Genomic DNA, 72,089 nt, shown 5'->3' with positions numbered 1-72,089 from the left:
TTTTCTATCTAACGGTGTAATTATTTTTAAATAAATCGACTAGTTTTTGAGAAATCGATGTAAACGTTCCAACATTATAAACGCTCATATCTCAGTCAAATGTTAACCAATCTTCAATATTGATATTGTTTTAGATTCGCCGTTCAATTTTCTATCTAACTGTGTAATTTTTTTAAATAAATCAACTAGTTTTTGAGAAATCGATGTAAACGTACCAACATTATAAACGCTCATATCTCATAAAAAAAAAAAAAAAAAAAGTTCACCTAACCTAACCGAACCAAACCTCCCCTATTCGCCATTCAATTTCCTATCTAATGGTGTAATTTGTTTCGAGTTATCGATGTAAATGTTCCAACATTATAAACGCTCATATCTCAGTCAAATGTTAACCAATCTTCAATATTGATATAGTTTTAGATTCGCCGTTCAATTTTCTATCTAACGGTGTAATTATTTTTAAATAAATCGACTAGTTTTTGAGAAATCGATGTAAACGTTCCAACATTATAAACGCTCATATCTCAGTCAAATGTTAACCAATCTTCAATATTGATATTGTTTTAGATTCGCCGTTCAATTTTCTATCTAACTGTGTAATTTTTTTAAATAAATCAACTAGTTTTTGAGAAATCGATGTAAACGTACCAACATTATAAACGCTCATATCTCATAAAAAAAAAAAAAAAAAAAAGTTCACCTAACCTAACCGAACCAAACCTCCCCTATTCGCCATTCAATTTCCTATCTAATGGTGTAATTTGTTTCGAGTTATCGATGTAAATGTTCCAACATTATAAACGCTCATATCTCAGTCAAATGTTAACCAATCTTCAATATTGATATAGTTTTAGATTCGCCGTTCAATTTTCTATCTAACGATGTAATTATTTTTAAATAAATCGACTAGTTTTTGAGAAATCGATGTAAACGTTCCAACATTATAAACGCTCATATCTCAGTCAAATGTTAACCAATCTTCAATATTGATATTGTTTTAGATTCGCCGTTCAATTTTCTATCTAACGGTGTAATTTTTTTAAATAAATCAACTAGTTTTTGAGAAATCGATGTAAACGTACCAACATTATAAACGCTCATATCTCATAAAAAAAAAAAAAAAAAAAGTTCACCTAACCTAACCGAACCAAACCTCCCCTATTCGCCATTCAATTTCCTATCTAATGGTGTAATTTGTTTCGAGTTATCGATGTAAATGTTCCAACATTATAAACGCTCATATCTCAGTCAAATGTTAACCAATCTTCAATATTGATATTGTTTTAGATTCGCCGTTCAATTTTCTATCTAACTGTGTAATTTTTTTAAATAAATCAACTAGTTTTTGAGAAATCGATGTAAACGTACCAACATTATAAACGCTCATATCTCAGTCAAATGTTAACCAATCTTCAATATTGATATAGTTTTAGATTCGCCGTTCAATTTTCTATCTAACGGTGTAATTATTTTTAAATAAATCGACTAGTTTTTGAGAAATCGATGTAAACGTTCCAACATTATAAACGCTCATATCTCAGTCAAATGTTAACCAATCTTCAATATTGATATTGTTTTAGATTCGCCGTTCAATTTTCTATCTAACTGTGTAATTTTTTTAAATAAATCAACTAGTTTTTGAGAAATCGATGTAAACGTACCAACATTATAAACGCTCATATCTCATAAAAAAAAAAAAAAAAAAAAGTTCACCTAACCTAACCGAACCAAACCTCCCCTATTCGCCATTCAATTTCCTATCTAATGGTGTAATTTGTTTCGAGTTATCGATGTAAATGTTCCAACATTATAAACGCTCATATCTCAGTCAAATGTTAACCAATCTTCAATATTGATATAGTTTTAGATTCGCCGTTCAATTTTCTATCTAACGATGTAATTATTTTTAAATAAATCGACTAGTTTTTGAGAAATCGATGTAAACGTTCCAACATTATAAACGCTCATATCTCAGTCAAATGTTAACCAATCTTCAATATTGATATTGTTTTAGATTCGCCGTTCAATTTTCTATCTAACTGTGTAATTTTTTTAAATAAATCAACTAGTTTTTGAGAAATCGATGTAAACGTACCAACATTATAAACGCTCATATCTCATAAAAAAAAAAAAAAAAAAAGTTCACCTAACCTAACCGAACCAAACCTCCCCTATTCGCCATTCAATTTCCTATCTAATGGTGTAATTTGTTTCGAGTTATCGATGTAAATGTTCCAACATTATAAACGCTCATATCTCAGTCAAATGTTAACCAATCTTCAATATTGATATAGTTTTAGATTTGCCGTTCAATTTTCTATCTAACGGTGTAATTATTCTTAAATAAATCGACTAGTTTTTGAGAAATCGATGTAAACGTTCCAACATTATAAACGCTCATATCTCAGTCAAATGTTAACCAATTTTCAATATTGATATTGTTTTAGATTCGCCGTTCAATTTTCTATCTAACTGTGTAATTTTTTTAAATAAATCAACTAGTTTTTGAGAAATCGATGTAAACGTACCAACATTATAAACGCTCATATCTCATAAAAAAAAAAAAAAAAAAAGTTCACCTAACCTAACCGAACCAAACCTCCCCTATTCGCCATTCAATTTCCTATCTAATGGTGTAATTTGTTTCGAGTTATCGATGTAAATGTTCCAACATTATAAACGCTCATATCTCAGTCAAATGTTAACCAATCTTCAATATTGATATAGTTTTAGATTCGCCGTTCAATTTTCTATCTAACGGTGTAATTATTTTTAAATAAATCGACTAGTTTTTGAGAAATCGATGTAAACGTTCCAACATTATAAACGCTCATATCTCAGTCAAATGTTAACCAATCTTCAATATTGATATTGTTTTAGATTCGCCGTTCAATTTTCTATCTAACTGTGTAATTTTTTTAAATAAATCAACTAGTTGTTGAGAAATCGATGTAAACGTACCAACATTATAAACGCTCATATCTCATAAAAAAAAAAAAAAAAAAAAAGTTCACCTAACCTAACCGAACCAAACCTCCCCTATTCGCCATTCAATTTCCTATCTAATGGTGTAATTTGTTTCGAGTTATCGATGTAAATGTTCCAACATTATAAACGCTCATATCTCAGTCAAATGTTAACCAATCTTCAATATTGATATAGTTTTAGATTCGCCGTTCAATTTTCTATCTAACGATGTAATTATTTTTAAATAAATCGACTAGTTTTTGAGAAATCGATGTAAACGTTCCAACATTATAAACGCTCATATCTCAGTCAAATGTTAACCAATCTTCAATATTGATATTGTTTTAGATTCGCCGTTCAATTTTCTATTTAACTGTGTAATTTTTTTAAATAAATCAACTAGTTTTTGAGAAATCGATGTAAACGTACCAACATTATAAACGCTCATATCTCATAAAAAAAAAAAAAAAAAAAAGTTCACCTAACCTAACCGAACCAAACCTCCCCTATTCGCCATTCAATTTCCTATCTAATGGTGTAATTTGTTTCGAGTTATCGATGTAAATGTTCCAACATTATAAACGCTCATATCTCAGTCAAATGTTAACCAATCTTCAATATTGATATAGTTTTAGATTCGCCGTTCAATTTTCTATCTAACGATGTAATTATTTTTAAATAAATCGACTAGTTTTTGAGAAATCGATGTAAACGTTCCAACATTATAAACGCTCATATCTCAGTCAAATGTTAACCAATCTTCAATATTGATATAGTTTTAGATTCGCCGTTCAATTTTCTATCTAACGATGTAATTATTTTTAAATAAATCGACTAGTTTTTGAGAAATCGATGTAAACGTTCCAACATTATAAACGCTCATATCTCAGTCAAATGTTAACCAATCTTCAATATTGATATTGTTTTAGATTCGCCGTTCAATTTTCTATCTAACTGTGTAATTTTTTTAAATAAATCAACTAGTTTTTGAGAAATCGATGTAAACGTACCAACATTATAAACGCTCATATCTCATAAAAAAAAAAAAAAAAAAAAGTTCACCTAACCTAACCGAACCAAACCTCCCCTATTCGCCATTCAATTTCCTATCTAATGGTGTAATTTGTTTCGAGTTATCGATGTAAATGTTCCAACATTATAAACGCTCATATCTCAGTCAAATGTTAACCAATCTTCAATATTGATATAGTTTTAGATTCGCCGTTCAATTTTCTATCTAACTGTGTAATTTTTTTAAATAAATCAACTAGTTTTTGAGAAATCGATGTAAACGTACCAACATTATAAACGCTCATATCTCATAAAAAAAAAAAAAAAAAAAAAGTTCACCTAACCTAACCGAACCAAACCTCCCCTATTCGCCATTCAATTTCCTATCTAATGGTGTAATTTGTTTCGAGTTATCGATGTAAATGTTCCAACATTATAAACGCTCATATCTCAGTCAAATGTTAACCAATCTTCAATATTGATATAGTTTTAGATTCGCCGTTCAATTTTCTATTTAACGGTGTAATTATTTTTAAATAAATCGACTAGTTTTTGAGAAATCGATGTAAACGTTCCAACATTATAAACGCTCATATCTCAGTCAAATGTTAACCAATCTTCAATATTGATATAGTTTTAGATTCGCCGTTCAATTTTCTATCTAACGATGTAATTATTTTTAAATAAATCGACTAGTTTTTGAGACATCGATGTAAACGTTCCAACATTATAAACGCTCATATCTCAGTCAAATGTTAACCAATCTTCAATATTGATATTGTTTTAGATTCGCCGTTCAATTTTCTATCTAACTGTGTAATTTTTTTAAATAAATCAACTAGTTTTTGAGAAATCGATGTAAACGTACCAACATTATAAACGCTCATATCTCATAAAAAAAAAAAAAAAAAAAGTTCACCTAACCTAACCGAACCAAACCTCCCCTATTCGCCATTCAATTTCCTATCTAATGGTGTAATTTGTTTCGAGTTATCGATGTAAATGTTCCAACATTATAAACGCTCATATCTCAGTCAAATGTTAACCAATCTTCAATATTGATATAGTTTTAGATTCGCCGTTCAATTTTCTATCTAACGATGTAATTATTTTTAAATAAATCGACTAGTTTTTGAGAAATCGATGTAAACGTTCCAACATTATAAACGCTCATATCTCAGTCAAATGTTAACCAATCTTCAATATTGATATAGTTTTAGATTCGCCGTTCAATTTTCTATCTAACGGTGTAATTATTTTTAAATAAATCGACTAGTTTTTGAGAAATCGATGTAAACGTTCCAACATTATAAACGCTCATATCTCAGTCAAATGTTAACCAATCTTCAATATTGATATTGTTTTAGATTCGCCGTTCAATTTTCTATCTAACTGTGTAATTTTTTTAAATAAATCAACTAGTTTTTGAGAAATCGATGTAAACGTACCAACATTATAAACGCTCATATCTCATAAAAAAAAAAAAAAAAAAAGTTCACCTAACCTAACCGAACCAAACCTCCCCTATTCGCCATTCAATTTCCTATCTAATGGTGTAATTTGTTTCGAGTTATCGATGTAAATGTTCCAACATTATAAACGCTCATATCTCAGTCAAATAATAACCAATCTTCAATATTGATATAGTTTTAGATTCGCCGTTCAATTTTCTATCTAACGATGTAATTATTTTAAAATAAATCGACTAGTTTTTGAGAAATCGATGTAAACGTTCCAACATTATAAACGCTCATATCTCAGTCAAATGTTAACCAATCTTCAATATTGATATTGTTTTAGATTCGCCGTTCAATTTTCTATCTAACGGTGTAATTTTTTTAAATAAATCAACTAGTTTTTGAGAAATCGATGTAAACGTTCCAACATTATAAACGCTCATATCTCATAAAAAAAAAAAAAAAAAAAGTTCACCTAACCTAACCGAACCAAACCTCCCCTATTCGCCATTCAATTTCCTATCTAATGGTGTAATTTGTTTCGAGTTATCGATGTAAATGTTCCAACATTATAAACGCTCATATCTCAGTCAAATGTTAACCAATCTTCAATATTGATATTGTTTTAGATTCGCCGTTCAATTTTCTATCTAACTGTGTAATTTTTTTAAATAAATCAACTAGTTTTTGAGAAATCGATGTAAACGTACCAACATTATAAACGCTCATATCTCATAAAAAAAAAAAAAAAAAAAAGTTCACCTAACCTAACCGAACCAAACCTCCCCTATTCGCCATTCAATTTCCTATCTAATGGTGTAATTTGTTTCGAGTTATCGATGTAAATGTTCCAACATTATAAACGCTCATATCTCAGTCAAATGTTAACCAATCTTCAATATTGATATAGTTTTAGATTCGCCGTTCAATTTTCTATCTAACGATGTAATTATTTTTAAATAAATCGACTAGTTTTTGAGAAATCGATGTAAACGTTCCAACATTATAAACGCTCATATCTCAGTCAAATGTTAACCAATCTTCAATATTGATATTGTTTTAGATTCGCCGTTCAATTTTCTATCTAACTGTGTAATTTTTTTAAATAAATCAACTAGTTTTTGAGAAATCGATGTAAACGTACCAACATTATAAACGCTCATATCTCATAAAAAAAAAAAAAAAAAAAGTTCACCTAACCTAACCGAACCAAACCTCCCCTATTCGCCATTCAATTTCCTATCTAATGGTGTAATTTGTTTCGAGTTATCGATGTAAATGTTCCAACATTATAAACGCTCATATCTCAGTCAAATGTTAACCAATCTTCAATATTGATATTGTTTTAGATTCGCCGTTCAATTTTCTATCTAACTGTGTAATTTTTTTAAATAAATCAACTAGTTTTTGAGAAATCGATGTAAACGTACCAACATTATAAACGCTCATATCCCATAAAAAAAAAAAAAAAAAAAGTTCACCTAACCTAACCGAACCAAACCTCCCCTATTCGCCATTCAATTTCCTATCTAATGGTGTAATTTGTTTCGAGTTATCGATGTAAATGTTCCAACATTATAAACGCTCATATCTCAGTCAAATGTTAACCAATCTTCAATATTGATATAGTTTTAGATTCGCCGTTCAATTTTCTATCTAACGATGTAATTATTTTTAAATAAATCGACTAGTTTTTGAGAAATCGATGTAAACGTTCCAACATTATAAACGCTCATATCTCAGTCAAATGTTAACCAATCTTCAATATTGATATTGTTTTAGATTCGCCGTTCAATTTTCTATCTAACTGTGTAATTTTTTTAAATAAATCAACTAGTTTTTGAGAAATCGATGTAAACGTACCAACATTATAAACGCTCATATCTCATAAAAAAAAAAAAAAAAAAAGTTCACCTAACCTAACCGAACCAAACCTCCCCTATTCGCCATTCAATTTCCTATCTAATGGTGTAATTTGTTTCGAGTTATCGATGTAAATGTTCCAACATTATAAACGCTCATATCTCAGTCAAATGTTAACCAATCTTCAATATTGATATAGTTTTAGATTCGCCGTTCAATTTTCTATCTAACGATGTAATTATTTTTAAATAAATCGACTAGTTTTTGAGAAATCGATGTAAACGTTCCAACATTATAAACGCTCATATCTCAGTCAAATGTTAACCAATCTTCAATATTGATATTGTTTTAGATTCGCCGTTCAATTTTCTATCTAACTGTGTAATTTTTTTAAATAAATCAACTAGTTTTTGAGAAATCGATGTAAACGTACCAACATTATAAACGCTCATATCTCATAAAAAAAAAAAAAAAAAAGTTCACCTAACCTAACCGAACCAAACCTCCCCTATTCGCCATTCAATTTCCTATCTAATGGTGTAATTTGTTTCGAGTTATCGATGTAAATGTTCCAACATTATAAACGCTCATATCTCAGTCAAATGTTAACCAATCTTCAATATTGATATAGTTTTAGATTCGCCGTTCAATTTTCTATCTAACGGTGTAATTATTTTTAAATAAATCGACTAGTTTTTGAGAAATCGATGTAAACGTTCCAACATTATAAACGCTCATATCTCAGTCAAATGTTAACCAATCTTCAATATTGATATAGTTTTAGATTCGCCGTTCAATTTTCTATCTAACGGTGTAATTATTTTTAAATAAATCTACTAGTTTTTGAGAAATCGATGTAAACGTTCCAACATTATAAACGCTCATATCTCAGTCAAATGTTAACCAATCTTCAATATTGATATTGTTTTAGATTCGCCGTTCAATTTTCTATCTAACTGTGTAATTTTTTTAAATAAATCAACTAGTTTTTGAGAAATCGATGTAAACGTACCAACATTATAAACGCTCATATCTCATAAAAAAAAAAAAAAAAAAAGTTCACCTAACCTAACCGAACCAAACCTCCCCTATTCGCCATTCAATTTCCTATCTAATGGTGTAATTTGTTTCGAGTTATCGATGTAAATGTTCCAACATTATAAACGCTCATATCTCAGTCAAATGTTAACCAATCTTCAATATTGATATAGTTTTAGATTCGCCGTTCAATTTTCTATCTAACGATGTAATTATTTTTAAATAAATCGACTAGTTTTTGAGAAATCGATGTAAACGTTCCAACATTATAAACGCTCATATCTCAGTCAAATGTTAACCAATCTTCAATATTGATATTGTTTTAGATTCGCCGTTCAATTTTCTATCTAACTGTGTAATTTTTTTAAATAAATCAACTAGTTTTTGAGAAATCGATGTAAACGTACCAACATTATAAACGCTCATATCTCATAAAAAAAAAAAAAAAAAAAGTTCACCTAACCTAACCGAACCAAACCTCCCCTATTCGCCATTCAATTTCCTATCTAATGGTGTAATTTGTTTCGAGTTATCGATGTAAATGTTCCAACATTATAAACGCTCATATCTCAGTCAAATGTTAACCAATCTTCAATATTGATATAGTTTTAGATTCGCCGTTCAATTTTCTATCTAACGGTGTAATTATTTTTAAATAAATCGACTAGTTTTTGAGAAATCGATGTAAACGTTCCAACATTATAAACGCTCATATCTCAGTCAAATGTTAACCAATCTTCAATATTGATATTGTTTTAGATTCGCCGTTCAATTTTCTATCTAACTGTGTAATTTTTTTAAATAAATCAACTAGTTTTTGAGAAATCGATGTAAACGTACCAACATTATAAACGCTCATATCTCATAAAAAAAAAAAAAAAAAAAGTTCACCTAACCTAACCGAACCAAACCTCCCCTATTCGCCATTCAATTTCCTATCTAATGGTGTAATTTGTTTCGAGTTATCGATGTAAATGTTCCAACATTATAAACGCTCATATCTCAGTCAAATGTTAACCAATCTTCAATATTGATATTGTTTTAGATTCGCCGTTCAATTTTCTATCTAACTGTGTAAATTTTTAAATAAATCAACTAGTTTTTGAGAAATCGATGTAAACGTACCAACATTATAAACGCTCATATCTCATAAAAAAAAAAAAAAAAAAAAGTTCACCTAACCTAACCGAACCAAACCTCCCCTATTCGCCATTCAATTTCCTATCTAATGGTGTAATTTGTTTCGAGTTATCGATGTAAATGTTCCAACATTATAAACGCTCATATCTCAGTCAAATGTTAACCAATCTTCAATATTGATATAGTTTTAGATTCGCCGTTCAATTTTCTATCTAACGATGTAATTATTTTTAAATAAATCGACTAGTTTTTGAGAAATCGATGTAAACGTTCCAACATTATAAACGCTCATATCTCAGTCAAATGTTAACCAATCTTCAATATTGATATAGTTTTAGATTCGCCGTTCAATTTTCTATCTAACTGTGTAATTTTTTTAAATAAATCAACTAGTTTTTGAGAAATCGATGTAAACGTACCAACATTATAAACGCTCATATCTCATAAAAAAAAAAAAAAAAAAAGTTCACCTAACCTAACCGAACCAAACCTCCCCTATTCGCCATTCAATTTCCTATCTAATGGTGTAATTTGTTTCGAGTTATCGATGTAAATGTTCCAACATTATAAACGCTCATATCTCAGTCAAATGTTAACCAATCTTCAATATTGATATAGTTTTAGATTCGCCGTTCAATTTTCTATCTAACGGTGTAATTATTTTTAAATAAATCGACTAGTTTTTGAGAAATCGATGTAAACGTTCCAACATTATAAACGCTCATATCTCAGTCAAATGTTAACCAATCTTCAATATTGATATTGTTTTAGATTCGCCGTTCAATTTTCTATCTAACTGTGTAATTTTTTTAAATAAATCAACTAGTTTTTGAGAAATCGATGTAAACGTACCAACATTATAAACGCTCATATCTCATAAAAAAAAAAAAAAAAAAAAGTTCACCTAACCTAACCGAACCAAACCTCCCCTATTCGCCATTCAATTTCCTATCTAATGGTGTAATTTGTTTCGAGTTATCGATGTAAATGTTCCAACATTATAAACGCTCATATCTCAGTCAAATGTTAACCAATCTTCAATATTGATATAGTTTTAGATTCGCCGTTCAATTTTCTATCTAACGATGTAATTATTTTTAAATAAATCGACTAGTTTTTGAGAAATCGATGTAAACGTTCCAACATTATAAACGCTCATATCTCAGTCAAATGTTAACCAATCTTCAATATTGATATTGTTTTAGATTCGCCGTTCAATTTTCTATCTAACTGTGTAATTTTTTTAAATAAATCAACTAGTTTTTGAGAAATCGATGTAAACGTACCAACATTATAAACGCTCATATCTCATAAAAAAAAAAAAAAAAAAAGTTCACCTAACCTAACCGAACCAAACCTCCCCTATTCGCCATTCAATTTCCTATCTAATGGTGTAATTTGTTTCGAGTTATCGATGTAAATGTTCCAACATTATAAACGCTCATATCTCAGTCAAATGTTAACCAATCTTCAATATTGATATTGTTTTAGATTCGCCGTTCAATTTTCTATCTAACTGTGTAATTTTTTTAAATAAATCAACTAGTTTTTGAGAAATCGATGTAAACGTACCAACATTATAAACGCTCATATCTCATAAAAAAAAAAAAAAAAAAAAGTTTACCTAACCTAACCGAACCAAACCTCCCCTATTCGCCATTCAATTTCCTATCTAATGGTGTAATTTGTTTCGAGTTATCGATGTAAATGTTCCAACATTATAAACGCTCATATCTCAGTCAAATGTTAACCAATCTTCAATATTGATATAGTTTTAGATTCGCCGTTCAATTTTCTATCTAACTGTGTAATTTTTTTAAATAAATCAACTAGTTTTTGAGAAATCGATGTAAACGTACCAACATTATAAACGCTCATATCTCATAAAAAAAAAAAAAAAAAGTTCACCTAACCTAACCGAACCAAACCTCCCCTATTCGCGTTCAATTTTCTATCTAACGGTGTAATTATTTTTAAATAAATCGACTAGTTTTTGAGAAATCGATGTAAACGTTCCAACATTATAAACGCTCATATCTCAGTCAAATGTTAACCAATCTTCAATATTGATATAGTTTTAGATTCGCCGTTCAATTTTCTATCTAACGGTGTAATTATTTTTAAATAAATCGACTAGTTTTTGAGAAATCGATGTAAACGTTCCAACATTATAAACGCTCATATCTCAGTCAAATGTTAACCAATCTTCAATATTGATATTGTTTTAGATTCGCCGTTCAATTTTCTATCTAACTGTGTAATTTTTTTAAATAAATCAACTAGTTTTTGAGAAATCGATGTAAACGTTCCAACATTATAAACGCTCATATCTCAGTCAAATGTTAACCAATCTTCAATATTGATATTGTTTTAGATTCGCCGTTCAATTTTCTATCTAACTGTGTAATTTTTTTAAATAAATCAACTAGTTTTTGAGAAATCGATGTAAACGTTCCAACATTATAAACGCTCATATCTCAGTCAAATGTTAACCAATCTTCAATATTGATATTGTTTTAGATTCGCCGTTCAATTTTCTATCTAACTGTGTAATTTTTTTAAATAAATCAACTAGTTTTTGAGAAATCGATGTAAACGTACCAACATTATAAACGCTCATATCTCATAAAAAAAAAAAAAAAAAAAGTTCACCTAACCTAACCGAACCAAACCTCCCCTATTCGCCATTCAATTTCCTATCTAATGGTGTAATTTGTTTCGAGTTATCGATGTAAATGTTCCAACATTATAAACGCTCATATCTCAGTCAAATGTTAACCAATCTTCAATATTGATATAGTTTTAGATTCGCCGTTCAATTTTCTATCTAACGGTGTAATTATTTTTAAATAAATCGACTAGTTTTTGAGAAATCGATGTAAACGTTCCAACATTATAAACGCTCATATCTCAGTCAAATGTTAACCAATCTTCAATATTGATATTGTTTTAGATTCGCCGTTCAATTTTCTATCTAACTGTGTAAATTTTTAAATAAATCAACTAGTTTTTGAGAAATCGATGTAAACGTACCAACATTATAAACGCTCATATCTCATAAAAAAAAAAAAAAAAAAAAGTTCACCTAACCTAACCGAACCAAACCTCCCCTATTCGCCATTCAATTTCCTATCTAATGGTGTAATTTGTTTCGAGTTATCGATGTAAATGTTCCAACATTATAAACGCTCATATCTCAGTCAAATGTTAACCAATCTTCAATATTGATATAGTTTTAGATTCGCCGTTCAATTTTCTATCTAACGATGTAATTATTTTTAAATAAATCGACTAGTTTTTGAGAAATCGATGTAAACGTTCCAACATTATAAACGCTCATATCTCAGTCAAATGTTAACCAATCTTCAATATTGATATAGTTTTAGATTCGCCGTTCAATTTTCTATCTAACTGTGTAATTTTTTTAAATAAATCAACTAGTTTTTGAGAAATCGATGTAAACGTACCAACATTATAAACGCTCATATCTCATAAAAAAAAAAAAAAAAAAAGTTCACCTAACCTAACCGAACCAAACCTCCCCTATTCGCCATTCAATTTCCTATCTAATGGTGTAATTTGTTTCGAGTTATCGATGTAAATGTTCCAACATTATAAACGCTCATATCTCAGTCAAATGTTAACCAATCTTCAATATTGATATAGTTTTAGATTCGCCGTTCAATTTTCTATCTAACGGTGTAATTATTTTTAAATAAATCGACTAGTTTTTGAGAAATCGATGTAAACGTTCCAACATTATAAACGCTCATATCTCAGTCAAATGTTAACCAATCTTCAATATTGATATTGTTTTAGATTCGCCGTTCAATTTTCTATCTAACTGTGTAATTTTTTTAAATAAATCAACTAGTTTTTGAGAAATCGATGTAAACGTACCAACATTATAAACGCTCATATCTCATAAAAAAAAAAAAAAAAAAAAGTTCACCTAACCTAACCGAACCAAACCTCCCCTATTCGCCATTCAATTTCCTATCTAATGGTGTAATTTGTTTCGAGTTATCGATGTAAATGTTCCAACATTATAAACGCTCATATCTCAGTCAAATGTTAACCAATCTTCAATATTGATATAGTTTTAGATTCGCCGTTCAATTTTCTATCTAACGATGTAATTATTTTTAAATAAATCGACTAGTTTTTGAGAAATCGATGTAAACGTTCCAACATTATAAACGCTCATATCTCAGTCAAATGTTAACCAATCTTCAATATTGATATTGTTTTAGATTCGCCGTTCAATTTTCTATCTAACTGTGTAATTTTTTTAAATAAATCAACTAGTTTTTGAGAAATCGATGTAAACGTACCAACATTATAAACGCTCATATCTCATAAAAAAAAAAAAAAAAAAAGTTCACCTAACCTAACCGAACCAAACCTCCCCTATTCGCCATTCAATTTCCTATCTAATGGTGTAATTTTTTTCGAGTTATCGATGTAAATGTTCCAACATTATAAACGCTCATATCTCAGTCAAATGTTAACCAATCTTCAATATTGATATTGTTTTAGATTCGCCGTTCAATTTTCTATCTAACTGTGTAATTTTTTTAAATAAATCAACTAGTTTTTGAGAAATCGATGTAAACGTACCAACATTATAAACGCTCATATCTCATAAAAAAAAAAAAAAAAAAAAGTTTACCTAACCTAACCGAACCAAACCTCCCCTATTCGCCATTCAATTTCCTATCTAATGGTGTAATTTGTTTCGAGTTATCGATGTAAATGTTCCAACATTATAAACGCTCATATCTCAGTCAAATGTTAACCAATCTTCAATATTGATATAGTTTTAGATTCGCCGTTCAATTTTCTATCTAACTGTGTAATTTTTTTAAATAAATCAACTAGTTTTTGAGAAATCGATGTAAACGTACCAACATTATAAACGCTCATATCTCATAAAAAAAAAAAAAAAAAAAGTTCACCTAACCTAACCGAACCAAACCTCCCCTATTCGCCGTTCAATTTTCTATCTAACGGTGTAATTATTTTTAAATAAATCGACTAGTTTTTGAGAAATCGATGTAAACGTTCCAACATTATAAACGCTCATATCTCAGTCAAATGTTAACCAATCTTCAATATTGATATAGTTTTAGATTCGCCGTTCAATTTTCTATCTAACGGTGTAATTATTCTTAAATAAATCGACTAGTTTTTGAGAAATCGATGTAAACGTTCCAACATTATAAACGCTCATATCTCAGTCAAATGTTAACCAATCTTCAATATTGATATTGTTTTAGATTCGCCGTTCAATTTTCTATCTAACTGTGTAATTTTTTTAAATAAATCAACTAGTTTTTGAGAAATCGATGTAAACGTTCCAACATTATAAACGCTCATATCTCAGTCAAATGTTAACCAATCTTCAATATTGATATTGTTTTAGATTCGCCGTTCAATTTTCTATCTAACTGTGTAATTTTTTTAAATAAATCAACTAGTTTTTGAGAAATCGATGTAAACGTACCAACATTATAAACGCTCATATCTCATAAAAAAAAAAAAAAAAAAAGTTCACCTAACCTAACCGAACCAAACCTCCCCTATTCGCCATTCAATTTCCTATCTAATGGTGTAATTTGTTTCGAGTTATCGATGTAAATGTTCCAACATTATAAACGCTCATATCTCAGTCAAATGTTAACCAATCTTCAATATTGATATTGTTTTAGATTCGCCGTTCAATTTTCTATCTAACTGTGTAATTTTTTTAAATAAATCAACTAGTTTTTGAGAAATCGATGTAAACGTACCAACATTATAAACGCTCATATCTCATAAAAAAAAAAAAAAAAAAAAGTTCACCTAACCTAACCGAACCAAACCTCCCCTATTCGCCATTCAATTTCCTATCTAATGGTGTAATTTGTTTCGAGTTATCGATGTAAATGTTCCAACATTATAAACGCTCATATCTCAGTCAAATGTTAACCAATCTTCAATATTGATATAGTTTTAGATTCGCCGTTCAATTTTCTATCTAACGGTGTAATTATTTTTAAATAAATCGACTAGTTTTTGAGAAATCGATGTAAACGTTCCAACATTATAAACGCTCATATCTCAGTCAAATGTTAACCAATCTTCAATATTGATATTGTTTTAGATTTGCCGTTCAATTTTCTATCTAACTGTGTATTTTTTTTAAATAAATCAACTAGTTTTTGAGAAATCGATGTTAACGTTCCAACATTATAAACGCTCATATCTCAGTCAAATGTTAACCAATCTTCAATATTGATATTGTTTTAGATTCGCCGTTCAATTTTCTATCTAACTGTGTAATTTTTTTAAATAAATCAACTAGTTTTTGAGAAATCGATGTAAACGTTCCAACATTATAAACGCTCATATCTCAGTCAAATGTTAACCAATCTTCAATATTGATATTGTTTTAGATTCGCCGTTCAATTTTCTATCTAACTGTGTAATTTTTTTAAATAAATCAACTAGTTTTTGAGAAATCGATGTAAACGTTCCAACATTATAAACGCTCATATCTCAGTCAAATGTTAACCAATCTTCAATATTGATATTGTTTTAGATTCGCCGTTCAATTTTCTATCTAACTGTGTAATTTTTTTAAATAAATCAACTAGTTTTTGAGAAATCGATGTAAACGTACCAACATTATAAACGCTCATATCTCATAAAAAAAAAAAAAAAAAAAGTTCACCTAACCTAACCGAACCAAACCTCCCCTATTCGCCATTCAATTTCCTATCTAATGGTGTAATTTGTTTCGAGTTATCGATGTAAATGTTCCAACATTATAAACGCTCATATCTCAGTCAAATGTTAACCAATCTTCAATATTGATATTGTTTTAGATTCGCCGTTCAATTTTCTATCTAACTGTGTAATTTTTTTAAATAAATCAACTAGTTTTTGAGAAATCGATGTAAACGTACCAACATTATAAACGCTCATATCTCATAAAAAAAAAAAAAAAAAAAAGTTCACCTAACCTAACCGAACCAAACCTACCCTGTTCGCCATTCAATTTCCTATCTAATGGTGTAATTTGTTTCGAGTTATCGATGTAAATGTTCCAACATTATAAAAGTTCACCTAACCTAACCGAACCAAACCTCCCCTATTCGCGTTCAATTTTCTATCTAACGGTGTAATTATTTTTAAATAAATCGACTAGTTTTTGAGAAATCGATGTAAACGTTCCAACATTATAAACGCTCATATCTCAGTCAAATGTTAACCAATCTTCAATATTGATATAGTTTTAGATTCGCCGTTCAATTTTCTATCTAACGGTGTAATTATTTTTAAATAAATCGACTAGTTTTTGAGAAATCGATGTAAACGTTCCAACATTATAAACGCTCATATCTCAGTCAAATGTTAACCAATCTTCAATATTGATATTGTTTTAGATTCGCCGTTCAATTTTCTATCTAACTGTGTAATTTTTTTAAATAAATCAACTAGTTTTTGAGAAATCGATGTAAACGTTCCAACATTATAAACGCTCATATCTCAGTCAAATGTTAACCAATCTTCAATATTGATATTGTTTTAGATTCGCCGTTCAATTTTCTATCTAACTGTGTAATTTTTTTAAATAAATCAACTAGTTTTTGAGAAATCGATGTAAACGTACCAACATTATAAACGCTCATATCTCATAAAAAAAAAAAAAAAAAAGTTCACCTAACCTAACCGAACCAAACCTCCCCTATTCGCCATTCAATTTCCTATCTAATGGTGTAATTTGTTTCGAGTTATCGATGTAAATGTTCCAACATTATAAACGCTCATATCTCAGTCAAATGTTAACCAATCTTCAATATTGATATAGTTTTAGATTCGCCGTTCAATTTTCTATCTAACTGTGTAATTTTTTTAAATAAATCAACTAGTTTTTGAGAAATCGATGTAAACGTACCAACATTATAAACGCTCATATCTCATAAAAAAAAAAAAAAAAAAAAAGTTCACCTAACCTAACCGAACCAAACCTCCCCTATTCGCCATTCAATTTCCTATCTAATGGTGTAATTTGTTTCGAGTTATCGATGTAAATGTTCCAACATTATAAACGCTCATATCTCAGTCAAATGTTAACCAATCTTCAATATTGATATAGTTTTAGATTCGCCGTTCAATTTTCTATCTAACGGTGTAATTATTTTTAAATAAATCGACTAGTTTTTGAGAAATCGATGTAAACGTTCCAACATTATAAACGCTCATATCTCAGTCAAATGTTAACCAATCTTCAATATTGATATAGTTTTAGATTCGCCGTTCAATTTTCTATCTAACGGTGTAATTATTTTTAAATAAATCGACTAGTTTTTGAGAAATCGATGTAAACGTTCCAACATTATAAACGCTCATATCTCAGTCAAATGTTAACCAATCTTCAATATTGATATTGTTTTAGATTCGCCGTTCAATTTTCTATCTAACTGTGTAATTTTTTTAAATAAATCAACTAGTTTTTGAGAAATCGATGTAAACGTACCAACATTATAAACGCTCATATCTCATAAAAAAAAAAAAAAAAAAAGTTCACCTAACCTAACCGAACCAAACCTCCCCTATTCGCCATTCAATTTCCTATCTAATGGTGTAATTTGTTTCGAGTTATCGATGTAAATGTTCCAACATTATAAACGCTCATATCTCAGTCAAATGTTAACCAATCTTCAATATTGATATAGTTTTAGATTCGCCGTTCAATTTTCTATCTAACGATGTAATTATTTTTAAATAAATCGACTAGTTTTTGAGAAATCGATGTAAACGTTCCAACATTATAAACGCTCATATCTCAGTCAAATGTTAACCAATCTTCAATATTGATATTGTTTTAGATTCGCCGTTCAATTTTCTATCTAACTGTGTAATTTTTTTAAATAAATCAACTAGTTTTTGAGAAATCGATGTAAACGTACCAACATTATAAACGCTCATATCTCATAAAAAAAAAAAAAAAAAGTTCACCTAACCTAACCGAACCAAACCTCCCCTATTCGCCATTCAATTTCCTATCTAATGGTGTAATTTGTTTCGAGTTATCGATGTAAATGTTCCAACATTATAAACGCTCATATCTCAGTCAAATGTTAACCAATCTTCAATATTGATATAGTTTTAGATTCGCCGTTCAATTTTCTATCTAACGGTGTAATTATTTTTAAATAAATCGACTAGTTTTTGAGAAATCGATGTAAACGTTCCAACATTATAAACGCTCATATCTCAGTCAAATGTTAACCAATCTTCAATATTGATATAGTTTTAGATTCGCCGTTCAATTTTCTATCTAACGGTGTAATTATTTTTAAATAAATCTACTAGTTTTTGAGAAATCGATGTAAACGTTCCAACATTATAAACGCTCATATCTCAGTCAAATGTTAACCAATCTTCAATATTGATATTGTTTTAGATTCGCCGTTCAATTTTCTATCTAACTGTGTAATTTTTTTAAATAAATCAACTAGTTTTTGAGAAATCGATGTAAACGTACCAACATTATAAACGCTCATATCTCATAAAAAAAAAAAAAAAAAAAGTTCACCTAACCTAACCGAACCAAACCTCCCCTATTCGCCATTCAATTTCCTATCTAATGGTGTAATTTGTTTCGAGTTATCGATGTAAATGTTCCAACATTATAAACGCTCATATCTCAGTCAAATGTTAACCAATCTTCAATATTGATATAGTTTTAGATTCGCCGTTCAATTTTCTATCTAACGATGTAATTATTTTTAAATAAATCGACTAGTTTTTGAGAAATCGATGTAAACGTTCCAACATTATAAACGCTCATATCTCAGTCAAATGTTAACCAATCTTCAATATTGATATTGTTTTAGATTCGCCGTTCAATTTTCTATCTAACTGTGTAATTTTTTTAAATAAATCAACTAGTTTTTGAGAAATCGATGTAAACGTACCAACATTATAAACGCTCATATCTCATAAAAAAAAAAAAAAAAAAAGTTCACCTAACCTAACCGAACCAAACCTCCCCTATTCGCCATTCAATTTCCTATCTAATGGTGTAATTTGTTTCGAGTTATCGATGTAAATGTTCCAACATTATAAACGCTCATATCTCAGTCAAATGTTAACCAATCTTCAATATTGATATAGTTTTAGATTCGCCGTTCAATTTTCTATCTAACGGTGTAATTATTTTTAAATAAATCGACTAGTTTTTGAGAAATCGATGTAAACGTTCCAACATTATAAACGCTCATATCTCAGTCAAATGTTAACCAATCTTCAATATTGATATTGTTTTAGATTCGCCGTTCAATTTTCTATCTAACTGTGTAATTTTTTTAAATAAATCAACTAGTTTTTGAGAAATCGATGTAAACGTACCAACATTATAAACGCTCATATCTCATAAAAAAAAAAAAAAAAAAAGTTCACCTAACCTAACCGAACCAAACCTCCCCTATTCGCCATTCAATTTCCTATCTAATGGTGTAATTTGTTTCGAGTTATCGATGTAAATGTTCCAACATTATAAACGCTCATATCTCAGTCAAATGTTAACCAATCTTCAATATTGATATAGTTTTAGATTCGCCGTTCAATTTTCTATCTAACGGTGTAATTATTTTTAAATAAATCGACTAGTTTTTGAGAAATCGATGTAAACGTTCCAACATTATAAACGCTCATATCTCAGTCAAATGTTAACCAATCTTCAATATTGATATTGTTTTAGATTCGCCGTTCAATTTTCTATCTAACTGTGTAATTTTTTTAAATAAATCAACTAGTTTTTGAGAAATCGATGTAAACGTACCAACATTATAAACGCTCATATCTCATAAAAAAAAAAAAAAAAAAAAGTTCACCTAACCTAACCGAACCAAACCTCCCCTATTCGCCATTCAATTTCCTATCTAATGGTGTAATTTGTTTCGAGTTATCGATGTAAATGTTCCAACATTATAAACGCTCATATCTCAGTCAAATGTTAACCAATCTTCAATATTGATATAGTTTTAGATTCGCCGTTCAATTTTCTATCTAACGATGTAATTATTTTTAAATAAATCGACTAGTTTTTGAGAAATCGATGTAAACGTTCCAACATTATAAACGCTCATATCTCAGTCAAATGTTAACCAATCTTCAATATTGATATTGTTTTAGATTCGCCGTTCAATTTTCTATCTAACTGTGTAATTTTTTTAAATAAATCAACTAGTTTTTGAGAAATCGATGTAAACGTACCAACATTATAAACGCTCATATCTCATAAAAAAAAAAAAAAAAAAAGTTCACCTAACCTAACCGAACCAAACCTCCCCTATTCGCCATTCAATTTCCTATCTAATGGTGTAATTTGTTTCGAGTTATCGATGTAAATGTTCCAACATTATAAACGCTCATATCTCAGTCAAATGTTAACCAATCTTCAATATTGATATTGTTTTAGATTCGCCGTTCAATTTTCTATCTAACTGTGTAATTTTTTTAAATAAATCAACTAGTTTTTGAGAAATCGATGTAAACGTACCAACATTATAAACGCTCATATCTCAGTCAAATGTTAACCAATCTTCAATATTGATATAGTTTTAGATTCGCCGTTCAATTTTCTATCTAACGGTGTAATTATTTTTAAATAAATCGACTAGTTTTTGAGAAATCGATGTAAACGTTCCAACATTATAAACGCTCATATCTCAGTCAAATGTTAACCAATCTTCAATATTGATATTGTTTTAGATTCGCCGTTCAATTTTCTATCTAACTGTGTAATTTTTTTAAATAAATCAACTAGTTTTTGAGAAATCGATGTAAACGTACCAACATTATAAACGCTCATATCTCATAAAAAAAAAAAAAAAAAAAAGTTCACCTAACCTAACCGAACCAAACCTCCCCTATTCGCCATTCAATTTCCTATCTAATGGTGTAATTTGTTTCGAGTTATCGATGTAAATGTTCCAACATTATAAACGCTCATATCTCAGTCAAATGTTAACCAATCTTCAATATTGATATAGTTTTAGATTCGCCGTTCAATTTTCTATCTAACGATGTAATTATTTTTAAATAAATCGACTAGTTTTTGAGAAATCGATGTAAACGTTCCAACATTATAAACGCTCATATCTCAGTCAAATGTTAACCAATCTTCAATATTGATATTTTTTTAGATTCGCCGTTCAATTTTCTATCTAACTGTGTAATTTTTTTAAATAAATCAACTAGTTTTTGAGAAATCGATGTAAACGTACCAACATTATAAACGCTCATATCTCATAAAAAAAAAAAAAAAAAAAGTTCACCTAACCTAACCGAACCAAACCTCCCCTATTCGCCATTCAATTTCCTATCTAATGGTGTAATTTGTTTCGAGTTATCGATGTAAATGTTCCAACATTATAAACGCTCATATCTCAGTCAAATGTTAACCAATCTTCAATATTGATATAGTTTTAGATTTGCCGTTCAATTTTCTATCTAACGGTGTAATTATTCTTAAATAAATCGACTAGTTTTTGAGAAATCGATGTAAACGTTCCAACATTATAAACGCTCATATCTCAGTCAAATGTTAACCAATTTTCAATATTGATATTGTTTTAGATTCGCCGTTCAATTTTCTATCTAACTGTGTAATTTTTTTAAATAAATCAACTAGTTTTTGAGAAATCGATGTAAACGTACCAACATTATAAACGCTCATATCTCATAAAAAAAAAAAAAAAAAAAGTTCACCTAACCTAACCGAACCAAACCTCCCCTATTCGCCATTCAATTTCCTATCTAATGGTGTAATTTGTTTCGAGTTATCGATGTAAATGTTCCAACATTATAAACGCTCATATCTCAGTCAAATGTTAACCAATCTTCAATATTGATATAGTTTTAGATTCGCCGTTCAATTTTCTATCTAACGGTGTAATTATTTTTAAATAAATCGACTAGTTTTTGAGAAATCGATGTAAACGTTCCAACATTATAAACGCTCATATCTCAGTCAAATGTTAACCAATCTTCAATATTGATATTGTTTTAGATTCGCCGTTCAATTTTCTATCTAACTGTGTAATTTTTTTAAATAAATCAACTAGTTGTTGAGAAATCGATGTAAACGTACCAACATTATAAACGCTCATATCTCATAAAAAAAAAAAAAAAAAAAAAGTTCACCTAACCTAACCGAACCAAACCTCCCCTATTCGCCATTCAATTTCCTATCTAATGGTGTAATTTGTTTCGAGTTATCGATGTAAATGTTCCAACATTATAAACGCTCATATCTCAGTCAAATGTTAACCAATCTTCAATATTGATATAGTTTTAGATTCGCCGTTCAATTTTCTATCTAACGATGTAATTATTTTTAAATAAATCGACTAGTTTTTGAGAAATCGATGTAAACGTTCCAACATTATAAACGCTCATATCTCAGTCAAATGTTAACCAATCTTCAATATTGATATTGTTTTAGATTCGCCGTTCAATTTTCTATTTAACTGTGTAATTTTTTTAAATAAATCAACTAGTTTTTGAGAAATCGATGTAAACGTACCAACATTATAAACGCTCATATCTCATAAAAAAAAAAAAAAAAAAAAGTTCACCTAACCTAACCGAACCAAACCTCCCCTATTCGCCCTTCAATTTCCTATCTAATGGTGTAATTTGTTTCGAGTTATCGATGTAAATGTTCCAACATTATAAACGCTCATATCTCAGTCAAATGTTAACCAATCTTCAATATTGATATAGTTTTAGATTCGCCGTTCAATTTTCTATCTAACGATGTAATTATTTTTAAATAAATCGACTAGTTTTTGAGAAATCGATGTAAACGTTCCAACATTATAAACGCTCATATCTCAGTCAAATGTTAACCAATCTTCAATATTGATATAGTTTTAGATTCGCCGTTCAATTTTCTATCTAACGATGTAATTATTTTTAAATAAATCGACTAGTTTTTGAGAAATCGATGTAAACGTTCCAACATTATAAACGCTCATATCTCAGTCAAATGTTAACCAATCTTCAATATTGATATTGTTTTAGATTCGCCGTTCAATTTTCTATCTAACTGTGTAATTTTTTTAAATAAATCAACTAGTTTTTGAGAAATCGATGTAAACGTACCAACATTATAAACGCTCATATCTCATAAAAAAAAAAAAAAAAAAAAGTTCACCTAACCTAACCGAACCAAACCTCCCCTATTCGCCATTCAATTTCCTATCTAATGGTGTAATTTGTTTCGAGTTATCGATGTAAATGTTCCAACATTATAAACGCTCATATCTCAGTCAAATGTTAACCAATCTTCAATATTGATATTGTTTTAGATTCGCCGTTCAATTTTCTATCTAACTGTGTAATTTTTTTAAATAAATCAACTAGTTTTTGAGAAATCGATGTAAACGTACCAACATTATAAACGCTCATATCTCATAAAAAAAAAAAAAAAAAAAAGTTCACCTAACCTAACCGAACCAAACCTCCCCTATTCGCCATTCAATTTCCTATCTAATGGTGTAATTTGTTTCGAGTTATCGATGTAAATGTTCCAACATTATAAACGCTCATATCTCAGTCAAATGTTAACCAATCTTCAATATTGATATAGTTTTAGATTCGCCGTTCAATTTTCTATTTAACGGTGTAATTATTTTTAAATAAATCGACTAGTTTTTGAGAAATCGATGTAAACGTTCCAACATTATAAACGCTCATATCTCAGTCAAATGTTAACCAATCTTCAATATTGATATAGTTTTAGATTCGCCGTTCAATTTTCTATCTAACGATGTAATTATTTTTAAATAAATCGACTAGTTTTTGAGAAATCGATGTAAACGTTCCAACATTATAAACGCTCATATCTCAGTCAAATGTTAACCAATCTTCAATATTGATATTGTTTTAGATTCGCCGTTCAATTTTCTATCTAACTGTGTAATTTTTTTAAATAAATCAACTAGTTTTTGAGAAATCGATGTAAACGTACCAACATTATAAACGCTCATATCTCATAAAAAAAAAAAAAAAAAAGTTCACCTAACCTAACCGAACCAAACCTCCCCTATTCGCCATTCAATTTCCTATCTAATGGTGTAATTTGTTTCGAGTTATCGATGTAAATGTTCCAACATTATAAACGCTCATATCTCAGTCAAATGTTAACCAATCTTCAATATTGATATAGTTTTAGATTCGCCGTTCAATTTTCTATCTAACGATGTAATTATTTTTAAATAAATCGACTAGTTTTTGAGAAATCGATGTAAACGTTCCAACATTATAAACGCTCATATCTCAGTCAAATGTTAACCAATCTTCAATATTGATATAGTTTTAGATTCGCCGTTCAATTTTCTATCTAACGGTGTAATTATTTTTAAATAAATCGACTAGTTTTTGAGAAATCGATGTAAACGTTCCAACATTATAAACGCTCATATCTCAGTCAAATGTTAACCAATCTTCAATATTGATATTGTTTTAGATTCGCCGTTCAATTTTCTATCTAACTGTGTAATTTTTTTAAATAAATCAACTAGTTTTTGAGAAATCGATGTAAACGTACCAACATTATAAACGCTCATATCTCATAAAAAAAAAAAAAAAAAAAGTTCACCTAACCTAACCGAACCAAACCTCCCCTATTCGCCATTCAATTTCCTATCTAATGGTGTAATTTGTTTCGAGTTATCGATGTAAATGTTCCAACATTATAAACGCTCATATCTCAGTCAAATAATAACCAATCTTCAATATTGATATAGTTTTAGATTCGCCGTTCAATTTTCTATCTAACGATGTAATTATTTTAAAATAAATCGACTAGTTTTTGAGAAATCGATGTAAACGTTCCAACATTATAAACGCTCATATCTCAGTCAAATGTTAACCAATCTTCAATATTGATATTGTTTTAGATTCGCCGTTCAATTTTCTATCTAACGGTGTAATTTTTTTAAATAAATCAACTAGTTTTTGAGAAATCGATGTAAACGTTCCAACATTATAAACGCTCATATCTCATAAAAAAAAAAAAAAAAAAAGTTCACCTAACCTAACCGAACCAAACCTCCCCTATTCGCCATTCAATTTCCTATCTAATGGTGTAATTTGTTTCGAGTTATCGATGTAAATGTTCCAACATTATAAACGCTCATATCTCAGTCAAATGTTAACCAATCTTCAATATTGATATTGTTTTAGATTCGCCGTTCAATTTTCTATCTAACTGTGTAATTTTTTTAAATAAATCAACTAGTTTTTGAGAAATCGATGTAAACGTACCAACATTATAAACGCTCATATCTCATAAAAAAAAAAAAAAAAAAAAGTTCACCTAACCTAACCGAACCAAACCTCCCCTATTCGCCATTCAATTTCCTATCTAATGGTGTAATTTGTTTCGAGTTATCGATGTAAATGTTCCAACATTATAAACGCTCATATCTCAGTCAAATGTTAACCAATCTTCAATATTGATATAGTTTTAGATTCGCCGTTCAATTTTCTATCTAACGATGTAATTATTTTTAAATAAATCGACTAGTTTTTGAGAAATCGATGTAAACGTTCCAACATTATAAACGCTCATATCTCAGTCAAATGTTAACCAATCTTCAATATTGATATTGTTTTAGATTCGCCGTTCAATTTTCTATCTAACTGTGTAATTTTTTTAAATAAATCAACTAGTTTTTGAGAAATCGATGTAAACGTACCAACATTATAAACGCTCATATCTCATAAAAAAAAAAAAAAAAAAAGTTCACCTAACCTAACCGAACCAAACCTCCCCTATTCGCCATTCAATTTCCTATCTAATGGTGTAATTTGTTTCGAGTTATCGATGTAAATGTTCCAACATTATAAACGCTCATATCTCAGTCAAATGTTAACCAATCTTCAATATTGATATTGTTTTAGATTCGCCGTTCAATTTTCTATCTAACTGTGTAATTTTTTTAAATAAATCAACTAGTTTTTGAGAAATCGATGTAAACGTACCAACATTATAAACGCTCATATCTCATAAAAAAAAAAAAAAAAAAAGTTCACCTAACCTAACCGAACCAAACCTCCCCTATTCGCCATTCAATTTCCTATCTAATGGTGTAATTTGTTTCGAGTTATCGATGTAAATGTTCCAACATTATAAACGCTCATATCTCAGTCAAATGTTAACCAATCTTCAATATTGATATAGTTTTAGATTCGCCGTTCAATTTTCTATCTAACGATGTAATTATTTTTAAATAAATCGACTAGTTTTTGAGAAATCGATGTAAACGTTCCAACATTATAAACGCTCATATCTCAGTCAAATGTTAACCAATCTTCAATATTGATATTGTTTTAGATTCGCCGTTCAATTTTCTATCTAACTGTGTAATTTTTTTAAATAAATCAACTAGTTTTTGAGAAATCGATGTAAACGTACCAACATTATAAACGCTCATATCTCATAAAAAAAAAAAAAAAAAAAGTTCACCTAACCTAACCGAACCAAACCTCCCCTATTCGCCATTCAATTTCCTATCTAATGGTGTAATTTGTTTCGAGTTATCGATGTAAATGTTCCAACATTATAAACGCTCATATCTCAGTCAAATGTTAACCAATCTTCAATATTGATATAGTTTTAGATTCGCCGTTCAATTTTCTATCTAACGATGTAATTATTTTTAAATAAATCGACTAGTTTTTGAGAAATCGATGTAAACGTTCCAACATTATAAACGCTCATATCTCAGTCAAATGTTAACCAATCTTCAATATTGATATTGTTTTAGATTCGCCGTTCAATTTTCTATCTAACGGTGTAATTTTTTTAAATAAATCAACTAGTTTTTGAGAAATCGATGTAAACGTTCCAACATTATAAACGCTCATATCTCATAAAAAAAAAAAAAAAAAAAGTTCACCTAACCTAACCGAACCAAACCTCCCCTATTCGCCATTCAATTTCCTATCTAATGGTGTAATTTGTTTCGAGTTATCGATGTAAATGTTCCAACATTATAAACGCTCATATCTCAGTCAAATGTTAACCAATCTTCAATATTGATATTGTTTTAGATTCGCCGTTCAATTTTCTATCTAACTGTGTAATTTTTTTAAATAAATCAACTAGTTTTTGAGAAATCGATGTAAACGTACCAACATTATAAACGCTCATATCTCATAAAAAAAAAAAAAAAAAAAAGTTCACCTAACCTAACCGAACCAAACCTCCCCTATTCGCCATTCAATTTCCTATCTAATGGTGTAATTTGTTTCGAGTTATCGATGTAAATGTTCCAACATTATAAACGCTCATATCTCAGTCAAATGTTAACCAATCTTCAATATTGATATAGTTTTAGATTCGCCGTTCAATTTTCTATTTAACGGTGTAATTATTTTTAAATAAATCGACTAGTTTTTGAGAAATCGATGTAAACGTTCCAACATTATAAACGCTCATATCTCAGTCAAATGTTAACCAATCTTCAATATTGATATAGTTTTAGATTCGCCGTTCAATTTTCTATCTAACGGTGTAATTATTTTTAAATAAATCGACTAGTTTTTGAGAAATCGATGTAAACGTTCCAACATTATAAACGCTCATATCTCAGTCAAATGTTAACCAATCTTCAATATTGATATTGTTTTAGATTCGCCGTTCAATTTTCTATCTAACTGTGTAATTTTTTTAAATAAATCAACTAGTTTTTGAGAAATCGATGTAAACGTACCAACATTATAAACGCTCATATCTCATAAAAAAAAAAAAAAAAAAAAGTTCACCTAACCTAACCGAACCAAACCTCCCCTATTCGCCATTCAATTTCCTATCTAATGGTGTAATTTGTTTCGAGTTATCGATGTAAATGTTCCAACATTATAAACGCTCATATCTCAGTCAAATGTTAACCAATCTTCAATATTGATATAGTTTTAGATTCGCCGTTCAATTTTCTATCTAACTGTGTAATTTTTTTAAATAAATCAACTAGTTTTTGAGAAATCGATGTAAACGTACCAACATTATAAACGCTCATATCTCATAAAAAAAAAAAAAAAAAAAGTTCACCTAACCTAACCGAACCAAACCTCCCCTATTCGCCATTCAATTTCCTATCTAATGGTGTAATTTGTTTCGAGTTATCGATGTAAATGTTCCAACATTATAAACGCTCATATCTCAGTCAAATGTTAACCAATCTTCAATATTGATATTGTTTTAGATTCGCCGTTCAATTTTCTATCTAACTGTGTAATTTTTTTAAATAAATCAACTAGTTTTTGAGAAATCGATGTAAACGTACCAACATTATAAACGCTCATATCTCATAAAAAAAAAAAAAAAAAAAGTTCACCTAACCTAACCGAACCAAACCTCCCCTATTCGCCATTCAATTTCCTATCTAATGGTGTAATTTGTTTCGAGTTATCGATGTAAATGTTCCAACATTATAAACGCTCATATCTCAGTCAAATGTTAACCAATCTTCAATATTGATATAGTTTTAGATTCGCCGTTCAATTTTCTATCTAACGATGTAATTATTTTTAAATAAATCGACTAGTTTTTGAGAAATCGATGTAAACGTTCCAACATTATAAACGCTCATATCTCAGTCAAATGTTAACCAATCTTCAATATTGATATAGTTTTAGATTCGCCGTTCAATTTTCTATCTAACGGTGTAATTATTTTTAAATAAATCGACTAGTTTTTGAGAAATCGATGTAAACGTTCCAACATTATAAACGCTCATATCTCAGTCAAATGTTAACCAATCTTCAATATTGATATTGTTTTAGATTCGCCGTTCAATTTTCTATCTAACTGTGTAATTTTTTTAAATAAATCAACTAGTTTTTGAGAAATCGATGTAAACGTACCAACATTATAAACGCTCATATCTCATAAAAAAAAAAAAAAAAAAAAGTTCACCTAACCTAACCGAACCAAACCTCCCCTATTCGCCATTCAATTTCCTATCTAATGGTGTAATTTGTTTCGAGTTATCGATGTAAATGTTCCAACATTATAAACGCTCATATCTCAGTCAAATGTTAACCAATCTTCAATATTGATATAGTTTTAGATTCGCCGTTCAATTTTCTATCTAACGATGTAATTATTTTTAAATAAATCGACTAGTTTTTGAGAAATCGATGTAAACGTTCCAACATTATAAACGCTCATATCTCAGTCAAATGTTAACCAATCTTCAATATTGATATTGTTTTAGATTCGCCGTTCAATTTTCTATCTAACTGTGTAATTTTTTTAAATAAATCAACTAGTTTTTGAGAAATCGATGTAAACGTACCAACATTATAAACGCTCATATCTCATAAAAAAAAAAAAAAAAAAAGTTCACCTAACCTAACCGAACCAAACCTCCCCTATTCGCCATTCAATTTCCTATCTAATGGTGTAATTTGTTTCGAGTTATCGATGTAAATGTTCCAACATTATAAACGCTCATATCTCAGTCAAATGTTAACCAATCTTCAATATTGATATTGTTTTAGATTCGCCGTTCAATTTTCTATCTAACTGTGTAATTTTTTTAAATAAATCAACTAGTTTTTGAGAAATCGATGTAAACGTACCAACATTATAAACGCTCATATCTCATAAAAAAAAAAAAAAAAAAAAGTTCACCTAACCTAACCGAACCAAACCTCCCCTATTCGCCATTCAATTTCCTATCTAATGGTGTAATTTGTTTCGAGTTATCGATGTAAATGTTCCAACATTATAAACGCTCATATCTCAGTCAAATGTTAACCAATCTTCAATATTGATATAGTTTTAGATTCGCCGTTCAATTTTCTATCTAACGATGTAATTATTTTTAAATAAATCGACTAGTTTTTGAGAAATCGATGTAAACGTTCCAACATTATAAACGCTCATATCTCAGTCAAATGTTAACCAATCTTCAATATTGATATTGTTTTAGATTCGCCGTTCAATTTTCTATCTAACTGTGTAATTTTTTTAAATAAATCAACTAGTTTTTGAGAAATCGATGTAAACGTACCAACATTATAAACGCTCATATCTCATAAAAAAAAAAAAAAAAAAGTTCACCTAACCTAACCGAACCAAACCTCCCCTATTCGCCATTCAATTTCCTATCTAATGGTGTAATTTGTTTCGAGTTATCGATGTAAATGTTCCAACATTATAAACGCTCATATCTCAGTCAAATGTTAACCAATCTTCAATATTGATATAGTTTTAGATTCGCCGTTCAATTTTCTATCTAACGGTGTAATTATTTTTAAATAAATCGACTAGTTTTTGAGAAATCGATGTAAACGTTCCAACATTATAAACGCTCATATCTCAGTCAAATGTTAACCAATCTTCAATATTGATATAGTTTTAGATTCGCCGTTCAATTTTCTATCTAACGGTGTAATTATTTTTAAATAAATCTACTAGTTTTTGAGAAATCGATGTAAACGTTCCAACATTATAAACGCTCATATCTCAGTCAAATGTTAACCAATCTTCAATATTGATATTGTTTTAGATTCGCCGTTCAATTTTCTATCTAACTGTGTAATTTTTTTAAATAAATCAACTAGTTTTTGAGAAATCGATGTAAACGTACCAACATTATAAACGCTCATATCTCATAAAAAAAAAAAAAAAAAAAGTTCACCTAACCTAACCGAACCAAACCTCCCCTATTCGCCATTCAATTTCCTATCTAATGGTGTAATTTGTTTCGAGTTATCGATGTAAATGTTCCAACATTATAAACGCTCATATCTCAGTCAAATGTTAACCAATCTTCAATATTGATATAGTTTTAGATTCGCCGTTCAATTTTCTATCTAACGATGTAATTATTTTTAAATAAATCGACTAGTTTTTGAGAAATCGATGTAAACGTTCCAACATTATAAACGCTCATATCTCAGTCAAATGTTAACCAATCTTCAATATTGATATTGTTTTAGATTCGCCGTTCAATTTTCTATCTAACTGTGTAATTTTTTTAAATAAATCAACTAGTTTTTGAGAAATCGATGTAAACGTACCAACATTATAAACGCTCATATCTCATAAAAAAAAAAAAAAAAAAAGTTCACCTAACATAACCGAACCAAACCTCCCCTATTCGCCATTCAATTTCCTATCTAATGGTGTAATTTGTTTCGAGTTATCGATGTAAATGTTCCAACATTATAAACGCTCATATCTCAGTCAAATGTTAACCAATCTTCAATATTGATATTGTTTTAGATTCGCCGTTCAATTTTCTATCTAACTGTGTAATTTTTTTAAATAAATCAACTAGTTTTTGAGAAATCGATGTAAACGTACCAACATTATAAACGCTCATATCTCATAAAAAAAAAAAAAAAAAAAAGTTCACCTAACCTAACCGAACCAAACCTCCCCTATTCGCCATTCAATTTCCTATCTAATGGTGTAATTTGTTTCGAGTTATCGATGTAAATGTTCCAACATTATAAACGCTCATATCTCAGTCAAATGTTAACCAATCTTCAATATTGATATAGTTTTAGATTCGCCGTTCAATTTTCTATTTAACGGTGTAATTATTTTTAAATAAATCGACTAGTTTTTGAGAAATCGATGTAAACGTTCCAACATTATAAACGCTCATATCTCAGTCAAATGTTAACCAATCTTCAATATTGATATAGTTTTAGATTCGCCGTTCAATTTTCTATCTAACGGTGTAATTATTTTTAAATAAATCGACTAGTTTTTGAGAAATCGATGTAAACGTTCCAACATTATAAACGCTCATATCTCAGTCAAATGTTAACCAATCTTCAATATTGATATTGTTTTAGATTCGCCGTTCAATTTTCTATCTAACTGTGTAATTTTTTTAAATAAATCAACTAGTTTTTGAGAAATCGATGTAAACGTACCAACATTATAAACGCTCATATCTCATAAAAAAAAAAAAAAAAAAAAGTTCACCTAACCTAACCGAACCAAACCTCCCCTATTCGCCATTCAATTTCCTATCTAATGGTGTAATTTGTTTCGAGTTATCGATGTAAATGTTCCAACATTATAAACGCTCATATCTCAGTCAAATGTTAACCAATCTTCAATATTGATATAGTTTTAAATTCGCCGTTCAATTTTCTATCTAACGATGTAATTATTTTTAAATAAATCGACTAGTTTTTGAGAAATCGATGTAAACGTTCCAACATTATAAACGCTCATATCTCAGTCAAATGTTAACCAATCTTCAATATTGATATTGTTTTAGATTCGCCGTTCAATTTTCTATCTAACTGTGTAATTTTTTTAAATAAATCAACTAGTTTTTGAGAAATCGATGTAAACGTACCAACATTATAAACGCTCATATCTCATAAAAAAAAAAAAAAAAAAAGTTCACCTAACCTAACCGAACCAAACCTCCCCTATTCGCCATTCAATTTCCTATCTAATGGTGTAATTTGTTTCGAGTTATCGATGTAAATGTTCCAACATTATAAACGCTCATATCTCAGTCAAATGTTAACCAATCTTCAATATTGATATAGTTTTAGATTCGCCGTTCAATTTTCTATCTAACAGTGTAATTATTTTTAAATAAATCGACTAGTTTTTGAGAAATCGATGTAAACGTTCCAACATTATAAACGCTCATATCTCAGTCAAATGTTAACCAATTTTCAATATTGATATTGTTTTAGATTCGCCGTTCAATTTTCTATCTAACTGTGTAATTTTTTTAAATAAATCAACTAGTTTTTGAGAAATCGATGTAAACGTACCAACATTATAAACGCTCATATCTCATAAAAAAAAAAAAAAAAAAAGTTCACCTAACCTAACCGAACCAAACCTCCCCTATTCGCCATTCAATTTCCTATCTAATGGTGTAATTTGTTTCGAGTTATCGATGTAAATGTTCCAACATTATAAACGCTCATATCTCAGTCAAATGTTAACCAATCTTCAATATTGATATAGTTTTAGATTCGCCGTTCAATTTTCTATCTAACAGTGTAATTATTTTTAAATAAATCGACTAGTTTTTGAGAAATCGATGTAAACGTTCCAACATTATAAACGCTCATATCTCAGTCAAATGTTAACCAATCTTCAATATTGATATTGTTTTAGATTCGCCGTTCAATTTTCTATCTAACTGTGTAATTTTTTTAAATAAATCAACTAGTTGTTGAGAAATCGATGTAAACGTACCAACATTATAAACGCTCATATCTCATAAAAAAAAAAAAAAAAAAAAAGTTCACCTAACCTAACCGAACCAAACCTCCCCTATTCGCCATTCAATTTCCTATCTAATGGTGTAATTTGTTTCGAGTTATCGATGTAAATGTTCCAACATTATAAACGCTCATATCTCAGTCAAATGTTAACCAATCTTCAATATTGATATAGTTTTAGATTCGCCGTTCAATTTTCTATCTAACGATGTAATTATTTTTAAATAAATCGACTAGTTTTTGAGAAATCGATGTAAACGTTCCAACATTATAAACGCTCATATCTCAGTCAAATGTTAACCAATCTTCAATATTGATATTGTTTTAGATTCGCCGTTCAATTTTCTATTTAACTGTGTAATTTTTTTAAATAAATCAACTAGTTTTTGAGAAATCGATGTAAACGTACCAACATTATAAACGCTCATATCTCATAAAAAAAAAAAAAAAAAAAAGTTCACCTAACCTAACCGAACCAAACCTCCCCTATTCGCCATTCAATTTCCTATCTAATGGTGTAATTTGTTTCGAGTTATCGATGTAAATGTTCCAACATTATAAACGCTCATATCTCAGTCAAATGTTAACCAATCTTCAATATTGATATAGTTTTAGATTCGCCGTTCAATTTTCTATCTAACGATGTAATTATTTTTAAATAAATCGACTAGTTTTTGAGAAATCGATGTAAACGTTCCAACATTATAAACGCTCATATCTCAGTCAAATGTTAACCAATCTTCAATATTGATATTGTTTTAGATTCGCCGTTCAATTTTCTATCTAACTGTGTAATTTTTTTAAATAAATCAACTAGTTTTTGAGAAATCGATGTAAACGTTCCAACATTATAAACGCTCATATCTCAGTCAAATGTTAACCAATCTTCAATATTGATATAGTTTTAGATTTGCCGTTCAATTTTCTATCTAACTGTGTAATTTTTTTAAATAAATCAACTAGTTTTTGAGAAATCGATGTAAACGTACCAACATTATAAACGCTCATATCTCATAAAAAAAAAAAAAAAAAAAAGTTCACCTAACCTAACCGAACCAAACCTCCCCTATTCGCCATTCAATTTCCTATCTAATGGTGTAATTTGTTTCGAGTTATCGATGTAAATGTTCCAACATTATAAACGCTCATATCTCAGTCAAATGTTAACCAATCTTCAATATTGATATAGTTTTAGATTCGCCGTTCAATTTTCTATCTAACGATGTAATTATTTTTAAATAAATCGACTAGTTTTTGAGAAATCGATGTAAACGTTCCAACATTATAAACGCTCATATCTCAGTCAAATGTTAACCAATCTTCAATATTGATATAGTTTTAGATTCGCCGTTCAATTTTCTATCTAACGGTGTAATTATTTTTAAATAAATCGACTAGTTTTTGAGAAATCGATGTAAACGTTCCAACATTATAAACGCTCATATCTCAGTCAAATGTTAACCAATCTTCAATATTGATATTGTTTTAGATTCGCCGTTCAATTTTCTATCTAACTGTGTAATTTTTTTAAATAAATCAACTAGTTGTTGAGAAATCGATGTAAACGTACCAACATTATAAACGCTCATATCTCATAAAAAAAAAAAAAAAAAAAAAGTTCACCTAACCTAACCGAACCAAACCTCCCCTATTCGCCATTCAATTTCCTATCTAATGGTGTAATTTGTTTCGAGTTATCGATGTAAATGTTCCAACATTATAAACGCTCATATCTCAGTCAAATGTTAACCAATCTTCAATATTGATATAGTTTTAGATTCGCCGTTCAATTTTCTATCTAACGATGTAATTATTTTTAAATAAATCGACTAGTTTTTGAGAAATCGATGTAAACGTTCCAACATTATAAACGCTCATATCTCAGTCAAATGTTAACCAATCTTCAATATTGATATTGTTTTAGATTCGCCGTTCAATTTTCTATTTAACTGTGTAATTTTTTTAAATAAATCAACTAGTTTTTGAGAAATCGATGTAAACGTACCAACATTATAAACGCTCATATCTCATAAAAAAAAAAAAAAAAAAAAGTTCACCTAACCTAACCGAACCAAACCTCCCCTATTCGCCATTCAATTTCCTATCTAATGGTGTAATTTGTTTCGAGTTATCGATGTAAATGTTCCAACATTATAAACGCTCATATCTCAGTCAAATGTTAACCAATCTTCAATATTGATATAGTTTTAGATTCGCCGTTCAATTTTCTATCTAACGATGTAATTATTTTTAAATAAATCGACTAGTTTTTGAGAAATCGATGTAAACGTTCCAACATTATAAACGCTCATATCTCAGTCAAATGTTAACCAATCTTCAATATTGATATTGTTTTAGATTCGCCGTTCAATTTTCTATCTAACTGTGTAATTTTTTTAAATAAATCAACTAGTTTTTGAGAAATCGATGTAAACGTTCCAACATTATAAACGCTCATATCTCAGTCAAATGTTAACCAATCTTCAATATTGATATAGTTTTAGATTTGCCGTTCAATTTTCTATCTAACTGTGTAATTTTTTTAAATAAATCAACTAGTTTTTGAGAAATCGATGTAAACGTACCAACATTATAAACGCTCATATCTCATAAAAAAAAAAAAAAAAAAAAGTTCACCTAACCTAACCGAACCAAACCTCCCCTATTCGCCATTCAATTTCCTATCTAATGGTGTAATTTGTTTCGAGTTATCGATGTAAATGTTCCAACATTATAAACGCTCATATCTCAGTCAAATGTTAACCAATCTTCAATATTGATATAGTTTTAGATTCGCCGTTCAATTTTCTATCTAACGATGTAATTATTTTTAAATAAATCGACTAGTTTTTGAGAAATCGATGTAAACGTTCCAACATTATAAACGCTCATATCTCAGTCAAATGTTAACCAATCTTCAATATTGATATAGTTTTAGATTCGCCGTTCAATTTTCTATCTAACGATGTAATTATTTTTAAATAAATCGACTAGTTTTTGAGAAATCGATGTAAACGTTCCAACATTATAAACGCTCATATCTCAGTCAAATGTTAACCAATCTTCAATATTGATATAGTTTTAGATTCGCCGTTCAATTTTCTATCTAACGGTGTAATTATTCTTAAATAAATCGACTAGTTTTTGAGAAATCGATGTAAACGTTCCAACATTATAAACGCTCATATCTCAGTCAAATGTTAACCAATCTTCAATATTGATATAGTTTTAGATTCGCCGTTCAATTTTCTATCTAACTGTGTAATTTTTTAAATAAATCAACTAGTTTTTGAGAAATCGATGTAAACGTACCAACATTATAAACGCTCATATCTCATAAAAAAAAAAAAAAAAAAAGTTCACCTAACCTAACCGAACCAAACCTCCCCTATTCGCCATTCAATTTCCTATCTAATGGTGTAATTATTTTTAAATAAATCGACTAGTTTTTGAGAAATCGATGTAAACGTTCCAACATTATAAACGCTCATATCTCAGTCAAATGTTAACCAATCTTCAATATTGATATTGTTTTAGATTCGCCGTTCAATTTTCTATCTAACTGTGTAATTTTTTTAAATAAATCAACTAGTTTTTGAGAAATCGATGTAAACGTACCAACATTATAAACGCTCATATCTCATAAAAAAAAAAAAAAAAAGTTCACCTAACCTAACCGAACCAAACCTCCCCTATTCGCCATTCAATTTCCTATCTAATGGTGTAATTTGTTTCGAGTTATCGATGTAAATGTTCCAACATTATAAACGCTCATATCTCAGTCAAATGTTAACCAATCTTCAATATTGATATAGTTTTAGATTCGCCGTTCAATTTTCTATCTAACGATGTAATTATTTTTAAATAAATCGACTAGTTTTTGAGAAATCGATGTAAACGTTCCAACATTATAAACGCTCATATCTCAGTCAAATGTTAACCAATCTTCAATATTGATATTGTTTTAGATTCGCCGTTCAATTTTCTATCTAACGGTGTAATTATTTTTAAATAAATCGACTAGTTTTTGAGTTATCGATGTAAATGTTCCAACATTATAAAAGTTCACCTAACCTAACCGAACCAAACCTCCCCTATTCGCCGTTCAATTTTCTATCTAACGGTGTAATTATTTTTAAATAAATCGACTAGTTTTTGAGAAATCGATGTAAACGTTCCAACATTATAAACGCTCATATCTCAGTCAAATGTTAACCAATCTTCAATATTGATATTGTTTTAGATTCGCCGTTCAATTTTCTATCTAACTGTGTAATTTTTTTAAATAAATCAACTAGTTTTTGAGAAATCGATGTAAACGTACCAACATTATAAACGCTCATATCTCATAAAAAAAAAAAAAAAAAGTTCACCTAACCTAACCGAACCAAACCTCCCCTATTCGCCATTCAATTTCCTATCTAATGGTGTAATTTGTTTCGAGTTATCGATGTAAATGTTCCAACATTATAAACGCTCATATCTCAGTCAAATGTTAACCAATCTTCAATATTGATATAGTTTTAGATTCGCCGTTCAATTTTCTATCTAACGATGTAATTATTTTTAAATAAATCGACTAGTTTTTGAGAAATCGATGTAAACGTTCCAACATTATAAACGCTCATATCTCAGTCAAATGTTAACCAATCTTCAATATTGATATTGTTTTAGATTCGCCGTTCAATTTTCTATCTAACTGTGTAATTTTTTTAAATAAATCAACTAGTTTTTGAGAAATCGATGTAAACGTACCAACATTATAAACGCTCATATCTCATAAAAAAAAAAAAAAAAAAAAGTTCACCTAACCTAACCGAACCAAACCTCCCCTATTCGCCATTCAATTTCCTATCTAATGGTGTAATTTGTTTCGAGTTATCGATGTAAATGTTCCAACATTATAAACGCTCATATCTCAGTCAAATGTTAACCAATCTTCAATATTGATATAGTTTTAGATTCGCCGTTCAATTTTCTATCTAACGATGTAATTATTTTTAAATAAATCGACTAGTTTTTGAGAAATCGATGTAAACGTTCCAACATTATAAACGCTCATATCTCAGTCAAATGTTAACCAATCTTCAATATTGATATAGTTTTAGATTTGCCGTTCAATTTTCTATCTAACTGTGTAATTTTTTTAAATAAATCAACTAGTTTTTGAGAAATCGATGTAAACGTACCAACATTATAAACGCTCATATCTCATAAAAAAAAAAAAAAAAAAAAGTTCACCTAACCTAACCGAACCAAACCTCCCCTATTCGCCATTCAATTTCCTATCTAATGGTGTAATTTGTTTCGAGTTATCGATGTAAATGTTCCAACATTATAAACGCTCATATCTCAGTCAAATGTTAACCAATCTTCAATATTGATATAGTTTTAGATTCGCCGTTCAATTTTCTATCTAACGATGTAATTATTTTTAAATAAATCGACTAGTTTTTGAGAAATCGATGTAAACGTTCCAACATTATAAACGCTCATATCTCAGTCAAATGTTAACCAATCTTCAATATTGATATTGTTTTAGATTCGCCGTTCAATTTTCTATCTAACTGTGTAATTTTTTTAAATAAATCAACTAGTTTTTGAGAAATCGATGTAAACGTACCAACATTATAAACGCTCATATCTCATAAAAAAAAAAAAAAAAAAAAAGTTCACCTAACCTAACCGAACCAAACCTCCCCTATTCGCCATTCAATTTCCTATCTAATGGTGTAATTTGTTTCGAGTTATCGATGTAAATGTTCCAACATTATAAACGCTCATATCTCAGTCAAATGTTAACCAATCTTCAATATTGATATAGTTTTAGATTCGCCGTTCAATTTTCTATCTAACGATGTAATTATTTTTAAATAAATCGACTAGTTTTTGAGAAATCGATGTAAATGTTCCAACATTATAAACGCTCATATCTCAGTCAAATGTTAACCAATCTTCAATATTGATATAGTTTTAGATTTGCCGTTCAATTTTCTATCTAACTGTGTAATTTTTTTAAATAAATCAACTAGTTTTTGAGAAATCGATGTAAACGTACCAACATTATAAACGCTCATATCTCATAAAAAAAAAAAAAAAAAAAAGTTCACCTAACCTAACCGAACCAAACCTCCCCTATTCGCCATTCAATTTCCTATCTAATGGTGTAATTTGTTTCGAGTTATCGATGTAAATGTTCCAACATTATAAACGCTCATATCTCAGTCAAATGTTAACCAATCTTCAATATTGATATAGTTTTAGATTCGCCGTTCAATTTTCTATCTAACGATGTAATTATTTTTAAATAAATCGACTAGTTTTTGAGAAATCGATGTAAACGTTCCAACATTATAAACGCTCATATCTCAGTCAAATGTTAACCAATCTTCAATATTGATATTGTTTTAGATTCGCCGTTCAATTTTCTATCTAACTGTGTAATTTTTTTAAATAAATCAACTAGTTTTTGAGAAATCGATGTAAACGTACCAACATTATAAACGCTCATATCTCATAAAAAAAAAAAAAAAAAAAAGTTCACCTAACCTAACCGAACCAAACCTCCCCTATTCGCCATTCAATTTCCTATCTAATGGTGTAATTTGTTTCGAGTTATCGATGTAAATGTTCCAACATTATAAACGCTCATATCTCAGTCAAATGTTAACCAATCTTCAATATTGATATAGTTTTAGATTCGCCGTTCAATTTTCTATCTAACGATGTAATTATTTTTAAATAAATCGACTAGTTTTTGAGAAATCGATGTAAACGTTCCAACATTATAAACGCTCATATCTCAGTCAAATGTTAACCAATCTTCAATATTGATATAGTTTTAGATTTGCCGTTCAATTTTCTATCTAACTGTGTAATTTTTTTAAATAAATCAACTAGTTTTTGAGAAATCGATGTAAACGTACCAACATTATAAACGCTCATATCTCATAAAAAAAAAAAAAAAAAAAAGTTCACCTAACCTAACCGAACCAAACCTCCCCTATTCGCCATTCAATTTCCTATCTAATGGTGTAATTTGTTTCGAGTTATCGATGTAAATGTTCCAACATTATAAACGCTCATATCTCAGTCAAATGTTAACCAATCTTCAATATTGATATAGTTTTAGATTCGCCGTTCAATTTTCTATCTAACGATGTAATTATTTTTAATTAAATCGACTAGTTTTTGAGAAATCGATGTAAACGTTCCAACATTATAAACGCTCATATCTCAGTCAAATGTTAACCAATCTTCAATATTGATATAGTTTTAGATTCGCCGTTCAATTTTCTATCTAACGGTGTAATTATTCTTAAATAAATCGACTAGTTTTTGAGAAATCGATGTAAACGTTCCAACATTATAAACGCTCATATCTCAGTCAAATGTTAACCAATCTTCAATATTGATATAGTTTTAGATTCGCCGTTCAATTTTCTATCTAACTGTGTAATTTTTTTAAATAAATCAACTAGTTTTTGAGTTATCGATGTAAATGTTCCAACATTATAAAAGTTCACCTAACCTAACCGAACCAAACCTCCCCTATTCGCCGTTCAATTTTCTATCTAACGGTGTAATTATTTTTAAATAAATCGACTAGTTTTTGAGAAATCGATGTAAACGTTCCAACATTATAAACGCTCATATCTCAGTCAAATGTTAACCAATCTTCAATATTGATATTGTTTTAGATTCGCCGTTCAATTTTCTATCTAACTGTGTAATTTTTTTAAATAAATCAACTAGTTTTTGAGAAATCGATGTAAACGTACCAACATTATAAACGCTCATATCTCATAAAAAAAAAAAAAAAAAAGTTCACCTAACCTAACCGAACCAAACCTCCCCTATTCGCCATTCAATTTCCTATCTAATGGTGTAATTTGTTTCGAGTTATCGATGTAAATGTTCCAACTTTATAAACGCTCATATCTCAGTCAAATGTTAACCAATCTTCAATATTGATATAGTTTTAGATTCGCCGTTCAATTTTCTATCTAACGATGTAATTATTTTTAAATAAATCGACTAGTTTTTGAGAAATCGATGTAAACGTTCCAACATTATAAACGCTCATATCTCAGTCAAATGTTAACCAATCTTCAATATTGATATTGTTTTAGATTCGCCGTTCAATTTTCTATCTAACTGTGTAATTTTTTTAAATAAATCAACTAGTTTTTGAGAAATCGATGTAAACGTTCCAACATTATAAACGCTCATATCTCAGTCAAATGTTAACCAATCTTCAATATTGATATAGTTTTAGATTTGCCGTTCAATTTTCTATCTAACTGTGTAATTTTTTTAAATAAATCAACTAGTTTTTGAGAAATCGATGTAAACGTACCAACATTATAAACGCTCATATCTCAGTCAAATGTTAACCAATCTTCAATATTGATATAGTTTTAGATTCGCCGTTCAATTTTCTATCTAACTGTGTAATTTTTTTAAATAAATCAACTAGTTTTTGAGAAATCGATGTAAACGTACCAACATTATAAACGCTCATATCTCATAAAAAAAAAAAAAAAAAAAAGTTCACCTAACCTAACCGAACCAAACCTCCCCTATTCGCCATTCAATTTCCTATCTAATGGTGTAATTTGTTTCGAGTTATCGATGTAAATGTTCCAACATTATAAACGCTCATATCTCAGTCAAATGTTAACCAATCTTCAATATTGATATAGTTTTAGATTCGCCGTTCAATTTTCTATCTAACGATGTAATTATTTTTAAATAAATCGACTAGTTTTTGAGAAATCGATGTAAACGTTCCAACATTATAAACGCTCATATCTCAGTCAAATGTTAACCAATCTTCAATATTGATATAGTTTTAGATTTGCCGTTCAATTTTCTATCTAACTGTGTAATTTTTTTAAATAAATCAACTAGTTTTTGAGAAATCGATGTAAACGTACCAACATTATAAACGCTCATATCTCATAAAAAAAAAAAAAAAAAAAAGTTCACCTAACCTAACCGAACCAAACCTCCCCTATTCGCCATTCAATTTCCTATCTAATGGTGTAATTTGTTTCGAGTTATCGATGTAAATGTTCCAACATTATAAACGCTCATATCTCAGTCAAATGTTAACCAATCTTCAATATTGATATAGTTTTAGATTCGCCGTTCAATTTTCTATCTAACTGTGTATTTTTTTTAAATAAATCAACTAGTTTTTGAGTTATCGATGTAAATGTTCCAACATTATAAAAGTTCACCTAACCTAACCGAACCAAACCTCCCCTATTCGCCGTTCAATTTTCTATCTAACGGTGTAATTATTTTTAAATAAATCGACTAGTTTTTGAGAAATCGATGTAAACGTTCCAACATTATAAACGCTCATATCTCAGTCAAATGTTAACCAATCTTCAATATTGATATTGTTTTAGATTCGCCGTTCAATTTTCTATCTAACTGTGTAATTTTTTTAAATAAATCAACTAGTTTTTGAGAAATCGATGTAAACGTACCAACATTATAAACGCTCATATCTCATAAAAAAAAAAAAAAAAAAGTTCACCTAACCTAACCGAACCAAACCTCCCCTATTCGCCATTCAATTTCCTATCTAATGGTGTAATTTGTTTCGAGTTATCGATGTAAATGTTCCAACTTTATAAACGCTCATATCTCAGTCAAATGTTAACCAATCTTCAATATTGATATAGTTTTAGATTCGCCGTTCAATTTTCTATCTAACGATGTAATTATTTTTAAATAAATCGACTAGTTTTTGAGAAATCGATGTAAACGTTCCAACATTATAAACGCTCATATCTCAGTCAAATGTTAACCAATCTTCAATATTGATATTGTTTTAGATTCGCCGTTCAATTTTCTATCTAACTGTGTAATTTTTTTAAATAAATCAACTAGTTTTTGAGAAATCGATGTAAACGTTCCAACATTATAAACGCTCATATCTCAGTCAAATGTTAACCAATCTTCAATATTGATATAGTTTTAGATTTGCCGTTCAATTTTCTATCTAACTGTGTAATTTTTTTAAATAAATCAACTAGTTTTTGAGAAATCGATGTAAACGTACCAACATTATAAACGCTCATATCTCAGTCAAATGTTAACCAATCTTCAATATTGATATAGTTTTAGATTCGCCGTTCAATTTTCTATCTAACTGTGTAATTTTTTTAAATAAATCAACTAGTTTTTGAGAAATCGATGTAAACGTACCAACATTATAAACGCTCATATCCCAAAAAAAAAAAAAAAAAAAAAGTTCACCTAACCTAACCGAACCAAACCTCCCCTATTCGCCATTCAATTTCCTATCTAATGGTGTAATTTGTTTCGAGTTATCGATGTAAATGTTCCAACATTATAAACGCTCATATCTCAGTCAAATGTTAACCAATCTTCAATATTGATATAGTTTTAGATTCGCCGTTCAATTTTCTATCTAACGATGTAATTATTTTTAAATAAATCGACTAGTTTTTGAGAAATCGATGTAAACGTTCCAACATTATAAACGCTCATATCTCAGTCAAATGTTAACCAATCTTCAATATTGATATAGTTTTAGATTTGCCGTTCAATTTTCTATCTAACTGTGTAATTTTTTTAAATAAATCAACTAGTTTTTGAGAAATCGATGTAAACGTACCAACATTATAAACGCTCATATCTCATAAAAAAAAAAAAAAAAAAAGTTCACCTAACCTAACCGAACCAAACCTCCCCTATTCGCCATTCAATTTCCTATCTAATGGTGTAATTTGTTTCGAGTTATCGATGTAAATGTTCCAACATTATAAACGCTCATATCTCAGTCAAATGTTAACCAATCTTCAATATTGATATAGTTTTAGATTCGCCGTTCAATTTTCTATCTAACGATGTAATTATTTTTAAATAAATCGACTAGTTTTTGAGAAATCGATGTAAACGTTCCAACATTATAAACGCTCATATCTCAGTCAAATGTTAACCAATCTTCAATATTGATATAGTTTTAGATTCGCCGTTCAATTTTCTATCTAACGGTGTAATTATTCTTAAATAAATCGACTAGTTTTTGAGAAATCGATGTAAACGTTCCAACATTATAAACGCTCATATCTCAGTCAAATGTTAACCAATCTTCAATATTGATATAGTTTTAGATTCGCCGTTCAATTTTCTATCTAACGATGTAATTATTTTTAAATAAATCGACTAGTTTTTGAGAAATCGATGTAAACGTTCCAACATTATAAACGCTCATATCTCAGTCAAATGTTAACCAATCTTCAATATTGATATAGTTTTAGATTCGCCGTTCAATTTTCTATCTAACGGTGTAATTATTTTTAAATAAATCGACTAGTTTTTGAGAAATCGATGTAAACGTTCCAACATTATAAACGCTCATATCTCAGTCAAATGTTAACCAATCTTCAATATTGATATAGTTTTAGATTCGCCGTTCAATTTTCTATCTAACTGTGTAATTTTTTTAAATAAATCAACTAGTTTTTGAGTTATCGATGTAAATGTTCCAACATTATAAAAGTTCACCTAACCTAACCGAACCAAACCTCCCCTATTCGCCGTTCAATTTTCTATCTAACGGTGTAATTATTTTTAAATAAATCGACTAGTTTTTGAGAAATCGATGTAAACGTTCCAACATTATAAACGCTCATATCTCAGTCAAATGTTAACCAATCTTCAATATTGATATTGTTTTAGATTCGCCGTTCAATTTTCTATCTAACTGTGTAATTTTTTTAAATAAATCAACTAGTTTTTGAGAAATCGATGTAAACGTACCAACATTATAAACGCTCATATCTCATAAAAAAAAAAAAAAAAAAGTTCACCTAACCTAACCGAACCAAACCTCCCCTATTCGCCATTCAATTTCCTATCTAATGGTGTAATTTGTTTCGAGTTATCGATGTAAATGTTCCAACATTATAAACGCTCATATCTCAGTCAAATGTTAACCAATCTTCAATATTGATATAGTTTTAGATTCGCCGTTCAATTTTCTATCTAACGGTGTAATTATTTTTAAATAAATCGACTAGTTTTTGAGAAATCGATGTAAACGTTCCAACATTATAAACGCTCATATCTCAGTCAAATGTTAACCAATCTTCAATATTGATATTGTTTTAGATTCGCCGTTCAATTTTCTATCTAACTGTGTAATTTTTTTAAATAAATCAACTAGTTTTTGAGAAATCGATGTAAACGTACCAACATTATAAACGCTCATATCTCATAAAAAAAAAAAAAAAAAAAAGTTCACCTAACCTAACCGAACCAAACCTCCCCTATTCGCCATTCAATTTCCTATCTAATGGTGTAATTTGTTTCGAGTTATCGATGTAAATGTTCCAACATTATAAACGCTCATATCTCAGTCAAATGTTAATCAATCTTCAATATTGATATAGTTTTAGATTCGCCGTTCAATTTTCTATCTAACGATGTAATTATTTTTAAATAAATCGACTAGTTTTTGAGAAATCGATGTAAACGTTCCAACATTATAAACGCTCATATCTCAGTCAAATGTTAACCAATCTTCAATATTGATATAGTTTTAGATTTGCCGTTCAATTTTCTATCTAACTGTGTAATTTTTTTAAATAAATCAACTAGTTTTTGAGAAATCGATGTAAACGTACCAACATTATAAACGCTCATATCTCATAAAAAAAAAAAAAAAAAAAGTTCACCTAACCTAACCGAACCAAACCTCCCCTATTCGCCATTCAATTTCCTATCTAATGATGTAATTTGTTTCGAGTTATCGATGTAAACGTTCCAACATTATAAACGCTCATATCTCAGTCAAATGTTAACCAATCTTCAATATTGATATAGTTTTAGATTTGCCGTTCAATTTTCTATCTAACTGTGTAATTTTTTTAAATAAATCAACTAGTTTTTGAGAAATCGATGTAAACGTACCAACATTATAAACGCTCATATCTCATAAAAAAAAAAAAAAAAAAAGTTCACCTAACCTAACCGAACCAAACCTCCCCTATTCGCCATTCAATTTCCTATCTAATGGTGTAATTTGTTTCGAGTTATCGATGTAAATGTTCCAACATTATAAACGCTCATATCTCAGTCAAATGTTAACCAATCTTCAATATTGATATAGTTTTAGATTCGCCGTTCAATTTTCTATCTAACGATGTAATTATTTTTAAATAAATCGACTAGTTTTTGAGAAATCGATGTAAACGTTCCAACATTATAAACGCTCATATCTCAGTCAAATGTTAACCAATCTTCAATATTGATATAGTTTTAGATTCGCCGTTCAATTTTCTATCTAACGATGTAATTATTTTTAAATAAATCGACTAGTTTTTGAGAAATCGATGAAAACGTTCCAACATTATAAACGCTCATATCTCAGTCAAATGTTAACCAATCTTCAATATTGATATAGTTTTAGATTTGCCGTTCAATTTTCTATCTAACTGTGTAATTTTTTTAAATAAATCAACTAGTTTTTGAGAAATCGATGTAAACGTACCAACATTATAAACGCTCATATCTCATAAAAAAAAAAAAAAAAAAAAGTTCACCTAACCTAACCGAACCAAACCTCCCCTATTCGCCATTCAATTTCCTATCTAATGGTGTAATTTGTTTCGAGTTATCGATGTAAATGTTCCAACATTATAAACGCTCATATCTCAGTCAAATGTTAACCAATCTTCAATATTGATATAGTTTTAGATTCGCCGTTCAATTTTCTATCTAACTGTGTAATTTTTTTAAATAAATCAACTAGTTTTTGAGTTATCGATGTAAATGTTCCAACATTATAAAAGTTCACCTAACCTAACCGAACCAAACCTCCCCTATTCGCCGTTCAATTTTCTATCTAACGGTGTAATTTTTTTAAATAAATCAACTAGTTTTTGAGAAATCGATGTAAACGTACCAACATTATAAACGCTCATATCTCATAAAAAAAAAAAAAAAAAAAGTTCACCTAACCTAACCGAACCAAACCTCCCCTATTCGCCATTCAATTTCCTATCTAATGGTGTAATTTGTTTCGAGTTATCGATGTAAATGTTCCAACATTATAAACGCTCATATCTCAGTCAAATGTTAACCAATCTTCAATATTGATATAGTTTTAGATTCGCCGTTCAATTTTCTATCTAACGATGTAATTATTTTTAAATAAATCGACTAGTTTTTGAGAAATCGATGTAAACGTTCCAACATTATAAACGCTCATATCTCAGTCAAATGTTAACCAATCTTCAATATTGATATAGTTTTAGATTCGCCGTTCAATTTTCTATCTAACGGTGTAATTATTTTTAAATAAATCGACTAGTTTTTGAGAAATCGATGTAAACGTTCCAACATTATAAACGCTCATATCTCAGTCAAATGTTAACCAATCTTCAATATTGATATAGTTTTAGATTCGCCGTTCAATTTTCTATCTAACTGTGTAATTTTTTTAAATAAATCAACTAGTTTTTGAGTTATCGATGTAAATGTTCCAACATTATAAAAGTTCACCTAACCTAACCGAACCAAACCTCCCCTATTCGCCGTTCAATTTTCTATCTAACGGTGTAATTATTTTTAAATAAATCGACTAGTTTTTGAGAAATCGATGTAAACGTTCCAACATTATAAACGCTCATATCTCAGTCAAATGTTAACCAATCTTCAATATTGATATTGTTTTAGATTCGCCGTTCAATTTTCTATCTAACTGTGTAATTTTTTTAAATAAATCAACTAGTTTTTGAGAAATCGATGTAAACGTACCAACATTATAAACGCTCATATCTCATAAAAAAAAAAAAAAAAAAGTTCACCTAACCTAACCGAACCAAACCTCCCCTATTCGCCATTCAATTTCCTATCTAATGGTGTAATTTGTTTCGAGTTATCGATGTAAATGTTCCAACATTATAAACGCTCATATCTCAGTCAAATGTTAACCAATCTTCAATATTGATATAGTTTTAGATTCGCCGTTCAATTTTCTATCTAACAATGTAATTATTTTTAAATAAATCGACTAGTTTTTGAGAAATCGATGTAAACGTTCCAACATTATAAACGCTCATATCTCAGTCAAATGTTAACCAATCTTCAATATTGATATTGTTTTAGATTCGCCGTTCAATTTTCTATCTAACTGTGTAATTTTTTTAAATAAATCAACTAGTTTTTGAGAAATCGATGTAAACGTACCAACATTATAAACGCTCATATCTCATAAAAAAAAAAAAAAAAAAAAGTTCACCTAACCTAACCGAACCAAACCTCCCCTATTCGCCATTCAATTTCCTATCTAATGGTGTAATTTGTTTCGAGTTATCGATGTAAATGTTCCAACATTATAAACGCTCATATCTCAGTCAAATGTTAATCAATCTTCAATATTGATATAGTTTTAGATTCGCCGTTCAATTTTCTATCTAACGATGTAATTATTTTTAAATAAATCGACTAGTTTTTGAGAAATCGATGTAAACGTTCCAACATTATAAACGCTCATATCTCAGTCAAATGTTAACCAATCTTCAATATTGATATAGTTTTAGATTTGCCGTTCAATTTTCTATCTAACTGTGTAATTTTTTTAAATAAATCAACTAGTTTTTGAGAAATCGATGTAAACGTACCAACATTATAAACGCTCATATCTCATAAAAAAAAAAAAAAAAAAAGTTCACCTAACCTAACCGAACCAAACCTCCCCTATTCGCCATTCAATTTCCTATCTAATGATGTAATTTGTTTCGAGTTATCGATGTAAACGTTCCAACATTATAAACGCTCATATCTCAGTCAAATGTTAACCAATCTTCAATATTGATATAGTTTTAGATTCGCCGTTCAATTTTCTATCTAACGATGTAATTATTTTTAAATAAATCGACTAGTTTTTGAGAAATCGATGTAAACGTTCCAACATTATAAACGCTCATATCTCAGTCAAATGTTAACCAATCTTCAATATTGATATAGTTTTAGATTCGCCGTTCAATTTTCTATCTAACGATGTAATTATTTTTAAATAAATCGACTAGTTTTTGAGAAATCGATGTAAACGTTCCAACATTATAAACGCTCATATCTCAGTCAAATGTTAACCAATCTTCAATATTGATATAGTTTTAGATTTGCCGTTCAATTTTCTATCTAACTGTGTAATTTTTTTAAATAAATCAACTAGTTTTTGAGAAATCGATGTAAACGTACCAACATTATAAACGCTCATATCTCATAAAAAAAAAAAAAAAAAAAAAGTTCACCTAACCTAACCGAACCAAACCTCCCCTATTCGCCATTCAATTTCCTATCTAATGGTGTAATTTGTTTCGAGTTATCGATGTAAATGTTCCAACATTATAAACGCTCATATCTCAGTCAAATGTTAACCAATCTTCAATATTGATATAGTTTTAGATTCGCCGTTCAATTTTCTATCTAACTGTGTAATTTTTTTAAATAAATCAACTAGTTTTTGAGAAATCGATGTAAACGTTCCAACATTATAAACGCTCATATCTCAGTCAAATGTTAACCAATCTTCAATATTGATATAGTTTTAGATTCGCCGTTCAATTTTCTATCTAACTGTGTAATTTTTTTAAATAAATCAACTAGTTTTTGAGCAATCGATGTAAACGTACCAACATTATAAACGCTCATATCTCATAAAAAAAAAAAAAAAAAAGTTCACCTAACCTAACCGAACCAAACCTACCCTGTTCGCCATTCAATTTCCTATCTAATGGTGTAATTTGTTTCGAGTTATCGATGTAAATGTTCCAACATTATAAACGCTCATATCTCAGTCAAATGTAAACCAATCTTCATTATTGATATAGTTTTAGATTTGCCGTTCAATTTTCTATCTAACGGTGTAATTATTCTTAAATAAATCGACTAGTTTTTGAGAAATCGATGTAAACGTTCCAACATTGTAAACGCTCATATCTCAGTCAAATATTAACCAATCTTCAATATTGATATAGTTTTAAATTCGCCGTTCAATTTTCTATCTAACGGTGTAATTATTCTTAAATAAATCGACTAGTTTTTGAGAAATCGATGTAAACGTTCCAACATTATAAACGCTCATATCTCAGTCAAATGTTAACCAATCTTCAATATTGATATAGTTTTAGATTCGCCGTTCAATTTTCTATCTAACTGTGTAATTTTTTTAAATAAATCAACTAGTTTTTGAGCAATCGATGTAAACGTACCAACATTATAAACGCTCATATCTCATAAAAAAAATAAAAAAAAAGTTCACCTAACCTAACCGAACCAAACCTCCCCTGTTCGCCATTCAATTTCCTATCTAATGGTGTAATTTGTTTCGAGTTATCGATGTAAATGTTCCAACATTATAAAAGTTCACCTAACCTAACCGAACCAAACCTCCCCTATTCGCCGTTCAATTTTCTATCTAACGGTGTAATTATTTTTAAATAAATCGACTAGTTTTTGAGAAATCGATGTAAACGTTCCAACATTATAAACGCTCATATCTCAGTCAAATGTTAACCAATCTTCAATATTGATATTGTTTTAGATTCGCCGTTCAATTTTCTATCTAACTGTGTAATTTTTTTAAATAAATCAACTAGTTTTTGAGAAATCGATGTAAACGTTCCAACATTATAAACGCTCATATCTCAGTCAAATGTTAACCAATCTTCAATATTGATATAGTTTTAGATTTGCCGTTCAATTTTCTATCTAACTGTGTAATTTTTTTAAATAAATCAACTAGTTTTTGAGAAATCGATGTAAACGTACCAACATTATAAACGCTCATATCTCATAAATAAAAAAAAAAAAAAAAGTTCACCTAACCTAACCGAACCAAACCTCCCCTATTCGCCATTCAATTTCCTATCTAATGGTGTAATTTGTTTCGAGTTATCGATGTAAATGTTCCAACATTATAAACGCTCATATCTCAGTCAAATGTTAACCAATCTTCAATATTGATATAGTTTTAGATTCGCCGTTCAATTTTCTATCTAACGATGTAATTATTTTTAAATAAATCGACTAGTTTTTGAGAAATCGATGTAAACGTTCCAACATTATAAACGCTCATATCTCAGTCAAATGTTAACCAATCTTCAATATTGATATAGTTTTAGATTCGCCGTTCAATTTTCTATCTAACGATGTAATTATTTTTAAATAAATCGACTAGTTTTTGAGAAATCGATGTAAACGTTCCAACATTATAAACGCTCATATCTCAGTCAAATGTTAACCAATCTTCAATATTGATATAGTTTTAGATTTGCCGTTCAATTTTCTATCTAACTGTGTAATTTTTTTAAATAAATCAACTAGTTTTTGAGAAATCGATGTAAACGTACCAACATTATAAACGCTCATATCTCATAAAAAAAAAAAAAAAAAAAAGTTCACCTAACCTAACCGAACCAAACCTCCCCTATTCGCCATTCAATTTCCTATCTAATGGTGTAATTTGTTTCGAGTTATCGATGTAAATGTTCCAACATTATAAACGCTCATATCTCAGTCAAATGTTAACCAATCTTCAATATTGATATAGTTTTAGATTCGCCGTTCAATTTTCTATCTAACGATGTAATTATTTTTAAATAAATCGACTAGTTTTTGAGAAATCGATGTAAACGTTCCAACATTATAAACGCTCATATCTCAGTCAAATGTTAACCAATCTTCAATATTGATATAGTTTTAGATTCGCCGTTCAATTTTCTATCTAACGATGTAATTATTTTTAAATAAATCGACTAGTTTTTGAGAAATCGATGTAAACGTTCTAACATTATAAACGCTCATATCTCAGTCAAATGTTAACCAATCTTCAATATTGATATAGTTTTAGATTTGCCGTTCAATTTTCTATCTAACTGTGTAATTTTTTTAAATAAATCAACTAGTTTTTGAGAAATCGATGTAAACGTACCAACATTATAAACGCTCATATCTCATAAAAAAAAAAAAAAAAAAAGTTCACCTAACCTAACCGAACCAAACCTCCCCTATTCGCCATTCAATTTCCTATCTAATGGTGTAATTTGTTTCGAGTTATCGATGTAAATGTTCCAACATTATAAACGCTCATATCTCAGTCAAATGTTAACCAATCTTCAATATTGATATAGTTTTAGATTCGCCGTTCAATTTTCTATCTAACGATGTAATTATTTTTAAATAAATCGACTAGTTTTTGAGAAATCGATGTAAACGTTCCAACATTATAAACGCTCATATCTCAGTCAAATGTTAACCAATCTTCAATATTGATATAGTTTTAGATTTGCCGTTCAATTTTCTATCTAACTGTGTAATTTTTTTAAATAAATCAACTAGTTTTTGAGAAATCGATGTAAACGTACCAACATTATAAACGCTCATATCTCATAAAAAAAAAAAAAAAAAAAAGTTCACCTAACCTAACCGAACCAAACCTCCCCTATTCGCCATTCAATTTCCTATCTAATGGTGTAATTTGTTTCGAGTTATCGATGTAAATGTTCCAACATTATAAACGCTCATATCTCAGTCAAATGTTAACCAATCTTCAATATTGATATAGTTTTAGATTCAAAGTTCAATTTTCTATCTAACTGTGTAATTTTTTTAAATAAATCAACTAGTTTTTGAGAAATCGATGTAAACGTTCCAACATTATAAACGCTCATATCTCAGTCAAATGTTAACCAATCTTCAATATTGATATAGTTTTAGATTCGCCGTTCAATTTACTATCTAACTGTGTAATTTTTTTAAATAAATCAACTAGTTTTTGAGCAATCGATGTAAACGTACCAACATTATAAACGCTCATATCTCATAAAAAAAAAAAAAAAAAAAAGTTCACCTAACCTAACCGAACCAAACCTCCCCTGTTCGCCATTCAATTTCCTATCTAATGGTGTAATTTGTTTCGAGTTATCGATGTAAATGTTCCAACATTATAAAAGTTCACCTAACCTAACCGAACCAAACCTCCCCTATTCGCCGTTCAATTTTCTATCTAACGGTGTAATTATTTTTAAATAAATCGACTAGTTTTTGAGAAATCGATGTAAACGTTCCAACATTATAAACGCTCATATCTCAGTCAAATGTTAACCAATCTTCAATATTGATATTGTTTTAGATTCGCCGTTCAATTTTCTATCTAACTGTGTAATTTTTTTAAATAAATCAACTAGTTTTTGAGAAATCGATGTAAACGTACCAACATTATAAACGCTCATATCTCATAAAAAAAAAAAAAAAAAAGTTCACCTAACCTAACCGAACCAAACCTCCCCTATTCGCCATTCAATTTCCTATCTAATGGTGTAATTTGTTTCGAGTTATCGATGTAAATGTTCCAACATTATAAACGCTCATATCTCAGTCAAATGTTAACCAATCTTCAATATTGATATAGTTTTAGATTCGCCGTTCAATTTTCTATCTAACGGTGTAATTATTTTTAAATAAATCGACTAGTTTTTGAGAAATCGATGTAAACGTTCCAACATTATAAACGCTCATATCTCAGTCAAATGTTAACCAATCTTCAATATTGATATAGTTTTAGATTCGCCGTTCAATTTTCTATCTAACTGTGTAATTTTTTTAAATAAATCAACTAGTTTTTGAGTTATCGATGTAAATGTTCCAACATTATAAAAGTTCACCTAACCTAACCGAACCAAACCTCCCCTATTCGCCGTTCAATTTTCTATCTAACGGTGTAATTATTTTTAAATAAATCGACTAGTTTTTGAGAAATCGATGTAAACGTTCCAACATTATAAACGCTCATATCTCAGTCAAATGTTAACCAATCTTCAATATTGATATTGTTTTAGATTCGCCGTTCAATTTTCTATCTAACTGTGTAATTTTTTTAAATAAATCAACTAGTTTTTGAGAAATCGATGTAAACGTACCAACATTATAAACGCTCATATCTCATAAAAAAAAAAAAAAAAAAAGTTCACCTAACCTAACCGAACCAAACCTCCCCTATTCGCCATTCAATTTCCTATCTAATGGTGTAATTTGTTTCGAGTTATCGATGTAAATGTTCCAACATTATAAACGCTCATATCTCAGTCAAATGTTAACCAATCTTCAATATTGATATAGTTTTAGATTCGCCGTTCAATTTTCTATCTAACGATGTAATTATTTTTAAATAAATCGACTAGTTTTTGAGAAATCGATGTAAACGTTCCAACATTATAAACGCTCATATCTCAGTCAAATGTTAACCAATCTTCAATATTGATATAGTTTTAGATTCGCCGTTCAATTTTCTATCTAACGGTGTAATTATTCTTAAATAAATCGACTAGTTTTTGAGAAATCGATGTAAACGTTCCAACATTATAAACGCTCATATCTCAGTCAAATGTTAACCAATCTTCAATATTGATATAGTTTTAGATTCGCCGTTCAATTTTCTATCTAACGATGTAATTATTTTTAAATAAATCGACTAGTTTTTGAGAAATCGATGTAAACGTTCCAACATTATAAACGCTCATATCTCAGTCAAATGTTAACCAATCTTCAATATTGATATAGTTTTAGATTCGCCGTTCAATTTTCTATCTAACGGTGTAATTATTTTTAAATAAATCGACTAGTTTTTGAGAAATCGATGTAAACGTTCCAACATTATAAACGCTCATATCTCAGTCAAATGTTAACCAATCTTCAATATTGATATAGTTTTAGATTCGCCGTTCAATTTTCTATCTAACTGTGTAATTTTTTTAAATAAATCAACTAGTTTTTGAGTTATCGATGTAAATGTTCCAACATTATAAAAGTTCACCTAACCTAACCGAACCAAACCTCCCCTATTCGCCGTTCAATTTTCTATCTAACGGTGTAATTATTTTTAAATAAATCGACTAGTTTTTGAGAAATCGATGTAAACGTTCCAACATTATAAACGCTCATATCTCAGTCAAATGTTAACCAATCTTCAATATTGATATTGTTTTAGATTCGCCGTTCAATTTTCTATCTAACTGTGTAATTTTTTTAAATAAATCAACTAGTTTTTGAGAAATCGATGTAAACGTACCAACATTATAAACGCTCATATCTCATAAAAAAAAAAAAAAAAAAGTTCACCTAACCTAACCGAACCAAACCTCCCCTATTCGCCATTCAATTTCCTATCTAATGGTGTAATTTGTTTCGAGTTATCGATGTAAATGTTCCAACATTATAAACGCTCATATCTCAGTCAAATGTTAACCAATCTTCAATATTGATATAGTTTTAGATTCGCCGTTCAATTTTCTATCTAACGATGTAATTATTTTTAAATAAATCGACTAGTTTTTGAGAAATCGATGTAAACGTTCCAACATTATAAACGCTCATATCTCAGTCAAATGTTAACCAATCTTCAATATTGATATTGTTTTAGATTCGCCGTTCAATTTTCTATCTAACTGTGTAATTTTTTTAAATAAATCAACTAGTTTTTGAGAAATCGATGTAAACGTACCAACATTATAAACGCTCATATCTCATAAAAAAAAAAAAAAAAAAAAGTTCACCTAACCTAACCGAACCAAACCTCCCCTATTCGCCATTCAATTTCCTATCTAATGGTGTAATTTGTTTCGAGTTATCGATGTAAATGTTCCAACATTATAAACGCTCATATCTCAGTCAAATGTTAACCAATCTTCAATATTGATATAGTTTTAGATTCGCCGTTCAATTTTCTATCTAACGATGTAATTATTTTTAAATAAATCGACTAGTTTTCGAGAAATCGATGTAAACGTTCCAACATTATAAACGCTCATATCTCAGTCAAATGTTAATCAATCTTCAATATTGATATAGTTTTAGATTTGCCGTTCAATTTTCTATCTAACTGTGTAATTTTTTTAAATAAATCAACTAGTTTTTGAGAAATCGATGTAAACGTACCAACATTATAAACGCTCATATCTCATAAAAAAAAAAAAAAAAAAAGTTCACCTAACCTAACCGAACCAAACCTCCCCTATTCGCCATTCAATTTCCTATCTAATGGTGTAATTTGTTTCGAGTTATCGATGTAAATGTTCCAACATTATAAACGCTCATATCTCAGTCAAATGTTAACCAATCTTCAATATTGATATAGTTTTAGATTCGCCGTTCAATTTTCTATCTAACGATGTAATTATTTTTAAATAAATCGACTAGTTTTTGAGAAATCGATGTAAACGTTCCAACATTATAAACGCTCATATCTCAGTCAAATGTTAACCAATCTTCAATATTGATATAGTTTTAGATTCGCCGTTCAATTTTCTATCTAACGATTTAATTATTTTTAAATAAATCGACTAGTTTTTGAGAAATCGATGTAAACGTTCCAACATTATAAACGCTCATATCTCAGTCAAATGTTAACCAATCTTCAATATTGATATAGTTTTAGATTTGCCGTTCAATTTTCTATCTAACTGTGTAATTTTTTTTAAATAAATCAACTAGTTTTTGAGAAATCGATGTAAACGTACCAACATTATAAACGCTCATATCTCATAAAAAAAAAAAAAAAAAAAAGTTCACCTAACCTAACCGAACCAAACCTCCCCTATTCGCCATTCAATTTCCTATCTAATGGTGTAATTTGTTTCGAGTTATCGATGTAAATGTTCCAACATTATAAACGCTCATATCTCAGTCAAATGTTAACCAATCTTCAATATTGATATAGTTTTAGATTCGCCGTTCAATTTTCTATCTAACTGTGTAATTTTTTTAAATAAATCAACTAGTTTTTGAGAAATCGATGTAAACGTTCCAACATTATAAACGCTCATATCTCAGTCAAATGTTAACCAATCTTCAATATTGATATAGTTTTAGATTCGCCGTTCAATTTTCTATCTAACTGTGTAATTTTTTTAAATAAATCAACTAGTTTTTGAGAAATCGATGTAAACGTACCAACATTATAAACGCTCATATCTCATAAAAAAAAAAAAAAAAAAAGTTCACCTAACCTAACCGAACCAAACCTACCCTGTTCGCCATTCAATTTCCTATCTAATGGTGTAATTTGTTTCGAGTTATCGATGTAAATGTTCCAACATTATAAACGCTCATATCTCAGTCAAATGTAAACCAATCTTCATTATTGACATAGTTTTAGATTTGCCGTTCAATTTTCTATCTAACGGTGTAATTATTCTTAAATAAATCGACTAGTTTTTGAGAAATCGATGTAAACGTTCCAACATTGTAAACGCTCATATCTCAGTCAAATATTAACCAATCTTCAATATTGATATAGTTTTAAATTCGCCGTTCAATTTTCTATCTAACGGTGTAATTATTCTTAAATAAATCGACTAGTTTTTGAGAAATCGATGTAAACGTTCCAACATTATAAACGCTCATATCTCAGTCAAATGTTAACCAATCTTCAATATTGATATAGTTTTAGATTCGCCGTTCAATTTTCTATCTAACTGTGTAATTTTTTTAAATAAATCAACTAGTTTTTGAGCAATCGATGTAAACGTACCAACATTATAAAAGTTCACCTAACCTAACCGAACCAAACCTCCCCTATTCGCCGTTCAATTTTCTATCTAACGGTGTAATTATTTTTAAATAAATCGACTAGTTTTTGAGAAATCGATGTAAACGTTCCAACATTATAAACGCTCATATCTCAGTCAAATGTTAACCAATCTTCAATATTGATATTGTTTTAGATTCGCCGTTCAATTTTCTATCTAACTGTGTAATTTTTTTAAATAAATCAACTAGTTTTTGAGAAATCGATGTAAACGTACCAACATTATAAACGCTCATATCTCATAAAAAAAAAAAAAAAAAAGTTCACCTAACCTAACCGAACCAAACCTCCCCTATTCGCCATTCAATTTCCTATCTAATGGTGTAATTTGTTTCGAGTTATCGATGTAAATGTTCCAACATTATAAACGCTCATATCTCAGTCAAATGTTAACCAATCTTCAATATTGATATAGTTTTAGATTCGCCGTTCAATTTTCTATCTAACGGTGTAATTATTCTTAAATAAATCGACTAGTTTTTGAGAAATCGATGTAAACGTTCCAACATTGTAAACGCTCATATCTCAGTCAAATATTAACCAATCTTCAATATTGATATAGTTTTAAATTCGCCGTTCAATTTTCTATCTAACGGTGTAATTATTCTTAAATAAATCGACTAGTTTTTGAGAAATCGATGTAAACGTTCCAACATTATAAACGCTCATATCTCAGTCAAATGTTAACCAATCTTCAATATTGATATAGTTTTAGATTCGCCGTTCAATTTTCTATCTAACTGTGTAATTTTTTTAAATAAATCAACTAGTTTTTGAGCAATCGATGTAAACGTACCAACATTATAAAAGTTCACCTAACCTAACCGAACCAAACCTCCCCTATTCGCCGTTCAATTTTCTATCTAACGGTGTAATTATTTTTAAATAAATCGACTAGTTTTTGAGAAATCGATGTAAACGTTCCAACATTATAAACGCTCATATCTCAGTCAAATGTTAACCAATCTTCAATATTGATATTGTTTTAGATTCGCCGTTCAATTTTCTATCTAACTGTGTAATTTTTTTAAATAAATCAACTAGTTTTTGAGAAATCGATGTAAACGTACCAACATTATAAACGCTCATATCTCATAAAAAAAAAAAAAAAAAAGTTCACCTAACCTAACCGAACCAAACCTCCCCTATTCGCCATTCAATTTCCTATCTAATGGTGTAATTTGTTTCGAGTTATCGATGTAAATGTTCCAACATTATAAACGCTCATATCTCAGTCAAATGTTAACCAATCTTCAATATTGATATAGTTTTAGATTCGCCGTTCAATTTTCTATCTAACGATGTAATTATTTTTAAATAAATCGACTAGTTTTTGAGAAATCGATGTAAACGTTCCAACATTATAAACGCTCATATCTCAGTCAAATGTTAACCAATCTTCAATATTGATATAGTTTTAGATTCGCCGTTCAATTTTCTATCTAACGGTGTAATTATTCTTAAATAAATCGACTAGTTTTTGAGAAATCGATGTAAACGTTCCAACATTATAAACGCTCATATCTCAGTCAAATGTTAACCAATCTTCAATATTGATATAGTTTTAGATTCGCCGTTCAATTTTCTATCTAACGATGTAATTATTTTTAAATAAATCGACTAGTTTTTGAGAAATCGATGTAAACGTTCCAACATTATAAACGCTCATATCTCAGTCAAATGTTAACCAATCTTCAATATTGATATAGTTTTAGATTCGCCGTTCAATTTTCTATCTAACGGTGTAATTATTTTTAAATAAATCGACTAGTTTTTGAGAAATCGATGTAAACGTTCCAACATTATAAACGCTCATATCTCAGTCAAATGTTAACCAATCTTCAATATTGATATAGTTTTAGATTCGCCGTTCAATTTTCTATCTAACTGTGTAATTTTTTTAAATAAATCAACTAGTTTTTGAGTTATCGATGTAAATGTTCCAACATTATAAAAGTTCACCTAACCTAACCGAACCAAACCTCCCCTATTCGCCGTTCAATTTTCTATCTAACGGTGTAATTATTTTTAAATAAATCGACTAGTTTTTGAGAAATCGATGTAAACGTTCCAACATTATAAACGCTCATATCTCAGTCAAATGTTAACCAATCTTCAATATTGATATTGTTTTAGATTCGCCGTTCAATTTTCTATCTAACTGTGTAATTTTTTTAAATAAATCAACTAGTTTTTGAGAAATCGATGTAAACGTACCAACATTATAAACGCTCATATCTCATAAAAAAAAAAAAAAAAAAGTTCACCTAACCTAACCGAACCAAACCTCCCCTATTCGCCATTCAATTTCCTATCTAATGGTGTAATTTGTTTCGAGTTATCGATGTAAATGTTCCAACATTATAAACGCTCATATCTCAGTCAAATGTTAACCAATCTTCAATATTGATATAGTTTTAGATTCGCCGTTCAATTTTCTATCTAACGATGTAATTATTTTTAAATAAATCGACTAGTTTTTGAGAAATCGATGTAAACGTTCCAACATTATAAACGCTCATATCTCAGTCAAATGTTAACCAATCTTCAATATTGATATAGTTTTAGATTCGCCGTTCAATTTTCTATCTAACGGTGTAATTATTCTTAAATAAATCGACTAGTTTTTGAGAAATCGATGTAAACGTTCCAACATTATAAACGCTCATATCTCAGTCAAATGTTAACCAATCTTCAATATTGATATAGTTTTAGATTCGCCGTTCAATTTTCTATCTAACGATGTAATTATTTTTAAATAAATCGACTAGTTTTTGAGAAATCGATGTAAACGTTCCAACATTATAAACGCTCATATCTCAGTCAAATGTTAACCAATCTTCAATATTGATATAGTTTTAGATTCGCCGTTCAATTTTCTATCTAACTGTGTAATTTTTTTAAATAAATCAACTAGTTTTTGAGAAATCGATGTAAACGTTCCAACATTATAAACGCTCATATCTCAGTCAAATGTTAACCAATCTTCAATATTGATATAGTTTTAGATTCGCCGTTCAATTTTCTCTCTAACTGTGTAATTTTTTTAAATAAATCAACTAGTTTTTGAGCAATCGATGTAAACGTACCAACATTATAAACGCTCATATATCATAAAAAAAAAAAAAAAAAAAGTTCACCTAACCTAACCGAACCAAACCTACCCTGTTCGCCATTCAATTTCCTATCTAATGGTGTAATTTGTTTCGAGTTATCGATGTAAATGTTCCAACATTATAAACGCTCATATCTCAGTCAAATGTAAACCAATCTTCATTATTGATATAGTTTTAGATTTGCCGTTCAATTTTCTATCTAACGGTGTAATTATTCTTAAATAAATCGACTAGTTTTTGAGAAATCGATGTAAACGTTCCAACATTGTAAACGCTCATATCTCAGTCAAATATTAACCAATCTTCAATATTGATATAGTTTTAAATTCGCCGTTCAATTTTCTATCTAACGGTGTAATTATTCTTAAATAAATCGACTAGTTTTTGAGAAATCGATGTAAACGTTCCAACATTATAAACGCTCATATCTCAGTCAAATGTTAACCAATCTTCAATATTGATATAGTTTTAGATTCGCCGTTCAATTTTCTATCTAACTGTGTAATTTTTTTAAATAAATCAACTAGTTTTTGAGCAATCGATGTAAACGTACCAACATTATAAAAGTTCACCTAACCTAACCGAACCAAACCTCCCCTATTCGCCGTTCAATTTTCTATCTAACGGTGTAATTATTTTTAAATAAATCGACTAGTTTTTGAGAAATCGATGTAAACGTTCCAACATTATAAACGCTCATATCTCAGTCAAATGTTAACCAATCTTCAATATTGATATAGTTTTAGATTCGCCGTTCAATTTTCTATCTAACGGTGTAATTATTCTTAAATAAATCGACTAGTTTTTGAGAAATCGATGTAAACGTTCCAACATTATAAACGCTCATATCTCAGTCAAATGTTAACCAATCTTCAATATTGATATTGTTTTAGATTCGCCGTTCAATTTTCTATCTAACTGTGTAATTTTTTTAAATAAATCAACTAGTTTTTGAGAAATCGATGTAAACGTACCAACATTATAAACGCTCATATCTCATAAAAAAAAAAAAAAAAAGTTCACCTAACCTAACCGAACCAAACCTCCCCTATTCGCCATTCAATTTCCTATCTAATGGTGTAATTTGTTTCGAGTTATCGATGTAAATGTTCCAACATTATAAACGCTCATATCTCAGTCAAATGTTAACCAATCTTCAATATTGATATAGTTTTAGATTCGCCGTTCAATTTTCTATCTAACGATGTAATTATTTTTAAATAAATCGACTAGTTTTTGAGAAATCGATGTAAACGTTCCAACATTATAAACGCTCATATCTCAGTCAAATGTTAACCAATCTTCAATATTGATATAGTTTTAGATTCGCCGTTCAATTTTCTATCTAACGGTGTAATTATTCTTAAATAAATCGACTAGTTTTTGAGAAATCGATGTAAACGTTCCAACATTATAAACGCTCATATCTCAGTCAAATGTTAACCAATCTTCAATATTGATATAGTTTTAGATTCGCCGTTCAATTTTCTATCTAACTGTGTAATTATTTTTAAATAAATCGACTAGTTTTTGAGAAATCGATGTAAACGTTCCAACATTATAAACGCTCATATCTCAGTCAAATGTTAACCAATCTTCAATATTGATATAGTTTTAGATTCGCCGTTCAATTTTCTATCTAACTGTGTAATTTTTTTAAATAAATCAACTAGTTTTTGAGTTATCGATGTAAATGTTCCAACATTATAAAAGTTCACCTAACCTAACCGAACCAAACCTCCCCTATTCGCCGTTCAATTTTCTATCTAACGGTGTAATTATTTTTAAATAAATCGACTAGTTTTTGAGAAATCGATGTAAACGTTCCAACATTATAAACGCTCATATCTCAGTCAAATGTTAACCAATCTTCAATATTGATATTGTTTTAGATTCGCCGTTCAATTTTCTATCTAACTGTGTAATTTTTTTAAAAAAATAAACTAGTTTTTGAGAAATCGATGTAAACGTACCAACATTATAAACGCTCATATCTCATAAAAAAAAAAAAAAAAAAGTTCACCTAACCTAACCGAACCAAACCTCCCCTATTCGCCATTCAATTTCCTATCTAATGGTGTAATTTGTTTCGAGTTATCGATGTAAATGTTCCAACATTATAAACGCTCATATCTCAGTCAAATGTTAACCAATCTTCAATATTGATATAGTTTTAGATTCGCCGTTCAATTTTCTATCTAACGATGTAATTATTTTTAAATAAATCGACTAGTTTTTGAGAAATCGATGTAAACGTTCCAACATTATAAACGCTCATATCTCAGTCAAATGTTAACCAATCTTCAATATTGATATAGTTTTAGATTCGCCGTTCAATTTTCTATCTAACGGTGTAATTATTCTTAAATAAATCGACTAGTTTTTGAGAAATCGATGTAAACGTTCCAACATTATAAACGCTCATATCTCAGTCAAATGTTAACCAATCTTCAATATTGATATAGTTTTAGATTCGCCGTTCAATTTTCTATCTAACGATGTAATTATTTTTAAATAAATCGACTAGTTTTTGAGAAATCGATGTAAACGTTCCAACATTATAAACGCTCATATCTCAGTCAAATGTTAACCAATCTTCAATATTGATATAGTTTTAGATTCGCCGTTCAATTTTCTATCTAACGGTGTAATTATTTTTAAATAAATCGACTAGTTTTTGAGAAATCGATGTAAACGTTCCAACATTATAAACGCTCATATCTCAGTCAAATGTTAACCAATCTTCAATATTGATATAGTTTTAGATTCGCCGTTCAATTTTCTATCTAACTGTGTAATTTTTTTAAATAAATCAACTAGTTTTTGAGTTATCGATGTAAATGTTCCAACATTATAAAAGTTCACCTAACCTAACCGAACCAAACCTCCCCTATTCGCCGTTCAATTTTCTATCTAACGGTGTAATTATTTTTAAATAAATCGACTAGTTTTTGAGAAATCGATGTAAACGTTCCAACATTATAAACGCTCATATCTCAGTCAAATGTTAACCAATCTTCAATATTGATATTGTTTTAGATTCGCCGTTCAATTTTCTATCTAACTGTGTAATTTTTTTAAATAAATCAACTAGTTTTTGAGAAATCGATGTAAACGTACCATTATTATAAACGCTCATATCTCATAAAAAAAAAAAAAAAAAAGTTCACCTAACCTAACCGAACCAAACCTCCCCTATTCGCCATTCAATTTCCTATCTAATGGTGTAATTTGTTTCGAGTTATCGATGTAAATGTTCCAACATTATAAACGCTCATATCTCAGTCAAATGTTAACCAATCTTCAATATTGATATAGTTTTAGATTCGCCGTTCAATTTTCTATCTAACGATGTAATTATTTTTAAATAAATCGACTAGTTTTTGAGAAATCGATGTAAACGTTCCAACATTATAAACGCTCATATCTCAGTCAAATGTTAACCAATCTTCAATATTGATATTGTTTTAGATTCGCCGTTCAATTTTCTATCTAACTGTGTAATTTTTTTAAATAAATCAACTAGTTTTTGAGAAATCGATGTAAACGTACCAACATTATAAACGCTCATATCTCATAAAAAAAAAAAAAAAAAAAAGTTCACCTAACCTAACCGAACCAAACCTCCCCTATTCGCCATTCAATTTCCTATCTAATGGTGTAATTTGTTTCGAGTTATCGATGTAAATGTTCCAACATTATAAACGCTCATATCTCAGTCAAATGTTAACCAATCTTCAATATTGATATAGTTTTAGATTCGCCGTTCAATTTTCTATCTAACGATGTAATTATTTTTAAATAAATCGACTAGTTTTTGAGAAATCGATGTAAACGTTCCAACATTATAAACGCTCATATCTCAGTCAAATGTTAACCAATCTTCAATATTGATATAGTTTTAGATTCGCCGTTCAATTTTCTATCTAACGGTGTAATTATTCTTAAATAAATCGACTAGTTTTTGAGAAATCGATGTAAACGTTCCAACATTATAAACGCTCATATCTCAGTCAAATGTTAACCAATCTTCAATATTGATATAGTTTTAGATTCGCCGTTCAATTTTCTATCTAACGATGTAATTATTTTTAAATAAATCGACTAGTTTTTGAGAAATCGATGTAAACGTTCCAACATTATAAACGCTCATATCTCAGTCAAATGTTAACCAATCTTCAATATTGATATAGTTTTAGATTCGCCGTTCAATTTTCTATCTAACGGTGTAATTATTTTTAAATAAATCGACTAGTTTTTGAGAAATCGATGTAAACGTTCCAACATTATAAACGCTCATATCTCAGTCAAATGTTAACCAATCTTCAATATTGATATAGTTTTAGATTCGCCGTTCAATTTTCTATCTAACTGTGTAATTTTTTTAAATAAATCAACTAGTTTTTGAGTTATCGATGTAAATGTTCCAACATTATAAAAGTTCACCTAACCTAACCGAACCAAACCTCCCCTATTCGCCGTTCAATTTTCTATCTAACGGTGTAATTATTTTTAAATAAATCGACTAGTTTTTGAGAAATCGATGTAAACGTTCCAACATTATAAACGCTCATATCTCAGTCAAATGTTAACCAATCTTCAATATTGATATTGTTTTAGATTCGCCGTTCAATTTTCTATCTAACTGTGTAATTTTTTTAAATAAATCAACTAGTTTTTGAGAAATCGATGTAAACGTACCAACATTATAAACGCTCATATCTCATAAAAAAAAAAAAAAAAAAAGTTCACCTAACCTAACCGAACCAAACCTCCCCTATTCGCCATTCAATTTCCTATCTAATGGTGTAATTTGTTTCGAGTTATCGATGTAAATGTTCCAACATTATAAACGCTCATATCTCAGTCAAATGTTAACCAATCTTCAATATTGATATAGTTTTAGATTCGCCGTTCAATTTTCTATCTAACGATGTAATTATTTTTAAATAAATCGACTAGTTTTTGAGAAATCGATGTAAACGTTCCAACATTATAAACGCTCATATCTCAGTCAAATGTTAACCAATCTTCAATATTGATATTGTTTTAGATTCGCCGTTCAATTTTCTATCTAACTGTGTAATTTTTTTAAATAAATCAACTAGTTTTTGAGAAATCGATGTAAACGTACCAACATTATAAACGCTCATATCTCATAAAAAAAAAAAAAAAAAAAAGTTCACCTAACCTAACCGAACCAAACCTCCCCTATTCGCCATTCAATTTCCTATCTAATGGTGTAATTTGTTTCGAGTTATCGATGTAAATGTTCCAACATTATAAACGCTCATATCTCAGTCAAATGTTAACCAATCTTCAATATTGATATAGTTTTAGATTCGCCGTTCAATTTTCTATCTAACGATGTAATTATTTTTAAATAAATCGACTAGTTTTCGAGAAATCGATGTAAACGTTCCAACATTATAAACGCTCATATCTCAGTCAAATGTTAACCAATCTTCAATATTGATATAGTTTTAGATTCGCCGTTCAATTTTCTATCTAACGATGTAATTATTTTTAAATAAATCGACTAGTTTTTGAGAAATCGATGTAAACGTTCCAACATTATAAACGCTCATATCTCAGTCAAATGTTAACCAATCTTCAATATTGATATTGTTTTAGATTCGCCGTTCAATTTTCTATCTAACTGTGTAATTTTTTTAAATAAATCAACTAGTTTTTGAGAAATCGATGTAAACGTACCAACATTATAAACGCTCATATCTCATAAAAAAAAAAAAAAAAAAAAAGTTCACCTTACCTAACCGAACCAAACCTCCCCTATTCGCCATTCAATTTCCTATCTAATGGTGTAATTTGTTTCGAGTTATCGATGTAAATGTTCCAACATTATAAACGCTCATATCTCAGTCAAATGTTAACCAATCTTCAATATTGATATAGTTTTAGATTCGCCGTTCAATTTTCTATCTAACGGTGTAATTATTTTTAAATAAATCGACTAGTTTTTGAGAAATCGATGTAAACGTTCCAACATTATAAACGCTCATATCTCAGTCAAATGTTAACCAATCTTCAATATTGATATAGTTTTAGATTCGCCGTTCAATTTTCTATCTAACTGTGTAATTTTTTTAAATAAATCAACTAGTTTTTGAGTTATCGATGTAAATGTTCCAACATTATAAAAGTTCACCTAACCTAACCGAACCAAACCTCCCCTATTCGCCGTTCAATTTTCTATCTAACGGTGTAATTATTTTTAAATAAATCGACTAGTTTTTGAGAAATCGATGTAAACGTTCCAACATTATAAACGCTCATATCTCAGTCAAATGTTAACCAATCTTCAATATTGATATTGTTTTAGATTCGCCGTTCAATTTTCTATCTAACTGTGTAATTTTTTTAAATAAATCAACTAGTTTTTGAGAAATCGATGTAAACGTACCAACATTATAAACGCTCATATCTCATAAAAAAAAAAAAAAAAAAGTTCACCTAACCTAACCGAACCAAACCTCCCCTATTCGCCATTCAATTTCCTATCTAATGGTGTAATTTGTTTCGAGTTATCGATGTAAATGTTCCAACATTATAAACGCTCATATCTCAGTCAAATGTTAACCAATCTTCAATATTGATATAGTTTTAGATTCGCCGTTCAATTTTCTATCTAACGATGTAATTATTTTTAAATAAATCGACTAGTTTTTGAGAAATCGATGTAAACGTTCCAACATTATAAACGCTCATATCTCAGTCAAATGTTAACCAATCTTCAATATTGATATTGTTTTAGATTCGCCGTTCAATTTTCTATCTAACTGTGTAATTTTTTTAAATAAATCAACTAGTTTTTGAGAAATCGATGTAAACGTACCAACATTATAAACGCTCATATCTCATAAAAAAAAAAAAAAAAAAAAGTTCACCTAACCTAACCGAACCAAACCTCCCCTATTCGCCATTCAATTTCCTATCTAATGGTGTAATTTGTTTCGAGTTATCGATGTAAATGTTCCAACATTATAAACGCTCATATCTCAGTCAAATGTTAACCAATCTTCAATATTGATATAGTTTTAGATTCGCCGTTCAATTTTCTATCTAACGATGTAATTATTTTTAAATAAATCGACTAGTTTTCGAGAAATCGATGTAAACGTTCCAACATTATAAACGCTCATATCTCAGTCAAATGTTAATCAATCTTCAATATTGATATAGTTTTAGATTCGCCGTTCAATTTTCTATCTAACTGTGTAATTTTTTTAAATAAATCAACTAGTTTTTGAGAAATCGATGTAAACGTTCCAACATTATAAACGCTCATATCTCAGTCAAATGTTAACCAATCTTCAATATTGATATAGTTTTAGATTCGCCGTTCAATTTTCTATCTAACTGTGTAATTTTTTTAAATAAATCAACTAGTTTTTGAGCAATCGATGTAAACGTACCAACATTATAAACGCTCATATCTCATAAAAAAAAAAAAAAAAAAAGTTCACCTAACCTAACCGAACCAAACCTACCCTGTTCGCCATTCAATTTCCTATCTAATGGTGTAATTTGTTTCGAGTTATCGATGTAAATGTTCCAACATTATAAACGCTCATATCTCAGTCAAATGTAAACCAATCTTCATTATTGATATAGTTTTAGATTTGCCGTTCAATTTTCTATCTAACGGTGTAATTATTCTTAAATAAATCGACTAGTTTTTGAGAAATCGATGTAAACGTTCCAACATTGTAAACGCTCATATCTCAGTCAAATATTAACCAATCTTCAATATTGATATAGTTTTAAATTCGCCGTTCAATTTTCTATCTAACGGTGTAATTATTCTTAAATAAATCGACTAGTTTTTGAGAAATCGATGTAAACGTTCCAACATTATAAACGCTCATATCTCAGTCAAATGTTAACCAATCTTCAATATTGATATAGTTTTAGATTCGCCGTTCAATTTTCTATCTAACTGTGTAATTTTTTTAAATAAATCAACTAGTTTTTGAGCAATCGATGTAAACGTACCAACATTATAAAAGTTCACCTAACCTAACCGAACCAAACCTCCCCTATTCGCCGTTCAATTTTCTATCTAACGGTGTAATTATTTTTAAATAAATCGACTAGTTTTTGAGAAATCGATGTAAACGTTCCAACATTATAAACGCTCATATCTCAGTCAAATGTTAACCAATCTTCAATATTGATATAGTTTTAGATTCGCCGTTCAATTTTCTATCTAACGGTGTAATTATTTTTAAATAAATCGACTAGTTTTTGAGAAATCGATGTAAACGTTCCAACATTATAAACGCTCATATCTCAGTCAAATGTTAACCAATCTTCAATATTGATATTGTTTTAGATTCGCCGTTCAATTTTCTATCTAACTGTGTAATTTTTTTAAATAAATCAACTAGTTTTTGAGAAATCGATGTAAACGTACCAACATTATAAACGCTCATATCTCATAAAAAAAAAAAAAAAAAGTTCACCTAACCTAACCGAACCAAACCTCCCCTATTCGCCATTCAATTTCCTATCTAATGGTGTAATTTGTTTCGAGTTATCGATGTAAATGTTCCAACATTATAAACGCTCATATCTCAGTCAAATGTTAACCAATCTTCAATATTGATATAGTTTTAGATTCGCCGTTCAATTTTCTATCTAACGATGTAATTATTTTTAAATAAATCGACTAGTTTTTGAGAAATCGATGTAAACGTTCCAACATTATAAACGCTCATATCTCAGTCAAATGTTAACCAATCTTCAATATTGATATAGTTTTAGATTCGCCGTTCAATTTTCTATCTAACGGTGTAATTATTCTTAAATAAATCGACTAGTTTTTGAGAAATCGATGTAAACGTTCCAACATTATAAACGCTCATATCTCAGTCAAATGTTAACCAATCTTCAATATTGATATAGTTTTAGATTCGCCGTTCAATTTTCTATCTAACTGTGTAATTATTTTTAAATAAATCGACTAGTTTTTGAGAAATCGATGTAAACGTTCCAACATTATAAACGCTCATATCTCAGTCAAATGTTAACCAATCTTCAATATTGATATAGTTTTAGATTCGCCGTTCAATTTTCTATCTAACTGTGTAATTTTTTTAAATAAATCAACTAGTTTTTGAGTTATCGATGTAAATGTTCCAACATTATAAAAGTTCACCTAACCTAACCGAACCAAACCTCCCCTATTCGCCGTTCAATTTTCTATCTAACGGTGTAATTATTTTTAAATAAATCGACTAGTTTTTGAGAAATCGATGTAAACGTTCCAACATTATAAACGCTCATATCTCAGTCAAATGTTAACCAATCTTCAATATTGATATTGTTTTAGATTCGCCGTTCAATTTTCTATCTAACTGTGTAATTTTTTTAAATAAATCAACTAGTTTTTGAGAAATCGATGTAAACGTACCAACATTATAAACGCTCATATCTCATAAAAAAAAAAAAAAAAAAGTTCACCTAACCTAACCGAACCAAACCTCCCCTATTCGCCATTCAATTTCCTATCTAATGGTGTAATTTGTTTCGAGTTATCGATGTAAATGTTCCAACATTATAAACGCTCATATCTCAGTCAAATGTTAACCAATCTTCAATATTGATATAGTTTTAGATTCGCCGTTCAATTTTCTATCTAACGATGTAATTATTTTTAAATAAATCGACTAGTTTTTGAGAAATCGATGTAAACGTTCCAACATTATAAACGCTCATATCTCAGTCAAATGTTAACCAATCTTCAATATTGATATAGTTTTAGATTCGCCGTTCAATTTTCTATCTAACGGTGTAATTATTCTTAAATAAATCGACTAGTTTTTGAGAAATCGATGTAAACGTTCCAACATTATAAACGCTCATATCTCAGTCAAATGTTAACCAATCTTCAATATTGATATAGTTTTAGATTCGCCGTTCAATTTTCTATCTAACGATGTAATTATTTTTAAATAAATCGACTAGTTTTTGAGAAATCGATGTAAACGTACCAACATTATAAACGCTCATATCTCATAAAAAAAAAAAAAAAAAAAAGTTCACCTAACCTAACCGAACCAAACCTACCCTGTTCGCCATTCAATTTCCTATCTAATGGTGTAATTTGTTTCGAGTTATCGATGTAAATGTTCCAACATTATAAACGCTCATATCTCAGTCAAATGTTAACCAATCTTCAATATTGATATAGTTTTAGATTCGCCGTTCAATTTTCTATCTAACGATGTAATTATTTTTAAATAAATCGACTAGTTTTCGAGAAATCGATGTAAACGTTCCAACATTATAAACGCTCATATCTCAGTCAAATGTTAATCAATCTTCAATATTGATATAGTTTTAGATTTGCCGTTCAATTTTCTATCTAACTGTGTAATTTTTTTTAAATAAATCAACTAGTTTTTGAGAAATCGATGTAAACGTACCAACATTATAAACGCTCATATCTCATAAAAAAAAAAAAAAAAAAAAAGTTCACCTAACCTAACCGAACCAAACCTCCCCTATTCGCCATTCAATTTCCTATCTAATGGTGTAATT

This window comes from Pieris brassicae (genome assembly GCF_905147105.1).
Source record: "Pieris brassicae chromosome W unlocalized genomic scaffold, ilPieBrab1.1 SUPER_W_unloc_1, whole genome shotgun sequence".
In the NCBI taxonomy this organism is placed as follows: Eukaryota; Metazoa; Arthropoda; class Insecta; order Lepidoptera; family Pieridae; genus Pieris; species Pieris brassicae.
This window is presented reverse-complemented; position numbering follows the sequence as displayed.